The sequence below is a fragment of the Telmatherina bonti genome (assembly GCF_933228915.1).
Source record: "Telmatherina bonti genome assembly, chromosome: 3".
In the NCBI taxonomy this organism is placed as follows: domain Eukaryota; kingdom Metazoa; phylum Chordata; class Actinopteri; order Atheriniformes; family Telmatherinidae; genus Telmatherina; species Telmatherina bonti.
This window is the reverse complement of record NC_136621.1, coordinates 27,647,156-27,719,244: the sequence shown is the minus strand read 5'-3', so window position 1 is coordinate 27,719,244 and position 72,089 is coordinate 27,647,156. Positions and strand designations below refer to the sequence as shown.

The 72,089-nt window shown below is 38.7% G+C and overlaps 4 protein-coding genes across 4 annotated transcripts in view; 2 read left to right on the top strand and 2 right to left on the bottom strand.

Moving 5' to 3' along the window:
* Window positions 1-3,038, bottom strand: part of sh3d19 (SH3 domain containing 19) — a gene marked incomplete at both ends in the record, with an annotated part of 13,080 nt that extends 10,042 nt beyond the window's left edge. The window contains one exon of the mRNA XM_079263604.1: window positions 2,960-3,038. Within this exon, the coding sequence (XP_079119730.1) occupies window positions 2,960-3,038 (79 nt within the window). The remainder of the gene's footprint in view (window positions 1-2,959) is intronic.
* Window positions 3,039-17,357: 14,319 nt separating this feature from the next.
* fhip1aa (FHF complex subunit HOOK interacting protein 1Aa) lies at window positions 17,358-36,201 on the top strand (the record flags this gene model as incomplete). Its single annotated transcript, XM_079265130.1, has 11 exons — window positions 17,358-17,465; window positions 23,125-23,805; window positions 26,651-26,809; window positions 27,311-27,397; window positions 27,657-27,824; window positions 29,258-29,337; window positions 29,522-29,724; window positions 31,544-32,536; window positions 32,623-32,801; window positions 32,962-33,082; window positions 34,013-36,201. The coding sequence occupies 11 exons, from the start codon at window positions 17,358-17,360 to the stop codon at window positions 34,207-34,209; spliced, it is 2,976 nt and encodes a 991-aa protein (XP_079121256.1). The 3' UTR covers window positions 34,210-36,201.
* Window positions 36,202-36,986: 785 nt separating this feature from the next.
* Window positions 36,987-56,470, bottom strand: gatb (glutamyl-tRNA(Gln) amidotransferase, subunit B; the record flags this gene model as incomplete). The annotated part of the gene is made up of 13 exons (XM_079238161.1): window positions 36,987-37,209; window positions 37,301-37,435; window positions 37,555-37,633; window positions 40,778-40,911; window positions 41,097-41,289; window positions 41,655-41,699; window positions 43,674-43,758; window positions 45,898-46,011; window positions 46,126-46,248; window positions 46,840-47,038; window positions 55,139-55,252; window positions 55,335-55,488; window positions 56,325-56,470. 13 exons carry the CDS (start codon window positions 56,468-56,470, stop codon window positions 37,084-37,086), a joined length of 1,647 nt encoding a protein of 548 aa, XP_079094287.1. The 3' UTR covers window positions 36,987-37,083.
* A 168-nt stretch (window positions 56,471-56,638) lies between these two features.
* Window positions 56,639-57,246, top strand: dctpp1 (dCTP pyrophosphatase 1; the record flags this gene model as incomplete). Its single annotated transcript, XM_079264846.1, has 1 exon — window positions 56,639-57,246. The coding sequence occupies exon 1, from the start codon at window positions 56,725-56,727 to the stop codon at window positions 57,244-57,246; it is 522 nt and encodes a 173-aa protein (XP_079120972.1). The 5' UTR covers window positions 56,639-56,724.
* Window positions 57,247-72,089: the final 14,843 nt, after the last annotated feature.

The window sequence follows — 72,089 nt, the reverse complement described above, 5'->3', positions numbered from 1 at the left end:
ATAATTGGTTTTAATACATCTGACAAATGCCACAACCCCCTCAGTTGGTTTTAGTCTTAGCACAATAGTGGAGCAGTTTGATCAGAACAACCACCTGACCTGAATCCTACTAATCCAGCACCTTGCTTGCCCAGGACCCACAGCGAGAGAAAAATGCATCTATTAAAAAAGCATTAAGATAGCTGCAGGTTGAATGTAGGACATTTTACTACAGCTACAGAATCTTTTTTCCCCATTCATTTCCTTTTTGAGTGACTCCTACTCCCCGACTGTATTAACTAGAAATACAAGAAGCACAAACATAACCAGCAGGCTAAACCATTAAATCTTGATAAACCAGTTAGTGACGACTTACTTTATGAATGCATTTAAACACAGGGAGGAATTTAACTTCTGCTGCTTGTCAGTGAACCTATTCTTACATTTCACTCAAACAAGCTGTACCAAAACAGGAAATAGACCTCTAAGAAGTATGACTAGTGGCTACAGCTGAATCATAAGGTATAAAGTGTCTTTGTGGGGACACTGAAGAAGAAAAGCCTCAGGAGAGATTTTAAGTCTATATTGTTGTTAGCGCCTGTAGCCTGAAACACGACGTCACTGCTAACCAAATGCACCTGCTGGCGTTATCTTCTGGAGTTAAGTTTACGCTTTACCAGAATGTTTAGACAACAACTTCTGCTCTTTCACTTAATGAGAAAGAAATTTCCCAGTAACCCTCCAACAGAGTTTAAAAGCATTGTCACTTGCTCGTAGGTGTTCTGCCTGACGTCCATAGGAAAACTAACAGAGCTGTTTACACACCTGGTGTGTCATTAGTGGAAACGAAGTCACCCTGAACACAACGTGTCTCTTGTGATACTTTGCAGTGATGCCCCTACCTGTGATGGATTGAAGGAATGAATACAGAATCTTCAGCAACAACACAATGTCTCCATTCAGATATCTCCCTCCTGGTCCTCTAAAGGTGATGAAGAAATTGAAGCTAGCAGTAACACACACTCACACAACAGTAAAAGAAAGGGGCGGCCCTATTCTGTTTCCCAGCTCCAGCATTAACTTGGCCAATGTGATGAACTGGAATGTGGTTGTTCAGGAAGTGGAGGCTGAGCCACTCATCACTGTGTCTGCCAAGTTAAAAGTCACAGGGACATCTCACTCTGTGCCATTCATGACATAAAGGTTATGAGTTAAGACTAAAAGCTGTGATGATTAAAGATGGTTCATACAAAACAAAAACACACAACGGGCTAAGAGCTAGTTTTTAAGACACATCAGTCAACTTGTAGTTCAACTAGATGACTGATTATCATCCCAGCTACAGCATTCCAATCATGTGACGTAAGATTTAAAGCATGTGCCAACAGAGCTGTACAGTATTTTATTTAAAGGTTTATTTGTACAGAGATGAAAACCCTTGAAAACCTTTTCAGAAGCTCCATGACCTATATGGCAGATCAGTAATGTGACACCTGGGAAGACACCACAAACACACAGAAAAAGCTGCTAAAATCAGCAGGGCAGATTTCTCCACACAGCCGCTCTCACTTGAACACATGCTGGCATTACTCAGCACAGCAGCAGTCACAACAGCTGGTCAAGCTGGCAACAAAAGGAAGAACAACAATCTGCCTCGATGTGTCACAGGACACCAGTCAAAACTCCCTGTAAGTTAAAATTCAGATCCTGTTTAGATTGGGAAATATGGTTTAACTATATGGGGGTACCAGCAGACTGAACTTCACTTATAATGCAGGACATTTTTTAAAATATTTTTAGAACAAAAGTTAAGAGTGAATACTTAACATTAAGGCATCAATTGAGATAAAATTGGGTTTTTATTGCAGACATGCAACTGGTAAAACATTTTTTCCCTTTCTTGAAAACCACAAAAGTTAAGTGCTGACAGATTATGGTGTCGTGTGAATAACACAACATCAGCAGCTGATGCCGACCCTTAGATAGAGAAGCGTATGTTGTCAGTGCAGACCAGTGATATCCAGTGGAAAACAGGGTCTGATATGGCTCCAAATATTCTTGTTTTTTTTAATCATTCATTTTTCAGATATTTAGACAATAGCTCCTTTGTGACCTTACTTGTGATTTCTGAGTTTAAATATTGACTACTATTCTATTCTACAGTCATTTAGAAGAGTTTTTTTTTTTTTTTTTTTTTTTTCCAAAGCAGCATACGTCTGAGAGTGAGAACAACACAAGAAAGAAACAGTCAGGTACATCAAAGTGCTGGTCAGACTGCTGGGAGTCCAGACCAGAGAGCTGGTGGGGTACGGGTGGGGGTCTTAGCTGTTGCACTGATTGTAGCTAACTGGACAGGGTTGAGCAGGATGCATTAAGGAAGAAGAGTTTGTACACAAGGTGCTGCATGTGTGCTAGACTGCAGCCACAAATGTAATGCTTGTGCATAAAACCACAGGAGTTGACATTAAGCCATAACACAGAGTGCAGTCATTACCCATCAAGTCACTGTAGATCACACACTTTGTAAAGCATCGTTTTAAAAGTTTAAATGAAAGTAATGAAGCATTTTGGTAAAGTTAATTATTTTTTTTTTCCTAATGTAGGTTTATGTTCATAATGCACTTTCACCTGCTGCGTTTTTAGAAAATGTCAAGTTGTGTTATTTATGTACTTCAAGGCCAATGGATTTAGGAAGACTTGGTTTATTCTTGTAGACTAAAACAAAACAGATTTATTCTTTTTTTTCTGTGCTTAAGTTGCATAACTAAACAGTGGCTACTTTTCTTTAAATAAAGTCTTAGTTTAGCATAAAATCTCAGTCAACAGTTTCACAAATCAAAAGAAAATAATGTTTTCTAACTAAAGTACAAATAAATGCTTTCTGAATAATTTGGAACCTGAAAACTCTCAAAAATCTAGTTTCAAGCGCAGTTTTAGAAGCAGTTCTGTTCAGGCCTTTCCAGGCCCTGTCAGCGACTACCTGTGGTCTGGCCTCTGTCCCGCAGGGATCTGCGCTGCCCCTCTCCATCCTCCCCCTCTTCACGCAGCGCTTCTGCCATCATCAGGAGTTGAGAACGGCGTGGATATAAAATAAAAACAAAGCCCACAAAGATCCTTTGAAAACAGCCGATTGTGCGGTCATCTGCTCACATGGTGGAAAACACAGTCGCTTTCTGCTCTCCTCTCCCCTAGAAGTTTCACAGCGTTCTGCCCACCCCAGCCCTTTGTCCCGGTGCGTGGAGGTGGTGCCACTCTCTGTCCGGACCCGGACACTTCGTGGAGATGTAAACATTCAAAGGCAGGAATGGACCATCGTTAAAATGAAATCCTTAAACTTACACCAATTTTTATTCACTAAAATCAAATCCTGAAACTGCTGATGGATAAATGTAGGAAACAAGCCAGCAAAGAATAATAATTAAAAGAAAGCTTAATAGATGTCTTCAAAAAGTAGACTAAACTTTCAAGCACAGCTGAAAAAATAATAGTTTGACTGCAGTTAAATATTTTGTATTGGACTTAAAGACATAATAGGCTGGATCAATTCTTTCCAGGTATTGATCATCATTCTAGGCATTAACGTGGTAATAAGAAAGTTTGGTGGACCGCAGGCGGCTTGTACTTTCCATTTTCTGTTCTGCCGATAGATGTCGCTGTTGTCCTGATGATCTTGTCGGGAAATTTAAACCTCACAGAGCTTATAAAAGTCTTCTTATTTAAAATCAGAGGCAGTTAGATGTCTGATAGGACCTCAGCTGCTTCTTCTACATGTCTGATAAGACTTCAGCAACTAGTGTACACACACATATATATATATATATATATATATATATATATATATATATATATATATATATATATATATATATATATATATATATATATATATATATGTGTATGTATGTATGTATGTATACAATGAAGATTATGCCACAAATGAGAATTTTGGATGCACCCAAAAACAAAGCAAAAACAAACAAACAAACAAACACAACAAAAAAAACCCCACTACCTGACATGTTTAGTGAATTAAAATATATCTCTGTGTATCTGACTGTAATATACTGGGCAACTTTAGTTCCCTGTTTCATTTGTATTTTTCTGGATCAGTGACTAACATTTCAGACTTGAGCCTTGACTGTATTGTTATGCTGAGAAACCAGAAGCGCTCCTTTGCTGGTGGAACCGGGTCTGCTGGAGTTCACGATGGGAGGAGCTTCCAAATAAGGCTTAGGGCGTGTTTCACCTATATGTCTCCGTCCACGGTAAGGAGCTTGGTTACATGCAGACTACGTCCGTACACTGTCTCTAAAGTGGGACAGAGCGGACCAGGGATCAGGAAAACCCGGATATTAAATCCCCAGACAACTCTCTGAGCGCGTGTTTGTGGTTTAAAAACCTGCGGCCGGTCGACGCCGCTTACGCAGCTGCGCGCTCCTGTTTATACTGAGATCCCTTCAAGTCTAAAGGTAAGAAAAGAAAGTAGTTGCTCTCTTTTTAGTTAACTTGTATCCTGTGCCAGTTTAGCCTTTGACAGCGACACCTGTGCGTGTTTTCTGACAGTTGGGGGCCCTGTGATTGGCATGTGCGTGTGGAGTTTAAGGGGACTCTCCAACCTGTAGCTCAGGAAAACAAAAGATCTGTGTTGGCTTTACTTGGAGTTACACAGTAATATGACGAGTCTCGGATCCTGCTCAAGTTAGAGAAGTGAAAAACTAAAGTGTTTTGTGTTTTCTCTGAGACAAAAATAGACCCACCCATCTATAATCATAGCTCGGTTTTGCAACCATGCGCAGTCAATAAGCCCATCCCGTCTTCGAAACATCCTCTAGTTTAGTGTCACAACTGTAGCCTAGCGGTGATTTATGGTGTCCTTATGAGAAATATTCCACGTGCAGGTGTTATCAAAGTTACATGACAAGGCTGAGGTGCAGCAACCTGCGCTGATTGACCTGAAGTCGAGCTTTGATCTCAGATATCCACCGTGAAGGAGACAGTGCGCAGGTGTTGAGTTTCCTGCAAACATCATCAATGTTTCAGGACTGGACAGTTTGCGCGTGTCATTCCTGCACACGGTGGTCCTCCAGTCAGTGTTCCCCACAGTTAGCTGGTGTAAACAGAGCTGCTGGGGCTGGTTTCCACTGGAGAAGGGAGAACTTGGTCTTGTTGCCGTTTCTTGTTCCAGCTGAGAAACCAAACACTGACTTGTTTCTTCACCCTGCCCAATTTTAAATAACAACTTAGATATTATATATAATAGTATTGTTTTATGATAAACAGTCATACTGGTGTATTTTTAAAAAAAATCTATTTTGAAATCAAAATGCTTAACATAATACTTTTGGGGTACATCATGGCCTTCCTAGTTGTCTTTACATGTGATGCACATACTGGATCGAATGAGGACATCTGAACTGAAAAAAGTGCTCATCATAATTTCTATTTCAAAATTATCTTGTTTTTTTTTTTTAAATTTATGCATATATCTCTAAACTCAAGAGATTCCAGGTTTAAAATGAAAAATACACACAAGCTTAACATAATTTGTATCTGAGGTGAAGTTCAGCAAAAAATTGGATCTGCAGCGAGACTGGAAGTGAAGTTACATCTAACTGCAGTGTCGGGAGGAATGGAAGAAATGTGTGACAGATCAGTCATCTGTGTGAATACCTGTAATTTCCAAAGGGAATTTAAGTTCATTACAGCATTTCTGGGGGGCATCAGTGCTCAAACATGCAACCAGGAGCTTCACACACAGAACCTCTGTTAGTTTCCACTGCAGCATGTTAGACTGAATTATGGTCATACTTATGTGATTAGATGTAAAGATTCAGGTCACAAGTTGGGATCTGATTTGTTTGGTGGTGGTTGTAGATAACACAGTATTAGTGTTTTTGTGGCAAAGAACTAAAAAAAAAAACTGTCCAAAGCTCTCCAATCTGAATATTTGGCTACTTCTATAGCAGCTGTTGTGTTATAAACTTAGTAAAGATCAATAGTTTCTTAGCAGGCTGGTCAGCCAGGAAGGACATGAGGGCAGTAATAGTGAGAAATGTAAACAGAGAGGAGCTGTAGTTACCATATCAACAGGTATTGCATGTGTGTTTGTGTTTGTGTGACTGCAACCCCTTTTCTACCATAAATGAGCCAGCTCAGCTGTGTCCCGTGTTTGGGATTAACCCCACCTACCTCACTCATGGCCCGACCTGAAAACGCAGACAAACATGTCTTACAGACTACAGTCCAAACTAAATGGTGACCTTTTTTGTTGTCAGCTCAACAACCAGCTGTATGAGTTATATTTCCTTTTTGATTTTCTCATTAGACCTATAGGAGGACATCCATGTTGTTTTCATGCCAGTCGGTGAAGGCGTTGAGTTTATAGCAGTTCAAAGCAGCTGTTTTAACTAACTTTAAAAAGATATACCCATTGAGAGCTCTAAATATTCCTTATTAACACCTCATTAATCTATTGTTAATCCACCCACTGGTGGAAATAAAAGTTTGTGTTTATGGAGGCAATGTATACTCCAAGTATTACTACAACAATGTGCAGAAGCAACATGTCTTTTGTCGGTTTACAAATGAGCAAGCTTTTAAAATGTTGTAATGGACAGATGACATTAAATTTGGTTCAGAAAAACGTTTGGGCAATTATGTATTAATCCCATCATTGTAGGTTATGGTTACCAACCAGTCCAACCAGTTTTGAGGTCTCAATGAGGTTTATGTAGACTATAGAGCTCCTTGAATAATGCCAGACCCACTTGGGCTTTTCTTCTGTTTGCATTAAGCTTTGTAATGGCCAGCAGGCAGATGATGGATGAATCACAACAGTGTTACAAATCCTGTAATGGGAATCAGCTAAATAAAGTTTTGGCATCACTGTCAGTTCATTTATTTGAGCTTTGAGTTTATGTCAACAGCTACTGTTTATGTGGACTCTGTCTTCATTTGTCTTCATATGTTCCAGGACTTTTTTTTTTTTTTTTTTTTTTTTAAAGAAGAATAAAGCTATAAAAGCAATCTTCTGAATTAAATTGGCAGCAGTTCATGATATTTGCTCCACCAGTTCTAAGAAACATGGAAAGGTTCCTGAAATGTAAAAAGTGCCCATACAGACAGAAAGTTAATGTCAGCAGAATTTTATCTCTGTCCATTTCTACAAATGACTGGAAAATTATAATTGTATTTGTTCTATGTAAGTTTAAAAACATTTTTAACAAGTTCCTAGATTATAAATCTGATATAGCTACAAGATAGTAACAAAACACGATTTGGCTTTGACTCCATAAAATCATCTGTTTCTGAAGCGCCTGTGTTAGTTTACCTTATTAAAATAGTAAAAGGAAGAGTATCAGGGACAACTTTGCTCATCATGGACAGTCATGGCATAACCATGAAGCTGCTTTCATTTGTGTATTTCAAATTCTCTAAACTCAAGGTAAAGCTGAAAAATAGTTGCACAGAATCCGAGCCAAGGTGAATAATCCAGTTCAGTATAGTTTCATGGTCTGAAACAGAGCAGCAGAATTTTATTTCATTTCATGAGATCCATTTTTCTCTTTTTTCTCAATTTCTCCTATTTTCCACCGCGTATGACTGTTTTTACCTTTTACTTTAGATATTTTAGCCACACTAATCTCAACTATTTTTTTCCCTGTGTACTAAATGTTGTGAATTGTTTGAAATGACTGAAACTGCTCTCTCATATAGTTGTAAACTTTGCACGGCTACCATACGTGACCCAATTTTTAGCCGAACAGAATGAGGCCAGACATCGGCCAGCTTAAAAAATGTGCTTTATTTAGACTGCTGTATTTCCAAGAATTTTCTTTTTGCATTCTCAATAAGAGGGTGAGCCTTCAGCCTGTTATTTGCACGTATAACTACCTTATGTGAGTATGCTCTGTGCCAACATAAAGATGTGCTTCACTCCTAATAATGCAATAAATTGATTTCTGTGCAAATAAAAGTGGTTGAACTTCTTCTGATTTCCAATAATTAATTAGAAAAGAAGGGAGAAAGCACGTCAGTGACACTTTGTCTTCCTATTTATCTGTTTATGGTGAAATTAAAGAGAATAAAAGTGCAGAAACCACCGTTTATGTGTATAGTTTCCTTTAAAAGTTTGCAGTATCCTACTAATTCAGAATAACTGAGGGTTAGTCTGAATATATGTATTTAATGGAAATTTGGTTTTGAAATAAACAAATTTTTTTGTAAGATCTTGGGTAACGGTGAAAAAATATCATCGATTATCATGATTTTGCTAAAAATGCCACAAATGAGCCTTTTTGTGTTTTTTGTCGTTTACCAAATATGCTGCTGAAACATTTTTTTTTGTTACAGGGAATCTATTTCATATAAAAAAAAATCTAGTTCTCTATTGTTCTTTTATCTTTGTAATATTCAGCTCTTAACTTGCATGAGCCACATCCTCTGCCCTTCCCTCCATTCCACATGCAAACATGGCAAATTTATCAGCAGGTGAGACACGATGCAAACAAGCCAGAGAGGAAACAGCAGGAGCAGAGACAGGCTATACCCACACAAAACAACCTTATCACTGACAGAGGCTTATTGTTGGATTGGACCATGTGAAGGCTCACCATGCCAACCTTTTAAGTGCAGTGGGAATGATGTCACCAGCCCACATTGTACACCTCCCAATGTGATGACTTAACCTGAGATTGTCAAAGGAAAGACATGACCTGCTGTTTAGACAAAAGGAAGGAGGACATGGAAGCCATGTTTCCAGTAATATTTCTGAGAATTTGTGCATTCAGGCTTCATATGACACACATTCGGACTTGGCTGAGCTCATTTTGTCTTTCATCCAGTTTTGTCATGTTAATAATCCTACTTTGTAAGTCATCATTCACATGAGCTATATTTTAGTGTTTTTTAGTGTGTGGCTTGTGACATTTTAGAAAGAAACCTCCATTCTTCCAAATCATTGTGTAGTCATGACTTGGATTTGAATGTTTTATTTTTTAGATGTGGCATTTTAAAAAAATAAAGCGTAGTGCATTGTTTGTTTTTTTGACCAGTAATGTTGATTTTTGAATCACCCAGTTTTCAAACTGTAATTAAAACTGACATTCAGAAGCAATAATAATATAATTTCGTTCATTTCAATTATTTAAAATGTTTGGAAATTGAAATTTGAAGTAAATAGAAAAATACTAATTAAATGACCATGCATATTTTAACTGTGTGGGTTAAATTAGACATTTTTCCACAATATCTGCTCTTCTACTATGAAGATACTTGCAACAAAAAGTTTCAGTTGGCTCTGAGGACTAAATATAAAATGATGCTAATATAATTGCTAATAAATCAGAATAGATGTAACCTCTTCAAATAATTGTGATTTGATATCATATCGCCCAGCTCTACTCTGGACATGTGAAGATCCTGAGTATTTAACCTTTCCATGTAGTCAAAATCAGAGAATGTGCTTTTTCTGAGAAGCTTTAGTTTTAACAGCAACCTTTGGTTGTTATTTTAATTATCCATATTCTGGGCTCAGTAACATGAAAATCATCTTTTAAAGACTTGGAGACAATACCATGAAGCTGCTCTTGCAGAAGCATGTAAAACCACAGGAGATATAAATAATCTTCTGTGGTCCATGGTAGCATATCACACCCTGGATGATGAAAAATCAGTAAGCAAAACTGCATGCAGTGACTTGTGCATGCACTGAAGGATGACATCACACCATACATTGGCAGGAAGCAGATTATAGTCTCATCTGTTCCTCTCTGTGGTGAAAAGCTCTCTGAACTCTCGTCTTTCCTCTCTAGACTGGATGTTAAAAAAAGAATCATCAGTGATCTCTGAATGGGACAGGGGTTGTTTTTATACCGTGGTCAGGCCCTTGTTAGTTATTTTGTCTACTCCCTGTTTAAAACTCAGTTACTGAAATAGGACATTTTCCCATTTAGGCGTTGGGAACTGCTTCTGGTACTGACTTTTCTCTTTCCATGTACTTTTCTTTATTTCAAGCTACACTTAGAGTATGTGGGAGTGTTCTTGAACATGTTAATGAATTGGGAAATATGGAAGAAACAAGCTGTTTGTGAAACCAGTTCAAAAAAAAAAATGACAGCCAACACCCCGTCAGTCTTCATTTGCATGTGAAAATCCACAGCAGCAACACCATCTGCTTACATAACAGTCTTATCTTATAAGCTAGTTACAGTCACTATTCAGCACATGATGGGTTTGTCCTGTTAATGAGGTCATGACATGGCCAGAAGGTTTCTCCATTCAGTGTATTTTTTGCAGATAAAACATTTTTTAAAATTGATTTAATTAGCCTTTTTTTTTTAAAAATATAATTGTGGACTTGCTGTTTCTGACATCCATCACTACTATTTTCCCTTTCTGTTTGGATATCATAGACATTGAATCTAAGTATTTAATCTGATTTATTGAACAAGACAGTTGGAAGAGTCTTAAAAGTACTTCCACCAATCAAATGTCTCCTTTTAAAAAGCTTCACTTTCAGCTTTTTAGATTAAGCCCTAAATGACCAGTATTTTATCTCTGATTTGGGGCAGGCGATGCATCCATTCTCACTTTAAGTTGTTGTTAAAATGTCCCGTTTCTGGTTAAAATATGTGCTTTAAGACTTGAAATATTTGCACTTGTGTTGCTTGTGAAGAGATTTGTCTGGAATTTGTGGAATCACACATGGTATCATAGTCATCATTATGACTGCTGCTTGGGGTTGAGGGACAAGCATGATTCCTAGTATGGCCCTACCCAACATAAATCTTAACAGTAGTTACATATGCCAGGAAAACATGTATGTATCTGGATGTAATACAAAGAATTTTGGGATCAGGTTTCATTGCCTTATGGAATCCTTACCAGTTCTCCTTTATTATTGTTTTGCTGTGTGACAAAGACATACAATAGCATAATGACAACGAAACGGATGAAGTAAGGGATAATCAGATGAAATAGACGGGTTACTTTTATCTTTTCTTGTGTTGTTATTCTGATGAATAAGACAGTGAGGAGTATAAAAGCTCAGGCCAGGTTCTGTCTGGCCTTTCTGTGACTCCACCTGTAGACCTAAATATTTTAACAGCTGCTATCACTTTAATGAGCCTGTCTGTCAAATGGATTACCATGGCTACGGTAAATGTTCCAATGTGTGATCGCAACCCTTAGCCAAAGAAGAATAAATCATTTAACCAATTTCTTTTTCATTTAGCGGTAATATTGTTGTCTCCTGATGAGAGCTTGTTAAGGTGCTTCCACCATGACAAAGCTGTTGTCTATCAGCTACAATTAGAAACAAGGAACAAAAGGGGGAGAAAAAAGGAAATCTTGTGTTTTTGAAGATCAAAAGGTTCAAAACTCTTGTCTAACAAGAAAGTTCATCTTCAGTCAGCGTGAAGGGCGTGCCCTGCCTTTCAGCTGTTTGTCCTGACCACACCTTTGTATATGAAACCCTCGGGGTTTGCGGATAGCTGACGATGCCAGGAAAAAAAAAAGAGGAGAGAAAAGAACACCCTAAAGGTGACCCTTTTGCTCTCATTTCACACGACTTGCGCCCTTTAGCCTGGGATTTTACCTCCTCTTTGACTCTTTCAGAGGTGATCTCAGTTTGCTTGTTTACCTTGGGAGTGTTTCTTTTCATTCAGTACCACCAGGAATACAATTCCCACAGAACAGACGTATATCTGTTTCTCTTTGACAAATTAGAAGACAAAATCCCTATACACTAGGGCAAACTTTTCCATATAGCAGAATGGGAAAGCTTGTTAATGTTAAATATGATGTTCTTTTGTGGCAATATGAAGAGATGAGCTTCCATGATGGCTTATATGCTGCCTTTATTCATAAATAGCACACATGTAATGGAACCAGGTACAGTGCTGAGTAAGGATGTCGTCTTATGCAAGAGCTTAACTTAGGACAAAAAAAGCAAATTGTCTTGATTGCGGCTTTTGATTTGTTGTAAAACTAATTGACTATTGAGCATGTTTGAACATTTGTGTGTTGGCAGTACTTTTTAATCTGTTGATCACCAAAGATTCAAAGGAAGACATTTAGGTGGAAGTAAAATATTGATTCCCAACTCTGTTAATGATATAATTATATAACTAAAGAAAATAAAACAAACCTTCAATCTTTAAATGATTTTTTTCAATTTGTGATTTTTCTTTTTTAATACCCGAATGAAAATAGAAAATTAGAAATGAATCGAGTGTCTCAAAAACTTAGTAAAAGGAAATAATTGCTGAAAAATGCAGAGGATGACATTCATCAGAGTCGCTATTGTATTTGACAGGTTTGGTATTGTTTCTGTTTGTCTTGTCTCAGACTGTGGATATCTGGAAATGCAATCATCAATTTGCCTTTATTGGGTTAGTGGACAGCAAAGTGTCACAAAAAACTTCCTTGGAGAATTGTGAGGAAGCTTTAAACACACACACACACCAACACACACAAACAACACAACTAGTTTGTGAAATTATTTAATATTCTAAATCAATCAGCTCTCAATCGCGGAAACAATGAAGTTGTATTTTGAGTTTATTTGGAGCAAGTGGGGTTGTTCTCTTCTGCGTGGCAGTAGGACAGAAGGTACTGTAAATGAGGCCATAATTTAGGTCATGACTGACAAAATCAAGAATTTATTTTTAATAGAATAATTTTGTCAAAAAAAAAAAAAAACCGAACAATGACTTTTTTTTTGTGTGTGATGGAAACATATTCTGTAGGTGTCAGTGCACTTCATTGAGCTGATAACAGTCCTGACCTATTTGGCCATTAGATGAAGAAAGCGATCTACTGTACCAAATGGAGCACATTCCAGCCGAATTGTTTGCACTGTATTGTTGTCTGGAAGGAGCTTATTGCTACTTAAACTAATCTTACTGTTTGTTCAGTTACTGGCCATAAATATATTTAATCTTTGGATTGCATAATGTCTTTTGAATTTTATTTTCCATGTTTTTTTTCCCAACATATTTTCTCATTCATAAATATTTCAAGGTGTGGAAAAAAAGATAAAATCTAAAGCAATTTATCAGCAGCTACATAACTCTGTCTTAGCCCCACGCATAATAAGGTTGTCGGATGCTCTCAAAGTTTAATTTGCTTGTGGCTTAACTAATATAGTTCAGTTAGGCCTCACATTGCACTCTGCATGCTGTGTTCACATTAAGAGCAAATCATGTGCAATGCAGGTTTAATTACATGTAGAGTAGGAGAGCCTGGAAAATTTGTCAGAGAAAGCTACGTTTTGTAAACGTACTATTCAAAAGTCTAGACCCTTTTCTTCAGACTTTCCCCCTCAAAGCCACAGGAACATTCAGTGCTTGTTCCAGTGGAGCCGAGTTGGGAGGGACAAATGGCAGTTGAGTTTGACGGACATGTCACCATCCAGTAGCTTTGAACTGGCTGGTTAAAATGGTTGGATGGAGTTTTTTCAGTCCTGTCATTTCCACAGGTGACAACTTGTTTTCATGTTAGAGCATTTAGTAATTTGGCTGCAACCACACCTTCAAATTTCTGATGATTAAATAGTTTGAAGTGGAGTTGCAGTTTAAAGAGGCCGCTCCTGTTTCCTGACAGTTCTTGTTTGTAAGCTTAACAACAACGGTGGCAGTTTATATTTTTTTTCTGCAGACACAAAGGGCGGCATTTCTTAAAGACAGAACATTTGTAATTTTCTCTAAGTTCTGCTCTCTGATGACAGTTAATTCGGCATCTATCTTGCATCCTACTGTTACTGTAGCTCCATCCAGCTAGTAAAAGGCAGTCTAATATCGACTGGTCTTGTTTCTTCTTCTTTCCCATTTTTCTTCTTTTGCAGTTTTAGAAGTGGTTTCCAAACAACGGAGGTGCATTATCACCACAACCTGGTATCTTTTCCTCTCTTCCTCCGATAATGTCTTCTTACCTTTCTTTCTGGAGTCAGCCATGGCGCGTGTTCAACACGGCTGGTGTGTTTAAGTCTGTTTGCTAGCATGTGACATGTTAGTAAAACTGAACCCTGCTGCGATGTCAAACAGCTGACAGGTTCCTTGCATGCTTAGCAACCATCTTCAGAAATTTGCTGCCAGGCCAATTAATAAAAATGGTTAAAAAAAACAAAAAAACAAAAAAAAACCAAATATGGGCAAAAGAGGGAAGATATGTGAGCAGTTCAGTAACTAAACTCAATATTAGTGCTTAAATGTCTGAATGTATCTTGCCCAAATGTCAGTCTTTAACAAGAGACACTTATTTGTCCTGGTGTCCATGTCCAGTCTTTGCATACAGATTTCTCTTATATCAATGTAGTACCTGCACATTATGTCCCCACATAGTGGCGCATGTGTGTGTGTATCCTCCTTGGCATATACATAGCTTGCAGAAATGCACTTGCCACCACCTCTTTCCATCTGTCTCCCTCTCACTCCCCCACTTTGTGCAACGTCATACATGTGTCTATCATGTGCGCCTTCCAAAAAGGAAAAAAAAACAGCTTTTTATTGCTACAAAACATCAACATAATGCTAAAATGGAGCTTTGATAAGTTTGTATTATCATTCATTTATTCACTTTCTACACCACATCGTCCAGTTCAGGATCGTGGGGAAGCTGGAGCCTGTCCCAGCAGCCGAGAGGCAGGGTACACTCTGCACAGGTTGCAGTGTATTATACATGCATCATGCTGCATCATAAGGTAGTTTCGAGGATGGATGTTAATATAACTAAAGACTGGTTGTAAAGTTGTGGAGAAGTGCGACTCTGGTCCCTAAAAATGATGCTTTTACTGTACTAATTGAGAGGGACAATGGAGTTATTCTCTAGATGGAGGAGGAGTCATGAGAACATGATAAATATAATTTCCTGCAGAAATATTCAGTGCTTGATTTGGACAGTTTCACTCTCACATTCTATGCAAGTTGAGTTTTTTTTCTTTTCTCACACCTCCTTTTCTCCACACTTTCTTCCAATCTGCTTTTTTTTTTTTTTTTATCTTGGTTTTCTTTTTTTAGTCCCTCCCACACATCCCTTTCTCTCCCTCCCTCCTCCACTCCATCTCCATCCAAGTGACTTCTGGAGAAGCTTACTCATGTCCAGTCACTTCCCACCATGCTTCGCCTCTTGGACGCACACACACACTGCCTTGACATAGTTCCATGTCTCTTTGCTCTAACAGGAGGTGAAGAATGAGGTCCTTGGCTGCTTGGTGAACAGTCCGGTAAAGATGGCTGAAGGAAGGTAAGAATCCCCACCAGCAGGCATAACACACACACTCTATCTGACACACTTCGCAGCGCTTCTACATTCCTTCTCAAGATTTCAAGCAGCAACTGTAACTGAAAGCAGATGGTAAAAGCTTGACTGTGCCTCGTTACAGTAAACCCAAAGTCAGTTCAAAAGAAAAAAAAAAAAACAAGCTGTGATTGGTTATGAGACGCTTTTAGGGGCAGGAGCTAAAAGCTTTATATGGACATCATGGGCTGCAGCTGCTGTGTGGTTTACAGTTGATTCCCTGTGGTGACCGTCCATACCACCATGTGCAGTGCGAGTACTTAACTTTCTCCTGTTGATTTTTGAGAGCCAGTACTACAAACTGACATTGTTTGCTACAGGAAAGTTTGTTTGTCGCCACGACAGTGGAGTGGCTGCACTCAAAGGTTAACTCTGTTGTGTGTAAATTTGGACAAGTTGTGTTGGAAATTTCTGATTCTGCTCCATATTATTGACAAATAAATTGGATACTTATGATTAAACACCTGCTGCTGTGCTTCATATGACAGATAAATGAATTCTTATTTCATACACATATAAAACAAGGACTAAAATGGCTTCCATTCTCACCCTTGTCACCTCCCCGTGTCTCATAACTTGTACCTGAGTGCTTAGATTTGAACTTAAGTATTACGTTTGAGTGCAGTTTAACTGGAAGTTCAGCAATATATGTTTTAATGTAAATAGTGTAGCTTGTACAGTAATTTAGTTTGAGACAGCAGCTACAACAGCACTCATTATATCATTACTTTCATCATCAATACACTGAGAAATGACTGAATCCCAACATTATCCTTGACAACAAATGCTTAGACATTCCCAAATGAGAAGCTGGACACAGGTACACATCGCAGAGAAGCATAGTATTTGTAATCTGCAGGCTTTCAAATCCTCATGTTCTCTGTGTAGTTCCAAGTCTTAGGACACAGACTCTTTGACCGCTGAAATGTAAAAAATTGTTAGAATTGGCACTGGGTCTGGACCAGTCTTATGACTACCTCAGTCAAGTTTAAGTATTTGTCATATTAACTACTGTTTAATTGTTTAGAGAGCTTATTTGTGGGATCCTTTGAACAAATTTGATTTTAATCTTCAGCCAACATGATGTCTTGTTGTCATGATAGTCATCACAAACATTTGCTGTGTGCAAACACAGGAAATAAACAGGAGAGAGATGACATCCTGAAGGGCCTGTCTGATTCACAAAACACCAGTTTTGTTTCAGAAGAATCAAGTCAAAGTGATGTCTTCTCTAAGGAAAACAATAGATTTACTTGTTTCTGGGAAGAAAAGTGGGAATTTTGAAATCTTCCATGATGCCAGTGTGAATGCTGGATGTTTTCTACAAAACTGCCTTCAGGCTATTTTCAACTAAACTAACATACAGCACATTCATCCAGACAAGCCATATTAGAAGCGCAGACTTTGCTTTCCTCTTCTTCTTCTTCTTCTTCTTCAAAAAAGTTATAAATAAAGCGTCTCAACCAGAAATGAAAAGAGCACACACACCAAAGCCAATCTGATGTACCGAACTAGCAGTCTTTTTTTCCCACCCTTTTTGCTCCCTACATGCAGCTAAAGTTGCTCACACCCAGTAATTGTTTGCCTTCAGAGGTCAAGAAATGTTTCTGTAATGAGAGTGATGTCAGGGGGCCTGCAGGAATCCACAGTGGGCGTCTGAGGTATTCCAAAAACAATTTGACAGCTCAGTGTGAAGTTCTGTGTGCGCCAGGCAAATCCAAAGTGAAGTACTCTTTCTTTTCTACATCAAGTCTTCTCACTATGTCTGCTGTTGTTCTTGTTACTGCATGCCTATCATAACTGCTGTCCAGTCATGCAGAGAGGGAGGGCACGCTTACTATGTAGCAATTGTATTCATAACTATATCATTGCATCAAGGCTGCTGTTTCATCACAAAATTTTTGTATGATGAGTGTATGTTGATGATGTCAGTTTGTACTTTTTTTTTTTTTTTTTCCTCTCTCCCCGTTCAGGTTCTTGATTATTCCTCTTCCTGGAGTTACGGTTGCACCCAGTAAGCAATCAGGAATATCCCCCTTCTCCTTTCAATGACATGATTTAACACATGTGAACTGGTCACCATGATGGCCTCTATGGTTGCCAATGGAAACCGAGATGAGCCGTCCCTGGTCTTGAAAGGGGTGGATCCAGAAACCTGCATGATTGTGTTCAAGAACCACTGGGCTCAGGTAAACAAGTGAACATGATCAGAACCTCCTCCCTCCTGTCCAGCTAACCATCCAGCCACTTTCTTTTGTATTTTGCAGCCGCCACAATGTGCTTTGAATCATATTAAACTTGTGTCAACAACTACTGTGACTATAAGCATGTTCTTAAAGACATAAGCAGACATGTAGCCAAACCTCTACCTCCAGCTCTGATGGTAGAAATGGACTCCAGCGTGCTGCGTTGCGGTGAAGGCCAGTGGAATCTTGGCAGGGTGAAGCAGTTTGTCTCAGACTCTTGGCTCTTTGCAGCAGCATTTGTCCCTGCTCACCCCTGTGGGAGCCAGAAGCCTGCTAGCCCTACGCCTCCTACACTGAGCAGAACAAAGTCTCCTCACACTGACACCAAAGTGACAATGAGCAGGCATTAAGGAGATGTGGAAATCTGTTGGTAAAAACGTTTACGCGTGCATTACGCAGGATTGCTCTGTGGCTTTTTTTAAAGCTGACATAAAGCAAGTTGGCAGGGATTAGCTGTGGGATTCGATGGTAGTTTGACTCAATATGTGCATGCATGCTTCACTCTTAACCATTAATTGCCCACCATAAGCTCAAAAATGTACTATACTTGGACATCAGGAGCTACAGTGTACCATAGATGATTCTGGCAGAGTATGTAAAATTTCACTTGAGGACGGGTCAATCTGCTTTTATTATAAAACTTGCGTAAGACTTATGCAGAAACGGCTAATGATAAACTGGGGAAGAAGGAGAAACAGTTTCTTTTGACTTTCAAAAACTGTTACCATCTTTTTTCCATTTATATAACAGGTTTCAGCTGCAACAGGTCGCTGGTTTTTCAAGTATTCACTCTTGGACAGTAAGCAACTGGGTGGTGAACATAACTAAGCAATTAGGATTTTAAGGCCAGAAGTCTCCCTCTGTATCTGGTTGACATAAATCCAGATCTAGAATATGATGAATATCGGACTTTCATTCTGCAGGTTTATATTATAGATTCTGGAAATGTTAGTTTAACAAATACTTCTTTGTCCAAAATCCTCTTTATGGAACTGAAGAATATAATGTAAGCATATAATATGAGCCAACCATCAGATTTCTCACCACAATCTCAAATGATAAAAAGTCTGTGTGGGGTTGAGATTTAACTGGGAGATGTTCAAGCAGTTAGTGGAGTTAACACAACAATCATGGGTTTTGGTCTCATTCCTCTCCCTTTGGGTAGATTCCTACTGAACAATATGCTTTATTTAGTGGAGGAGAACTTGCACCACAATGCATGGCAAGAACACACATCTCTAATATGCACACGTGGCCAGGTCAGTTGCTGCAACACAAAATCCAGACTCTGGGTTGACAACACAGTCAAAAGAAACCACAACTCTCGTCTTCTGCGTCTTTACACATTGGATCTTTTTCTTCTGGGCTTTGGCAATAATTTTCTTCTGAACTATCCTGATGAAGCTTTTTTTTTTTTTTTTTTTTCTTTCTTTTTTTTTTTTTTTAACCTAGTATTGAAATAGCAAACAATTTTTTTTCAATTAAAAAGTCTGTTTTTAAATTTTTCTCGGTGGCTTTTTTTCAGACACATGAAATAAGTTTTTTTTTTTTTTTTTTAAATTTTTTATTTATTTTTCTTAAGAATGAGATAAATCCAACATCCCAACATGCAGCTAAATGCAAAGAAAATGACCAAAATTATAAAGATCTGTGTCGCAAGTTGTGAAGTTGTGTGTTTTCTTTTTCCTCTCACATTGGGTTAATTTTCTTTATAAAACAGACGCTGGCTAGCCCTACCTACTTCTCCAGATTCATGCTTGCTTTGCTGCAGCAAACTGGCAGCACAAGTCCACTCCTGCAGAGTCATTATGTCCATTCCTAGTTAATCTGTAGCGTCATATGAATGTTCTCCACTTTGGTTACAGCCCAGAAAACCCTTACATCAGAGTAATGTGTTTCATACAACACCAGCCCTGTCCCTCAGATAGAAGCTCTGCTTGTTTTAGCATTGCATGATTAGGTGTATAGTCTTATCTGCAGCTAGCCTGCTCTCACACAGTTCACTGTGTTTATTTTGCTAGGCTAAATGGCTGCCAGTAATCTTTAACAGCAGCCTGTCCAGTGTGGACAGTTTGTCACCATTTATATTCTGAGTAATTGATTAGACTAATCCATCCCATTTACGATCAATACCACACAACCCCTAATAAATATGTCAATTTCACGTGTGTACTTCTGTCCAGCAGTGTGACTTGTTTTCAGCTTTGTTTTATGACGAGAGCACTGTTTCATTGTGAGGCTGTATTCTGCTGGTTATATAAAAAATGCTCTTTGTGATATTTTGGTTTATATACACTATTTACATAAAGTTAGGGATATTCAGCTTTTGGGTGAAATTTCACAATAAGCCTAAAATGCATTCAAACCTGTACAGGTGAACTTAATGTGATCTTCTCTAAGCTTTTAAATGCACATGTCCAACTGTTAAATGTTTCAATAAATTTTGCACAAGTTGCTGTTCTCTAACAAGGAGCTTAACGGCAAAAATCACGGCAGGTGTGTGATCCTTGAATTGACCAATAAATGTCCTGGTTCAATTAGAGCTGGTGTTTAAACAGTTGTCCTCATCATGCTGTTCACATTTTGACATCATGAGACCAAGACGACACCTAACAATGGAACAACAGTCCCTTGCCATTGTGATGCTTCAAACAGGACGTTCTCAGACAGAAGTGGCCACTGAGCTTGGAGTGTCACAGAGTGTCATCAGCAGGTTGCAACAGAGATATCGAGAGACTGGAAGAGTTACAGAAAGGCCGAGAAGTGGACGTCCTTTGGCCACATCCCGTGCTGATGACCGCTACATTGTGAACACTGCCCTGAGAAACCGGATGATGAATGCCACTCAACTCCAGGCACGTTTAAGAGAGGTGAGAGGCACCCAAGTGTCACGTTAGACCATTCGAAACCGTTTCCATCAGCGTGGTCTGCGTGCTAGACGACCTGCACGGGTACCTGACCACACCACCAGGCACAGGCATCATCGTCTTGCATGGGCCAGGGAGCATTTACGCTGGACGAGGAACCAGTGGGCCTCAGTGCTGTTCTCTGATGAAAGTCGATTCACACTGAGCAGAAATGATGGCCGGCAACGATGTTGGAGACGTCAGGGAGAGCGCTATGCATCAGCCACTGTTGTCACCAGGCGAGCTTTTGGTGGTGGCGGTGTTACAGTGTGGGCAGGGGTGTCCACTTGGTACAGAACTGCCCTACACTTTGTGAATGGTATAGTGACAAGCCCATACTACCTGAACAACATCATTAATCCAGTGATTGTGCCCCTACATGAACAGCACAGGCCTAATTTCATCTTCATGGACGACAATGCTCCTGCTCATCAAGGCCGCATCATCAGGGAACGGCTGTTGGAGACTGGTGTACCTCAAATGGAATGGCCTGCACTCTCTCCAGACCTGAATCCCATTGAAAACCTGTGGGATCAGCTGAGCCGTCGTGTAGAGGCTCGAGACCCTGCACCCCAGAACCTCAATGACCTGAGGGCTGCCCTTCAAGAAGAGTGGGATGCCATGCCACAGCAGGCAATAAGTTGCCTTGTGAACAGCATGAGATGTCGTTGTCAAGCTGTAATTGATGCTCAAGGGCACATGACGAGATATTGAGACGTTCAAATTTTTTGTTGTGGTGTAACTACCATTGTTGTTACCTTTTGTGTTGAATGAATTTTTTGAGATGAGGAAATCAGTAGTGCATCCTTATACTTAAATGTCTTACTTTTATGATATTATATCACTGTAGCATGAACATATTGCATTTTCCATAAATTTCACCTGAAAGCCAAATATCCCTAACTTTTTGTGAGTAGTGTATGTTCAAACATTTTGTGTACGGAAAATAAAACGCATTTGGGCATTTTTTCTTCTTTTTTTTTTTTTTTTTTTATCTCAGTAATGCTTTTGTTTTTTTCCCTCCTGTTCTAATCGAACTGCAGGAGTCTTGCAGGATATATGTCATCCTGCATTATTAATGCTTTCACACTCTCATCGAGTCTCTGCACCTTGCAAGCATAAACTTGTCAGAACTCCAGAGTTGGTCTCTTGGACTTCAGATTTCTGCTGGGTTTACTTTTAAAATCAAATTCATAGTCACCATTTTTAAACAGTTTTATGCTGCAGATTTAACCTGTAGGTGATTATTATACTGTATTTTCATATTTTTCTGGAATAATGTATTGAAAGAATAGTAAATGTTAAACATACAGTTGATGATGGGGAAAACGGCACATTGTTGGTGCTGTCTCAGCTGCTCCACTGTAGCTGCAAGCATTTAGGAAATCACACATGATGCATGAGGGGTCTTTACTTGCCCTTAGCTTGCAGGTTGTCTTTGCAAGACTTTCTTTCTTATTGCATTTTTATTATTTATTTATTCATCGTTTATTTCATTACATTGCATTACTTTAGACCAACAATTAGACGCCACCTCAGTGTGATCAACTTTATCTGTCAGTATTGTAAACCTTCTTTATTAATTTATTGAGGAGAATTTGTTAGGTCCTTTTAAATGAAACATCTTTGATAATGATAAAGCCAACATTTTATATTAAAGCCATGCCCAACGGAGTTTTTGTAAGTTTTGAGGAGCAGCACAGATGTAGCCAAACGATCAACTCATCAGAATATCTTGCATATTCAATAATGTTTATTTTCTCTGTTGCAATCAACACTGCAAATGAAATTTGCCACCAGATTTAAATAAAACTTAACCTTTTTTTCATCTGGCCTTGCTGGTGCCAACTAGCAGCCCACGACGAAAATCCTGTTCATTCAGTTCAACACTACTGCTTCTGCCAAGACCAAAAAAAATTTGTAAGTGGAGTTTTGCACTACCACTAGTAAAAATTTCAAATCTGTCCACTACTTTTAGAGTAATCCAGCTAATAAGCAGACGGACAGATGGAACCTGCAACATAACTTCCATGATGGGGGTAAAAATTTCTCCAAAGTCCATAATGGCCGGAGAGCCAGAGCGGAGCTGGTCCTATAGTTTCAGACGACAGCGCCAAGCCCTATCAGGCTAAGGCTGGGATTACAAACCCTGCTCTCTTGTTTCCATGAACCATGGCCAGTTCTCTCATACACAGCTCGTTATTGTCATGGCTGCAGCGTCAGGCTGGGGACACTGGCTCTATTATTGTGACACTGATTTCTACACAGTGGGCACACATGGGAGGGACTGGAAACACAAAGGACTGCTTCATTCCGTGCTACCCAACTAAGTTTATTTGTGCTGAGCTGCTGGTCTACTTACACCCAATTTCTGTTGACAGCTGACCTAACAGGAAGAGAGGAAGAATTGTACCTGTTTAACCCCTACATGTATGCTGATGTTTTATATAAGCTGTTTGTGTAAAATGAACTGTGTAAAAAGGAAACTGACCTCCACAAATGAAGTATTAATGTCTGATCTGAGCAAATGGACCGTATTCATACAAATAAAGGCAGGGAGTTGTACTAACAGCCAGTTTCAGCCACATCCTCCTGGCCTGAAACTGGCTGTAGTGCCTGAATGTTTGTAAATGTAAGATTTAAAAAAAAAAAATTATGTTCATTCCATGTCGTTTTCTCTGCGGTCCTTTCTCTAGGTGGTGAAGATCCTTGAAAAACATGATCCCCTGCGCAGCAGCTCTGCTTTGCCCTCCCTGGGTGTCATCAACCTCAGCTCCAGCTCAAGTGGCAGCCCTCGCTTTGGCGCCATCCCCGGAGACGAAGCGAGCGCTGTGCAGAACTATGTGGAGCACATGCTCTTCCTGCTGATGGAGGAGGAGAGCGGCCAGGCTGGAGCCATGGGCCCCATCTTAGAGTTTGTGGTGATGGAGAACGTGATGGAGCGTCTGTTTGTGTGGAGCCTCCGCAGGGAGTTCACGGACGACATGAAGCTGGAGCAGCTGAAGATGTATGAGATGCTGGTAGGCCAGGCGCACCAGCCTCTGCTGCATCACAAGCCCATCCTGCGGCCGCTGATGATGCTTCTGTCCTCCTGTTCGGGCACAACGGCGCCTGCGGTTGAAGCGGAGCTCGTGCTGCTGCTCAACCAGCTGTGTTGTGTTTTGGCAAAGGACCCTTCGATTCTTGAGCTGTTTTTCCACACCAGCGAGGATCAGGGAGCCACCAACTTCCTCATCTTCTCGTTGCTCATCCCCTTCATCCACAGGGAGGGCATAGTGGGGCAACAAGCCAGAGATGCCCTGCTCCTCATAATGTCGTTGTCTGCTGAGAACGAACGAGTAGCCAAACACATCGCAGAGAGCACCTACTTCTGCCCGGTCAGTCCTAAATAAAAAAAAAAAAAAAAACTTTCACTCATCCTTCTTCTTTCACTTTGCTGATGGTTTTGTAGCCACAAATACCCCCCTGATCCCATCTTCCCTTTTTCATTTTCCAACACTACAGCCTGTTTGTAAAATCACATGCTCATTTCCTCTCTGTCAGCAGCATCATCATCACTCCGTGACATTTATGAGACCCTGAGTGTCATAATTAGTCGAAAATATGCAGATGAATTCATGGACCCTCTCAAAACAAGGTTAAAAAAAAATTGCCATTAAATGTTACAAATGTCTGGCAATTGCAAGATTACTGCAAGCTAATCCCATAGAAATAATACCATTTACCCGCAGCAGCTGCAGACAGCACGGTGAAAAATGAGTTTTGATGTGATGCCAGTTGAACAACAAGAGTTTGTATTTAATTGGTTCCAAAGGCATCCACCAGGAAAACGCAGCGGGATAATCCTACTGAGGATGTATACATTACAACACTAATGACACACTCCTCTCACACTTCAATTAAACAGTACTACAACAGGCTCTGTTGTTCATGGTTGAAACCGTATCTGGGATTACCTTCCTAAGAAGTATTTAACAAAGAAAAGACTAAATATTGTGTTAAGCCTTTTGTAACTTTATTTCCCTGTTTTATATCGATATTGCACAACGCAGTCCTGAAGGCCTCACAGGGTAGACGTCGGAGTCATAAATCTGTGGATACGGAATTAGAACTGTGTTTGTTGCGTCTACATCGTGAAATTAAATATCTGAGAAAATGATTGATGTCATAATGCATATGCACGTGCACCTACACCTGTTAGTATTAGTGTTGTTTCGCGAAGCCCTTAAAACACTGGGGTCCAGTTGTTAATGGATTTAACCCCTTCAAGCTAATCTGTACTAATATAGACACCCCTAATAGACAATGGGAGATTTTTATCTTTTACGTTTCCTCGCGGTACTTTTGCGTTCCCTTGCAAAGCAGGAATTATCAGGCAGACACTGATCACACGGCAAAGAGTGTTAAAGCCGTTTTGTGCTGTTTCTTTAGGTGTTTCTGGTCTACATTTGTCCCTTTCAGCGTCACGTAAACATAACAGTCATGTACCCTTGATATTTTGTTAGTTTAGTTTAGTTGCTTTAATCAGAAACAATATCATGGTGTTGCTTTGCTGTTTTAGCTGCTTGTGTTTTGCTCAGTCTTTATAAATCTAAAATGCTACTGATGTGATTTATTAACTAACCATTTCCATGAATTTTCATGACTGAATTCTTTAACTGCTCGGTACTGTTGACTATTTTGAGTAAAGACGTTGTTCATTGTGTCAATGAAAACACAGCAATAATAACGTTTTCTACTGGCCAAAACATGATCACTGCCACTAGCTATTTAAAACAAGACTCTTCTGGCCCAAAAAGGAACATTTTATCCTTATTTTTAAATAAAAACTATTCTACCTGCAGTCTTCCTCAGAAGCGTCATCTCACCGTTTTGACGTGTTGTTTATCAGATGTTACTCCTAAGCACGGCCAACTTGATGGACCTGATGGATCTGTCAGGTTGGCCCCGCCCCCTGATGGTCTCTGGAGGAGAGTGCCGTGTGTGTGAGAGAAGAAGTGTCCTCATCTCTGTTGATGATGTCCTTGACCCGGTTTTCTGATTTCTGTTGCCTCATTGATCCATCTTTTAGATTTGTCTCGTCTCTTCTCCAGTGATGTTCGTGTTGTCCCAGTTGGTCTCACCTGGCGGGTCTGTTAGGTCATTCAAGTTGGTCAAACCTATGAATAACAGCTGATAAACAATGCGTCACAGCAATTAAAGAAGAGTGCAGGCAAAAGAAAAAAGATGAAATGAACCCTTCTGAGCCAGAAGAGTAACAAGAGAAGTCGGCATTATTTATGTATTTTTGACACAATAACATAGATGAGCAGTTAAATCCTTCAGTCGTGAAAATGATTAGAAATTAGAATTTGTTTAATAAACCACCAATAAATCATATCGATTATATTTTACTGTCTAAATACAAGCAGCAAAAACATTAAAGCAGCAACATGTTTGATACTGTTACTGATTACAGCAAACTTCTTTCTCTGCAATGATAATTAATCTGCTAAAGCACTGTATTGCAAACACATCCTCAGTTAATATGGACATAACTTCAGACGTGTGTATTGTGAGATTAATGGTGTTGGTTCATTGGATTCATTATTTCTTTCATTTTAATGTGAGATATTGAGACCATCATCGATAATCTTAAATTCCAGATTAAAAATATTCAACCATGGTTTCGAGCACTAAAAGCCAATGTGGACATGCTACTGAGATTAAAACCTTAGTTTTCACCTCCGGGGTCATCTGAGTGATACGAAAAGACTATAAAACTAAAAGTATTCGTCTCTTGTTGGTTGGATTTTTTTTTGTCAAACCAACCAACTCTATTGCAACGTATGGAGTTATGTATAAGCATGCGGAGAGAAGATTTTAAATCAACAACAGAAATTAGGCAACAGCAACACAAGCAGTTTCTAGTGAGGTTGTATTTATAGCACAGTAGTCCTTTAAAGCGAAATGCTATCACCGGCTTGATAACAAGCTTACGGTTATACTGTTAGCAGGCTGATGCTAATGTTCAACATCTTTTTCATGGTTTCAGTTTTACTGTGCTAAAGTTTGCTAATAAGTACCACATGACACATTTTGTGCTGCTGGTGGAACTAAAAAGAAAAGTAAATGTCAGAGTTGTTAAAATTCTTAAAACCACATAAATATCCCAGATTAGTTGATGATGTAACTGAGGATCTAGTAAGCTTTCTTAAAAACTGACTCTCCTCTGTTTGTCAGGTGTTGGCTACAGGTTTAAGCGGCCTGTACTCATCTCTGCCCACCAAGCTGGACATTCCCAATGAAGAGTGGCACTGCCTTAACAAAGAGGACTGGACGAAGATGCCTTCGCTTGTTCAGTTTCTCAACTCTTTGGAATTCTGCAACGCTGTTATTCAGGTGAGCATGCGTGCAGGTATGAAAGCTGCAGGAAAATGACAGTGGTAGCTCCCATTGTAGCCCCAGTTCTGAAGTCTTGGCTGTGGCCCATTTGAAATCTGATGTTACCAGTGAAGAATGAATCTGACTGAGAGCTGTGGAAACAATGCCTGCCCTTTGGGTGGAGACTTGTTAATCATGTATCAGCTTCCCCTAATTATACCCTGCTCAATTGTCGGTTTTACTGTGAATGGGACTATAATGTGCAAAATATTCATGCTTTATTAAACCGGTACACCACACACTGGGCCATAAATGTCAAAACAAAATGTCCACTGAGGTAATACATTAACTTCTACTTTAGATTCATTTTTTAAACCAAGAGGCTGTCCATCATTTATTAAGTTTGAGGTACCATAACGATATGCACTTGGCTCTGCTTCGTGTAATTTGTATCGACACATCGCTGCAAATCTGCCTGACAACAGTTTTGACTGACATTTCTCTTTATACTCTTCCCAGGTGGCCCACGCAGCCATCAGAGACCAGTTGGTAGCTTACATCTATAATGGTTTCCTCGTGCCTGTCCTTGCACCAGCACTGCACAAGGTTGGATTTTCCTTCCTTTTCCACATTTAGTTTCCTGCAGTAAGCAGTACATACTGTATGCCATGGGAAATTTGTTTACTAGGTACACACACTTGAATTGCTTTAATCTGTGCAGAGCTAAAGTTGTGGAGTATAGAAACAAATACAAGAACAGATAGTTTAGTCCGCAGGTCTTCTCTGGCTTTACATTTTTAAAAAAATCTTTTTTTGTAACTTGATCCTTTGTCACTAACACCAACTTTGACTGCTGACTCTGAAGCTCACCCTGGAGGAGGTGATGACCACTACAGCGTACCTCGACCTCTTCCTGAGAAGTGTATCCGAGCCGGCCCTGCTGCAAACGTTTCTGTCCTTCATCCTCCTCCACCGACATGAGAGCGTCCATATTTTAGATATGCTGGTCAGCCGGATCAACACCCCCTTCCAGGTGCAGGACAAGCTCCGTGACACACCTCTGAGATTACAGGCTTTGTCTCAGGAACAACCGTTTCACGTTCACACTCTTCTTTGAGAACCCCAAACAAGTGTCTTAGATTTTAAAGCCCTGCTGGAAACTTTGGGAATCTTGAACCAGCATTAACACAGCCGGATGGTTGCTATGGCAACTTTCAGACAGAGTTAATTATCCAGTTAGTCAAAAAAACTGTTATTGTTACAAAACAGGTCTCAAATGGTATTTTACACAATATATAGAAAATATATCCACGCTACCTAAACATTTTCCATAATCTGCTCTCAATATTAAGCTCTGGAAATGGTTCAAGTCGCTCCTTTACTGTTTCATAGCAGCTTTTATTTACCTGTAACTATGAAAACTGTGAGAGGAACTTGCATACTTTTCGACCTTTGACTGACTTTTTCAGGTATTATAGCATTATAATTCAGTTACCCGTGCACAGACAGAGAGCTAAGTGAACAGCTGTCTTCCTTTCAGTTTCCAAACAACTGGTAAATAAAAGAAATGAAACCTTATTTACTGGCTGCTCCACAGTCGTTATGTTCCTAACAAGCACAAACAAGAATATCCACAGAACAGCATAGGAGCCAGCTTCATTGTTACCGGATAAAACTATCAACCGTACCTAGATTTAAAGGCCTGGACTCTGACGTCCATCTGGTGAATGCTCACTCTGATTGTGGAGACAGAACATGTGGCACAGATGTGTAACCAGGAAGACTGATCAGAACCAGTCTCCACCAGCTTGCCATCATTGGCTGTAATATGCACACAGTGCCCAAAGGAGGCTGTGTATAAAAAAACCTGCAGAACACTGCAAAAATGATTCACACAGAGCATTGCAGAGAAATGTACAAACCAGCTTAGTGGCTCACGAGACATGACGGAGTGACTAACCTAACATATACTTGTGCTCCCTGTTGTGCATGCTGTACATGTCATCCTGTTCTGATACGCCTGATTTAAATGAAGTGGTTACTGTCTGGCCTGAGAACGAGCTGACAAGCTGTTTCACTTATTTAAATCAGGCATGTATAATCAGGGAAACATGTAAAACATGCAGGCCTAGGGGACAGAGAGCAAAGAAATGCTGTCTTATTTTAATATATTTTTGTATAAAATGAAGCATACTTTACAAAATGATCATATTTCATTTGGAATTGAATAGTAATTAAGAACAAGGTCAATAAAAAAATACAGAGGTAAGAGATTGTGCAGGTGAAGGGATCATTTGCATCAAGTGTTTACTTTTTACAAGCTTAAATCAGAGTGTTGTCAATTTATTTCTGACAAAGAAAACAATAAATATTGAAAATTGCCTTTTCATTTGATAGTTTTTAGCAAGTTTATGTAAATTGCCTCACCAGATTTAATGTGTTTTGTTTCTCTTTGGAATCCTCCAGCTGGGCACTGTGTCACTGGCACTGTTCCGCACTCTCATTGGCTTATACTGTGAAGATGTGATGCTGCAGCTTGTGTTGAGGTGAGTGGCACCCATGCTGACTAACCTATTTATGACGCATGGCAAAACTAATTGGTTTACAACATGATGAGCTTTTACTGTCTACCTCCCACTGTTACCATCTGTCTCTGCACAAACTTTCCACAGTTCTTCTCCGACAAGCGCCGGCTGATTTTCCTAACGGGCTCTCCCATCTCCTTTCCAGGTATCTGATCCCCTGCAATCACATGATGTTGAGTCAGAGACGTGTGGTGAGAGAGAGGGACTTTTACTCGGCGTCAGCAGCAAAAATCTTGGCTTTGACACCATCTTGCTGCTCTCCTGATTGCTGCCCCCCGCCCCTCCGACAACTGGACTCCATCCTTTTTTCCAAGGGTGCAGAGAATACCAACAACTCCAGTAGCCCAGGTAACAAAGAGGGAAACCTGCTAAGTTATGCAGACTATGTAACTGTGGTGCGATAAAGTCAAACAGGATGCTAGTAAGGGGAGACAAGTTTATATGTTAAGCACTTTTCATACACAAAGGCAATTTAAAATGCTTCACATCAGGCTTACTACGGTGTCTGAAAGGACAAACAACTTTTCTGTGTGAAGTGAGAACCCTCTGGGTTCTAAAACTGCAGCACCAGCTTTGTTTGATAGCGGCTAAAGCACCAGTTGGGATAAGAAACACCTTAAAAACACACAGAAAAAGACAGCGCACATGTACACAGTTTTGAAGTCATTACCTGTTGTAACTAGTCAATGCAGCGTCGAGGGCACTGCATCGACTTGCAGAAGAAAGGATAGTTGTATCTGGAAGAATTTTGCCAGCTGACGGCCATGTCTATTAACAGTTGCGCTTAGCGTTTGTAGTCATTTCTGTGTTTATTTATATCACTATATGTCAGTCATTTTTATACTCTATACCCTTGAGCTACAAATGATTGCAATTATGTTACTTTTATGTAGTTAATCCTTTAAGTCCCACTGCATCACTTGTGATGCAGAATGCATTGATATTCATAACCATTGTACTTAAAGGTTTATAAGAAGATACAGAATATAACAGATCAAAGCGATTGTAGCAAGTAAACTGATAGATCAGTGTATCATCTGTACAGCCACGACAGACAACACCATGATCTCTGAAGATATTAAGAAGGTAAACGATTAATAGTTTCAAAAGATGGGGCCCAATAACTGATCCTTGTGGGACTCCACACATTACTGTAGGCCTTTTACATTCACCCATAATTATCCCCTTTACTCGTGGTATGATTTGACAAACATAATCACCCCACCTGAAAGCTTCACCCAATTTTCAGTGCATCTCAAGGTAATTCTAGATGCATAAGCTGTTAATAATGCAGATAATGAGGTCTTATTTAAACTGCAAGAATTGACTTGTCAACGCAAGATGATGTTTTTAAGTATTTAAATTAACAAATATGTTTTCTATTTGCCTTTTTGCTGACAGAAACTTTAGGTGACTACAAGCATGGTAATGGAAAGAGTTGTGGGGGTGTACACAGTTGTCAACAAAAGTAAATTAAGTAAGAGTGGTTTTTACTACTGTTTGACTCAGTAGTAAAAACTCTGCTACTGAACCAGGGCATATCTATGTAGCAAGGAAGAAAACTTCTGTCTATTCCTTTTTAACCATCTTTATTGGCAAATATTCTCTCTTCTGAGGAGTCCTTGCGCATTACTTTTAACATGAAATCTGCATATATTCTACAGTCCAAATTAATAATTGCTTTTTGGACACATTTGTCAACATTTTTTGTGAGTTTTTTTTCCTGCTTCCAGATCAGCTACAAGGGGTACTTATTTAGAAGACGTAACTAGTAATCAACTGATCGCTGTGAGACAATGAGATGTCCCCAGGAATACGAGTGTGCAGTCAAACAAAACTCAAAATGATATGGATAATAATTTACTGTCACTTAAAAGAACTGAAACTGAAATAATTGATTAAAAGTGTCATTTATTAATGTTACAATACAAAAATCTGTTCAGACATATGGTGCGCAGTGAGGTGTTGATCTATATTTAATTAGAATATGGGCATATCACAGAGATGATTGGGAGTATTTTATCATATACTGAGACCCCTGCTGTTATTGCCGTATTACATCATTTCATCCCCTGTAGTTAAATGTCAAACTCATTATTTTTGCTCTGTGTGAGTGCTGCGTTGTGCTGCTCCATGCCAGCTTTCATAATTTCCCATCTGTCTTTAGCAGATGAACAAAAGAGCTTCTCAGAAGAGGATGATGGTTCAGGTAACTCCTGCACCATTGGCTCAGAAATCTACCTGGATGTCAGTTACCTTCATTACCTCTACGACGCCCGACTTAGCATCAGCAGTTGCATCCGGGCCTGTCAGATTTGGTCGGCCCTGTATGATGGTGAGGATCCACCTCCTGAGAAATACCAGCCAGGCGTCCTCGAGGAACCAGCTCTTAAGTGTAGACAAACCCAGACTGCTCTGAAAAGAGTTCCACAGTTGCTTGTTCCGCGTCCTCGGCCCAGCCTGCTACCAAGCACAGAACCACCCTCGGTCAACCAGCTGGAGCTGGAGTGGGATGATAGCTATGACGCTTGCCCGGTGCAAACAGCGGAGGTTCCTGTAGAATGCAAACCCTCGCAGCCACCTTCCACTGACCCCCCAAAACACATCCAGGAAATGAGGAGGACTGCCATCATGCTGGTGAAAGGTTCATACATTGAGGAAAATGAGTTTCAGGATGATGTCATGGTGTATGATCTTGTTGCGAAGAAGGACGTTACAGACGGTGAGCACACAAGGCACAAACCCAGCGGTTCACAATCAGAGGAAACCCAACCAGAAGTCCCGGTAAGAAACGGGCTCTGTCTAACACCCCCAGCCTCTGTGAAGACTGACAACAGCAGGAACAGCTTGGAGACAAAAAGCCCGACAGATTGCAATGCCAACCTCCAAGATGTTGTCGGCGTCGCGTCAGGTGATGATCTTCTAGCTCAGTATGAGGAGCTTATTCGTACTCTGGACCCTGAAGCAGTCGGAAAACAGGTCAAAGGTGAGGGGGAGTTGAAGAAGCCCATCACACCCATGAAGGAAGATGACGAGGAAGAGATGGAATTCACATTCCCTGTCGAAACACCAGAGCCAGAAAAAGTTCAGTCACCGTTTGGAACTATTAATCGATTTCGTAGTGGAAGTGCAAATAAAAGCCATGCTGTGCCTTTTACAGGTGTGGGGAAATCTCTGTTTTGTAGCTCATTATTCACCAAAACTTCCATTCAAATGACACAATTCACATTATTCATCTTCCTGCAGGTCCATTTGTGAGTGTGCTGTTATCTCGTCTGGAGAATATGCTTTCAAACTCGCTTCATGTTAACCTGTTGCTGACGGGGATTCTGGCTCAGTTGGCTGCGTACCCTCAGCCGCTGCTTCGCTCTTTCCTGCTCAACACCAACTTGGTGTTTCAGCCGACGGTTCGCTCCCTTTATCAGGTAACATGCACTGACCTGTGTAAATGGGAAAAAAAATGGTAGTATTTCACTGGCAAGATTGAAATTTTAATATTTAATTTAGATAAAACATTAACTGTGCTTTAATTACTCGTGTTTAAATCCTGAAGTTGTAAATACGATATTTGGGTTCTTTTTCCAGGTGCTAGCCACTGTGAAGAACCAGATAGAAGAGCAGGCTGCCAGCAGAAAGGACTTTCCAGAGCTGATTACTGCTGCCCAACACTGGCTGTTAGCAAGGGAGGCTACATTCATGACAACAGGTGACAACATACCCACAGCTCGGACTTTTATTCTGTCATGTCCACTAGGATTAGAATCCCTATTAGTAAAACATTAAAACATCCTAACTGAGTAAGTTAAATGAGAAGTCCTAATGGTCATATATGAAATTACAAACATCAGCTAGGATGGGCTGGCCTAGTTCAGTATAAACTGGGAATGGAGAAGAAAGTAGACATCATGAGCATGGACTGGGCACCAAATAGTCCAGATCTGAACCCCACTGAAATCTTTGGGATGTGCTAAAGGCGGCTTAGCACAGTGATCAAACTTTTGCATCATCAACACAAAATCTTACAGAAGAATGAATGCAACACTGAATAAAATAAGTCTTGTTACATTGCAGAAAGTGAAAATATGTCTTTGTTTGAAAACAATCGCCTCTGGAATTTAAAGATTTGATTGAACCGTCACAAAGATGGAAAAAAACAAACAAAAATAACCAAAATACAGCCAAAACACAGTTACAGCAGTAAGCAGGAACTGTCGTACGTTGTGCAGCATCGTCCTCCTGAAAGAGCTCCACACATGCTCTTTCAGAAGCGAGAATGAATTCTTCATGATTTCATCAAGTCAAGTCATGTATTTTTTGCAGTCAGGATCCATTCTAAACTCCGCAGCTTCAGGTATAGTTTGAATCAAGTCCTCTTGGTCTCAGAGCTGCCAGGTTGTAAAGGCTCAAAAAAAAAAGGAATGTTTACATAAAGATGAAAGATTGGAAATTTTAAATATTTGATATTTATTTTTGATCAAACATGTTTACAATCCCATTTTTCAAATTATTCATAAAATGAAAAATAAGCAGTAAGAAGTAGTTTTTTTTTTTTTTTTTAAATCTATGAAATTCATGCTTATATTGTCAAACATACATCTTTTGCTTTATGTAATTTACTCATTTTGTTTTCTCACAGACAAAAGCAGCAACAGTGGTCCCAACCAGCATGATGGGGGAAGGATACTGAAGAGTTCACCGCCACCAAAACCTAAAGCCATCTCTCTGGATCAGACGGAGGTTTTTGCTACTGTCCTCTTCACAGAGTTCCTCAAAGAACTGGCTGCAATCGCACAGGAACACACCATCTTATCCTACATTCCTATGGAAGAATAATTTTTCTCAGCTGGCCTCAGTCATAAGGTGACTCTGTGACTTTTATACAGTGGTTTTAAGAAATATTTATTTTTTGCAAGCAAGATAATTACAATTTTCCATTTCATCCTTTTTCTGTAAAATGTTTGACAGACAAGAAGGAGGTCAAAACTTTTATATAGACAATTTTGACCTATTTGCTGTAGCTTGGACCAGCCAATTCTTCAAACAGGTGAGCTCCAGGTCCACTGACTGTGGGGCTTTTTCCTTTAAAGGAAGAAAAAACAAACATCCGTCCTTATCTGAATGCTTTCTAAAACCAGCTCCAGTCTCAACCTGCTGCTCGTTGCGGTTCTGCAAGATAATCAGGTGGCCTTTTAATGTTGCCTTCATACGATGGAATGACGATGAATTTTAACCGATTATTTCCCCCCTAGTCAAATGGCACAAGTACGGCGACATCACATTAAAAAACAAAACAGTCACACTCTTGTTATTACACAACTCTTACACAACTTGATAAGTTGTCGCAGTTTCCCTTTTAACTTCAAGGTGGATTTTGATCAAATTATTTGTGTGTTCAATGAAGCCATTTGATGTTTTTCTGCTGATATGTGGTACCTCAGGAGTTTTTAAATGCACATTTTGCTCTTTCTAAAAAAAAGCTATAAACGAAAAATGTTTCATACAATGCACTAGTCTCACACGTCTGGGCTCCAAATCTTTTCTCTACCTGTACAGGCCGATGAACCGAAGCACCAAGTTAATCAATGCTGTATTTAATTCGCCTTACTTTTAGTGATGCTTTATAATGTACATATCATGAGAAAAATTATGTGGTGACTTAGAACACTATGCAAATCAAGCACGTTTGGGGTGTAAGTAAGTTTGGTATATTTTGATAATGGGAAGGGGTATTTAAGTGTTTTATTTTTAGGTTTTATGTTTCTGTCATTAGTTTTCCTTCTGTCATCTCTTTGTTAGAAACTGTAAAGAGTGTCTGAAATTTCATCAGAGTTGTCATAATTCAGTCATTACCGTCTGAATTCTGCATCTGTTGGGAATAAATTCAGTGTAACAGTCACACAGGTTGTGATGGGCAGCCTGTTGCAAATTGCCTTTAGTTTAAGCCCAAATATTATGCATAGTTGATAGTATAAATGTTAAAATGATATTACTCAAAAGATGGACATGTATTTTTGCTACAAAGTGTGCTACTTCTAAATGACTACTCCGGGACTTGAAAAACTTGCAATATGGTGCCTGTATTCTGATTTTGGTTCACCTTTTTGCCGTTTTTTTTTTTTTTTTTTTTTTTAAATTTGGTTTTTAGATGTTATGGGTGGATATAAGCAGGTGGAACAGTTTAGGCAAAAACTGTTCTGGAAAATCCATTAACTTATTTACAAAAGTAAACTTAAGAAAAAAAAAATCTGTTGTGGTTCATTCAGAAAAAAGAAGTAATTCAAAGGACATATACTTAGAATCAAACATTTAAATTGAATCTTAAGTAAGTCTGTACTTAATTTTAAAGACACATTAATACCCTGGATGTAAATGTTTCAAACTGAGACTCTGGACTAATTTAAAGTTGATCCAAACCATGGACTCATGGAAAAAAATCCGAATTGGAGCTGTGATGAAGCCATCTTGTAGATTTTAAAGAAACATTAGATTATTGGATTAGTGATGGGTTAAATTCTTGATTTGAATCTTGTTTCTGTTTTTCTAATTGATGCAACGCAGGGAATAAATTATGTATCAGGATCTTTGTAACCTGTTTCTAACTTAGTTTGGAGATGGATATTTTAAATCCTTTTCGTAACTGTTGGAAAAGTGATTCGTTTCTGGATAAATGTTGCAGAGCACATGATCTGCCTTTTCATACCGCAGTGCCACTAGGACTGTTTTCACACAACCATCACAGTGCAGAGGTCACTGTTTTAACAGCACTGTGGCATGAACACAGTTAGCAAAACCAAGATTACGGACCAGTTTCTTACTGTAGACTCAAATCCCAAAGATGAATTCAGTCTGTTCTCTGTTTGACCAGGCTGCTCTTTGTTTTCACTGTCGTAAGATATAAAGGCATGTCTCTTTATAATAAAGAAAACTTCTGGTAAATGAAACTGGAAATGCTTAATTTGTTGGTTTCTCACACTGCTGCTTACAAATTCTTTTTTTAAAAATTTATTTTCATCAGAAAACATTTGTTTCGCCTGAACTGACCTTGCTCATTTTATACAAGTATTTTGTTGCAATGATGACACTAAACTAGATCTCTCTGCATCGTTAGTGCTCAAATAACACAAAACAATCACATTTTAACAACTAAACAGAACGTCCCAGAACTTTAGCCTGGGAGGATGCAGAAAATTTGGATTTATTCAAAGAGATGCAAATAACTTGCTTCAGCCAGAAGAGGGTGCTCACTGATCACTTTGCCACCTTGACGCACTTGGAAGGGTTTAGTTTATTCTACTGCCTCAAAAATGACTAACCTACAAATAGCTACTGATATGTTATGTAAATGATTAAAGGGATATTAAATTAAATGTGATTCCTTAAAGAGGAAACAAACCTTGAACTGCATCCCATGTTTTTATAGAATAATTTTAAAGAACTTGAGAACATCAAACATTTTTTCATGCATCTTGAAGGCAATAAGTGCTTCTGTTCCCTAGAAAAAACATATTCCTACAGGCAAAGCAACATGCAGTTAAAAACTTTATTACTTTCTTAAATACAGGAAAACATTATTCAATATTTATAAATATTAAGTATACTTAATTTCCAGCTCAGTCATGAATAGATCATGTCACCATAGTCATATTTTCCAATCAAAATAAAAGGAAACACTAGGTATGAACAGAGTCTTTCAGGACTGTCCATTCTTCATGAAGTCTTCTGTTGCAAGATCTCCCTCACAAGAACTGGGTCAGCTCTCCCTTTGGTTTCCCTCTGAACCAGCCCCATCAGCTTGTTCAGAACCTTCCTGTTCCCGTTTCTGATAGCATCAACCTACCAGGGAGAAAAAAAGCCCAAAACGTCTCAGATGATGCACACAACTCTCTATCTGCAGTCTTGTGAGATTTAGCATTAGAAATCTAACCTCATCAGGATGTGAGTCCACCACCCTCTGGCAGATGCTGTGCAGCTGTGCAGCGTCGCTAACAAGCCCCAAATCCTGCTCCCTGATGATCTGTGGGGCCATCTTACCTGATGACCTCCACATCTCCTGGAACACCTTAGAGGATGGAGAAACCCGCAAGGTGGGAGGTGGAACTCAGAATACAAACGAGAACTAGTTGGGAAGTGTGTGCTCACTGATGGGGGATAATTGCATGTTTGGTGTAGTGGACTGACCTGCTTGGCAACTGAAGAGGAGATGTGTCCCGTTTCCTGCAGCTCCAGCAGCTCAGCCAAGGCAGCAGGAGAGACTGGGCTGAAATCAAATTAAGGGCTAATTTAATTACACTTTAATAGGTGGACTTGAATTAGTGATATAAATGGGAGGGGAGATGAAGAGAGACAACGTAGGAGTGTCAGACTGTAAGAAGAAAATAACAGGTAATCAGCATTTGTAATTTGACTGTAATGCTTTAGTCTTTCTTGGTCTGTTTGTTTTTATCCATTCAGCTTTCAGGTAAACAGAATCTAAATGCCTGACACTAACATTCAGTGTACGCAGAGGCCGGTTTGCTAAGTCTCTCAACCAGCCAGCTTAAGCTCTGTGGGAAACCTGTCATGTCCATCTTTATAAACACAATGTACGCTAAGCGATCCCCAACCGCAGTGCCTGTAAATGTGGGGATTCCTGCAGCTTCTTTAATAAAAAGTTGAATGAATTAGCGGCCTAAATTGGTTTAAGAATTAATTGACATTAACATATTTAGTGTGTGGATCTTTATTTATTAACTACATTTTCTGGGGAGTCCTGTTTTACAAACAAAAATACATTTACAATACAATAATAATACAATATTATTTTTTCTATAAGTTGTTTTAAATAAAGATATGCTCATTCTTCTGGGTGATTATATCTGTGTAGGGATAGCTGCTCCTGGTCCAGAGTCTGCACAATGTTCCTGGTTTTCTGTCACCAAACTGGACTCTTTCTGGTAATTACTTGTTCCTAAAAGTTTTTCTTTGGTCTGACAGACCTCAGCTTCACCTCTGATGTTCCTGTGATGTGTTATTTACTAAAGACAGACAGAATTAAGAAAACCTAAACATTTCTATCTCCTTTATAGACTCCTCATGCTTTGTGGGTGTTAATTAGTTTCCATGCTCAGCTTACGAAGCAGCTGGTTAGTGAAATCTGTGGATGCTGGACAGAGCTACAGGGGAACACCAGATCAAACGGATGAGATTTAGAAGACAAGCCTCATTATAATGGTTTCCAAAACTTTCTCATTTTAACATTAACATACTGTGAATCTAACAAGATATTTCTCAATTGTGAATCATCATTCTGTCACAATTCTGTCACATATGGGTCACTTAGTTCCCCTTTGCAGACAGCTGCAGGCCACCTTTTTGAGGGGTGAAACCTGGGATGTCTGAGCTGGACAAGTTCTTAATGACATGTCTCAAGTGTTATATCTGTAACTCCTCATTAAATTAATGTAATGTCACAGCTTGGAGCAGCAAAAGAATATCTGGACTGATCAGACGGCACAAAAGACGGAAATGTTTTAATGTTGCAAATTATTATAGAAACCAAAAAAGAAGATCCTGGCTGTTTAAGCTCTCTTAGCTTCACGCCCTCCAGAAATATGTCTGATAACTCTGTTTTGTTCCTTTCTGCAGTTTTCACAGTCCTGTCAGCCGCCCTTTGTTTTTCTTTAACTTTCTTCCTTTCAACCAAAGCAAATACAGCAATGTGCATAAATAAACACCATAAACTCTGTGGTACACACACACACACACACACACACACACACACACACACACACACACACACACACACACACACACACACACACACACACACACACACACACACACACACACACACACACACACACACACACACAAATGCTTCATAGCAGTCTGGGAATGGTAGATAAAAACATGCTCAGAGCATCTACGCTGACGTTGGTGCATTATTTAAATTTCATGTGCTGTTTAATCACTGAATGCTTTTACTTCTATAAAAAATCATTACGCTTTATTTATTTATTTATTTATTTCTCTAAAGGCTTTTTGACAGACAGAAGGTAAAATAGTCTCTCTCCTTGTCAGATGGGGAGAGTCTGGGATATCAAGTGATCCCATTTATTTCTATGCAAAATGAAAAGAAATTTGCCTTCCTCAATCACAATTTTTGACATGTAAAATCAAATGAAATGATATGAGGAGTATGGGCAGTCTGAGAAAGGGATGAAACTGACCTCTTACTCTGGAGATATTGTTCAATCATAACCGCAGAGTGAAGTAACAGCAGATAAGAAGAATGATGGCTGGTGGTGCAGGATAATGACAGGACAATGTTTGATAGAAAGCTGTTTGTTTGTGGATGCTCTGCACTGCATTTCAAAGCTGATCTCCTGTGGTTATTTACAACCCAACCCACATACTAATAGATTCTGTCAAGCAGATTTTGGCCAGACTGCAGCTTGGCTTTACTGAGATGAAAATGTCTGCAATATTCACTGCCAGGCCAAAATGTCTCTGCTCCTCCCCTCCCTTTATAAACTTTTATCAACCACTGTTTCACTGAGACCTAATGTTCATGCACTTATTTATTTTTATGGGACTGCATGGTCTGATTGCTGGCAAAAGCTCATATTCTGTGAAGTGATGAGTCGGAAACTATCGTCTGAACCTGCCTAAGAACAGGCTGCTGTAAGGACTGGTGGTCTCTCTTCTCCATTATCTTGTATGTAGCAACCTGATGAGCTTTTATTTGTACGTTCAGGTTGCCATACCATACTGACATCTCTCAATTCACGCCTCTAATACTGTCTGACAAGAAAGAGAAACATGATTTTTTTTATTGTGAAAAACAGCTTGACTGCTCTGCCTATGTGGATACTGAGGTACTTGTATGAGCTGACCTGGACCTGACTGGTGTTTGTGTGCTGTATGACCACAAGACTGTGATCTCCCACTAATCTGGGATCAGACCAGAAATAAACAGTACCAAAAGCAGTACTTGTACAACAGTTACCATGGTACAGTGCTTTTACACACGATCAAACAATAAACCGATAAAAAAAAGCTAATAAAAACACTAAAACGCTTAAAATTAAACCTCAAATCACAGTGTTTTAACCCCAGATCAGCAGCAGGGGCAGGGCCACTGTAGGTTCAGTCTTTTGTCATGGGAAGAAAATCAAGTCTCACTTATTTATAGAGTACTTATAAAAAAAAAAAAACAAGAAAGAAAGAAAATACATAAGCTTGGAGTGAAGTTCTGAAAAAAGACAATGAGGAGGCCATGTGTGTCCTTATCTCTCTTTTTTTCCCCTATAGCCTGATCTTAACAGGTGAATGAACAATTCTCTGTGAACCAGGCAGTCACAACCCGTGTGACCTATGACTATTATCAATGCATCATGAAATGAGTTCATGCACTTCTTACCTCTGGCTCACACTCATGTCTTGTTGCTTGAGGTGACCCAACAAGTCATTTGTCACCCAACCAATCACTTTCCGGGGCTCCCTTTTGGTCGCCTTCATCACTGACTCAAAATATTCCATCAGTCCATCTTCATTCTGCAGGTGGAAATGCTTAATTATTACATATAATATGTATAACATAGTTATTACATAGTTATAACATATCTGTGCCCAAACTGGGTTTACATCAGCTGCAGCAGTTTTCATTAAAACTTTACTCAGACTTGAAAATTTAATACTGCAACCACCTTCTCTGGTTGTGTTCAGCCTCAGAAACTCACCACCAGAGTGAAACTGTGCTCTGGCAGGATGCTGTACGCCTGCACCAGCCTGTCTCTTTTGACACTGGGTAACTCTGGCAGCCCCTCCTTTATCTTTTGTACAACCACGACCTGGCATGCGTCAATGCCAGTGGGCAGTGATGCGTTATCCTCATACACAATCAGAGGGGGCAGGTTGGGTTCTGGCATAAACCTGGAAAACGAAGGAGGGGGGGAAATGCTTAATCAGCATTCCAAATAAGCTCAGAGAAAAGGAAGCTGGCTTTTGTGGAAATACTAATAGTGCTCTAGACACCACACTTGACACATTTCAGTTGCTTTCCTAAGCATTTGACCCAATCACCCATAAAGCTGCCTGTCCATCATTCCCCCACCTAAACTGAAACACACATACACACACATAAACACACACATATTTAGCACACCATGAGTGTTTATTTCTGTCCATGTTGCAGCTCAGCTACTCCCCATTCCCCAAATTAGACAGGGTCAAATTCTGATGTCATAGATGCACATCCAGATAAACAAAGCATCTAGGAAATAAAACTGCACTCTCACCTGTAGTCCTGAAGACCCTCTTTGTCCCTCATAGGAACAGTCTCCCTAGAAGACAAGTTGGAAATGAAATAAATCAACATCATACCATATGTGTGACTTGTCAAGCTAATATTATTTAAAAACTTAAGTTTTACATGGATTGCACTTCAAGTAAATGCTTCTTTAAGTCATTCTGAGGTTAAGCAGGCACTTGCTCCAACTGTTTCAAGGCACCCCCCCCTCTAATATCCTACCCACTTCTGATTGGCAGGCTTTTCAGCAGACCTTTGCTTATGAGCACTCCTAAATTTTCTTGGTGTGGAAGTTCTGAGAGAAAACAAGACCAAAGAGCTGACAAGAAATCACAGAGACTGTCTGATGATGATATTGGTAGAAAATAACGGTTGGGCTATGTGTGGCCACACGTTCTCTGATCTAAAAGATCAAACAACATAAAGAAGTACTTTTTTAATGTCTGCATTTTATTTTTTGGTTTTAAACCAACATGTTTTGATGGAATTATCTTTAAATAGCACACCATCGCTTCTCGCATTTTAAGCTTTTTGAATTTCTTTTCAAGTCATTGAAATGACACACCAAATGGTTTGTCATACCGTGTAAGTACAAGGATCCCTTTTTACATGAAATCCAAAACAACAGAGGATGCTTTGTGATAACGTGCCACAATTTCATGTAACCATGTTGTTAAAACTGATCTTAACTGCAGGATATCTTAATAATTCATTCCAAGATTAAAAATAAAACAAATAAAACAAGTGCATCATGGAAAAGAACAGCCTGATCATACAGAGATTTGTTAGTATGCAGAAAACTGACTGCATCGCTCTGACTTGTATTATTAAGAGGCAGCCATGTTTTTGGCATAACCTCCCCGTGCAGTTCTAGCCGATGGCCATAGTCTTTTTCTAACAGCTGTATCATGCTCATTATCTGCTCATTATGTGTCATGTTGACTTGATTTTTGCAGCAAGAGGATAAAACAGAAACTTCAAGGACCATACACCTTTGTAATCCTTCTGCCTTCAGGAGACAGATATCAGAGCCTGGAGTGCAGAACATCAAGTTTTCCTTGCAGGTCATAAACCTTTCTGTATGTGTGCTTATTTGTATATATGTGTGTTAATATGTGTGTGTATTCCTGTATGTATGTTTGTGTGTATGCATGCCTTTTTATTTATTCATCCAATACATAGTAAATTATACCTTTTATCTTATTCTTAATGATATTTTATCGTGAAATTTTTTAACGAAGTTCATGTTTTTATGTAGTTTATTTTATGTTAACGATGTGCCAGGAATTTTGTTCTGTATAGTAGATAGTTACTAAGTAATATTGTACAGGTAGTATACTGATTAGCACATATATATGACATATATATGACTATAATGACAAAAAAGGGCTATGATTGGTCAAAATAAAAATCAATTAACCTTACCGTATTTATAGTTCAAATAAAACAGAAAATCTTTCCAAGGTGAGGAATTAAATAAAACATTTTGAAGTACCTATTAATTCTGATAATCTTATGAATAGGCAAATAATGAGTATATCTATAATCTAATTAGAGCATCATGTAGAAAAGGATGTGAACATATGTGTGTGTGGAGGGGGGATCCCTCTCAGTCAGTGTGCTTGTTTTCAAACCAGTGTTGTCAGATCTGTGGCCACTTCCACAGAACTGAGAAGAAAGAGCCAATCATACACACTGTTTAGTCTGCTTTGCCATGAACCTCGGACATTGGGAGGCCTCATGGGAAGGAGCCAGAGCCCCAAAAGATGATCAAGGCCTCAGCTGTGAGCGAGCAGGCTCATTCTGTGATCCCATAAGCCTCGAGATGCACATAGCTCAGACATAACACAGGCCGACGGGAGCATCCAAATGGCTCTATTCATCACCATTACCATGATGGTTCGTCCTCAGCAAAGCTCAGAACTAATGAACCAGGCACAGATCCCAGTCAGAGGGTGTCGTAGTGGCTAAATCTTGGCATCACAGAGCTGCTTTTTCATCCACTTACCCTGATTTGGAGTCATAGGCTCTGGTCTCGTTTTGCACCGTTCCCCCTCTCTGCACAATATCAATCTGTCTCTGGATCTCAAAGTCTGGTGAACACAAGAGAGACCGTGAACACAAATTCGGACCACATTTGCAATTTGCGGGCAAATGCCAAACACCTGCTGTTGCATGCTTGTAAGCCTCTCATCTCAGACCGCTGCCACATTATATGCCTGTTAAACAGGGTTTTTCTTCATTACTTTCAAATACCACTCCAGTCGCTGAATTAATGTGATACAACTTTATTGATAAATAATTCAAGCTGAGCAACACTTTATGTCAAACCACACTTAAAAAACCTGCCTGTGAGATTCTGTGATGTTCTTGCTGTTGCTTTTTTAGTTTTCGGTAAAGTTCAGTCAACAGTCACTGTAGTTATAGCTGACACCTAATCTATGTTTTTTATTTATTTATCTAGCTATTTATTTACTGAGCTGCAGAGAGAAATGGCTGTCAAGTCTGTAACTTATGCGTCACAGGTTACAGTCATCGGCTGAGCGCCCCCCTCTTAAAATCTCCTTATAGGTCTTATTTTTCACTACTCTCATGAATTTTTTTTGCTGCTCTTTAGATGTTACATGCATGAAATAGATGAAAAGAAAAACAAAAACAAATAAATTCCTTTTAAATTATGGTGGAGCAGACATATACAGAAAAAAATCATTGTTAAATTCAAATAAAAACATTTTGTAGTCTTGGCTTGACTTATTTATTTAAACCAATGACAAGAAAAACATGACAATTCCCAACTTTCAGAGGTCCTGGATTAAAATATTTTATATTGTTTACATCTAATCATTAATATTTTTCCAGCATTTAAATTAAGGTTACCGGCTGAGACTTTACGTATGTTGTATTGACATGTACGGTGGTTGCAGACTTTTCATAGAACTCTTCATTAAAAAGAAAATAAGGCAAGTTTGTAAAAAAAAAAAAAAAAAAAAAAAAAAAAAAAAATCCTCAATGTAAGCAGGATTTTGATAGGACTTGCAACTTTGGAAAAAGTCAGGAATGGAATGAAAACCACTTAAATCATCTGTAAAGCAAAAATGATACAACCCCAACTAATCAAATGGTGAAATTGAGAAATTTGATTATTTTACTAAAAATATGTGTTCACTTTGAAATTGTCGCAAACAACACACTTCAACATAGTCTTGTATTTTACTTTTCGTAATCCTGGTTTTCTGTCGTCTTTCTGAAATATGAAATTTAATTATTCTGTAGCAGTGGTCCCTTCAGAGATGTGCAAGCTCATCATACCATATGTGCTAATGTACATCACCCCATAGTACCATGGATGCTGGCTTTTGAACTGTGCTGTTAAAAAGCCACATAGGTCCTCATTTTCAATGCAGGATGTTATTATTATATGAAACCACAATATGTTTCTATTCCCTCTACATCTATTTTACATGCCTTTATTTATAGTTACTTCTTTGTTGTATTTTTTTCCTTTCTTTAACTTGTGTTTATGGATGAAGTAGTGAATAGTGATAGTGTTTCAGAGGTTTATAGAACTGTTCCTAAACCTTTGCATTGATTTGTGTCATTAAAGCTTTATACCCAGAATTCCCAAAATAATTATTTCATACTAGTTTTTAACCTTTCCCAAACTATATGGAGATTTTCCTTACATACATTACCAGTCAAAGGTTTGGACTCATTTTCATACTGGATTCAGCAGGAAAGTATCCCCAAACCTTTGACTGCTACTGCATTTATTTGAAATATTTTCAGAAAATTATGTATTAAAGACAACAAAATTCTTCTTTCTTGGGGAACGTTTATATTTAGAAGCATCATTTTTGTGTTGTTGAATAATTTTGGTGAAACACCTGAATGACTTGCCGCTCTGGGTTGCTCTTTTTAAACCCAGTTTTGTTAATGACCTGTAAAAACTATTGGTTTTCTGTTCCCATCGCATTTTTTCCAGTTTAACAGCCTTAGTAATTTGCAAGTCACCACTCCAGGTTTTATTTTTTCATGCAATGTTTGTACTTAAGTACTTAAGTTTAAATTTATTGACTAGTTTAACACACAAAGTAATTAAAAAAAGTGTGCGGCTCCATTTTAATGTCATCTCAATAGAAAGTAAAGGTTGTAATGTTTTAGCAATAATAATGCAAATAGTTATGTCTCTTTGTAATACAATAATAAATGTAACTTTTTTCTTTTGTTCTTACCGATAGCCCGGGCTAAATATCTGATGCTGTTGATGTTCTTCACTTCAGTCCTGATGCCCAGCGGCTCACCTGATCTGTGTACAGACACGTTGGCATCCACTCTTAATTGGCCCTCTAAGAATGTGCATGCAAGGGACAAAAAGAAAACAGCTTATGTGTAGGAGTGAAATGGGTTGGGGAAAAATTGAGAAAATGGGACATAGCAAAAGAGACTGGAGGTTTTTATACCAGACATGTTGCCTTGACAGGTACCCAGAGCTTGCAGGATGAGCTGAAGCTCTCTGACAGCTGCAGCCGCCTCTTCTCCACAGTTCATGTCTGGTTCCATCACCAGCTCCATTAGACCTACACCTGACGCACAGACACGTATATCTACAGGTTGTCTATGCCTCACTTTGAAAAACTTAAAGAGCACTTCCTTTGTTTTTTTGTTTTTTTTTATATTCAGTGTATTTAGTTTAGTTAAGCGAGGAAAGTTGATGTCAGTGTGAAAAGTTCAATAAAAAATGTTTGTCTTTTAAAACATTCCTAGTTTTCCTAATGCGAGGTAATCAGCTCCCAGCTCATTCACTAAAACTAACTAATTTATTTCTGACTACAAAGGACTGGCATGAAAATTTACTGAATTTACTGGTTTGTAAACAACAACCAGTCAGGCAGCGATACATCTCGTGTTTAAATCTAACTAGAAATGTTTTTTGTCATAAAGGTTGGCTTCCGCCCTCCAATTTGTCATAGTAACCCAACAGGTCACTCAGGCCATTGTGTGACCCAGAGATGTCTTGTTCTAACAATTTCTGGAAAACAATAAAAACATGTTTCTGTACAACATGGCAGCAAAACGCAGTAGAAGCATCAACTTAATATTGGTTTTTATGGCTTGTGCTGAAAAAACAAACGAACAAACAGAAATGAATCCCTGGGAAAACATGGCCATCTTACCTGCTCGGTTGAGGTCTATGAGCGTCTGGCTGCGGACATCATCGTGCAGACTCTTGCCACTGTCTTGTTCCAGCTGTATCTGTTTGATGGACACGTTTTTTCTGATCACCTGGCTCCTCTTCCCTCCTCTGACTAGGCTGTAAGTCAGCACGCCATCTACTGCGATTGGCCGACGTTGCTGAGTGATCTGGTATCCAGCCTGAAAGGAGAGAATGCAATGGGATAAAACTGTAGATAGCAAAGATGTCACAGAACTTCAATGCGTTTTGTTGGTGCTCTTCTTAACAGCCTCTCTGCCTGAAACCGAACCTTTATCAGCTAACTGGGGCGGCTGTAGCTCAGGAGGAAGTGTAGTTGTCTTTAAAGTTGGCAGATTGATTCCAGGCTCCTGACAATGTGCTGACATTTAACCCCAAGTTGCCTCCAGATGTGCCTATTGGGGTATGAGTGCATATGAGTGTGTGTGAATGTCCATTCAACAGTCCAAATGCTAGTTCAACCACCATTTTATCTGTCTGGAGGACAGAAAGACTTTCCTGTGCTTAATGTACCAAAAAATTCCATAAAAACTGAGATGCGGTGTAAATGTAAATACAACAGAATGCATTAACATTTCATCAACTCAGATTTGATCCACAGTAAAATATAAACAATATATCAGATGTTTAAACTGTGACATTTTATCATTTAGTACAAAATATTTCCCAATTTTCAGCTAAGTTCAATTCATCTGAATTCAATTACCCTTATTTATCCCAGACAGGCTGTTTACTTTTCCAGTCAGTCTATTAAAAGAAGATTAAAATAATAATAACATAATCATAAACAGGATTCAGACATTTAGAGTGAGTCATTGCAACAAGTCAGGCCACACAAGGACCATGTCAGTGACGCACAGGAAGTAATAAACAAACAAACAAACATATAAATGAACAAATTACAGTAGGAACTAGAATTTAACAGCCATCAAATCTTCTCCACATAATTTAAAATCCTGATGACCGAAAGAAGAGTCTGAGTATGTTTTTGTTCTCCTTGGTGGGGCAAGATAGCGCCACCCAGAGGGCACTGAGCAGAAATGCTCAGACTGAAAGTTTAAACTTGATCTAAATAAAGAGTCTAGTGCTGTTATCAGGGCTGCACGGTGACATAGTGGTTAGCAATGTGGCCTCACAGCAAGAAGGTTGCTGGTTCAATCCTTGGCTGGGGCAAGGTTTGGTCAGTGGCCTTTCTGTGTGGAGTTTGCATGTTCTCTCTGGGTACTCTGGCTTCCTCCCACCGTCCAAAGACATGCATGTTAGATTACTTGGTTACTCTAAATTGCCCATAGGAGTGAGCGTGGTTGTTTGTTTCTGTGTGGCCCTGCGATGGACTGGCGAGCTGTCCAGGTTGCCCAAAGCCACAACCCTGAAGTGGATTAAGCGGTTAGGAAAATGAATGAATGGTGATGTTATCATTGAGTAAAATCCCCTCTTACTTAAACTGTTTGTAAACATCTGGGAAGTGAGGACACCAGCTGGATTTTTAGGGAAGAACTATTGTCCCATTCTTGACTGATGCAGGACTGGTGTTGCTCAGCAGTCCTGGGCCTTTGTTGATACAGTTTTCATGTCATGATGCTCCAAATGTTTTCTGTTGTTGAAAGGTCTTGACTGCATGCAGGCCAGTTTAACACCTTGACTCTTCTCCTGTGAAGCCATGCTTTTCTCACAGATGCAGCAGTACGTGGTTTAGCGGTGCATTCCAGAAATTTACAAGGTCTTTCCTGAAAGCGACGTCTAGATTGGAGCAGATGCTGCACTAAAACCTCCAGATAGGCTTCAGCAATGATGTACCTCCACAGTTGTAAAAGCTATGGGCACAGGTGCAACCACATACCATCTGAGATGCAGGCTTTTTAACTGTATGCTGGTTTCCCAAATTTTTTTAAACATTTTCAGACCATTTTCAATGAGCTTCGGTCCAGACGAGACAGCAACATTTCTGAATTGTGTTCACATATGGCTGCTTCTTTGGATGATAGAGCTTCAACCTGCATTAGAGGATTTCACGGTGAACTGTTTTCAGTTTCACAGACAGGGGCTTCTGGAAATGTTCCTCAGCCCATGTAGTGATCCCCAGTAGAGACTGCCTTAAGACCCTGAGCATTCAGTTTTAAACTTTAGCCTTGTCACACGTGCACACAGATTCACCCTGATTCTTTGGACAGAATTTAACACAGATGGTGAGATATTCAGCCTTTTCACAGATAATTTTTTCCCACAATTTATGGATTTACAGTATCACATACTAACAACCCAACTTTACATCTGATCTGTTGCTAGTTAACCTAATCAGATGTCAACTGCTCTTACAGCTGTCTTTGGTTCATACCAGTTAACTTAACAGCCTTTTGTTGCCCTCAATCCAATTTTTTAATATGTTGATGCCATGAAAATCACAATAAAAAATTCCTATAAAATGACAAAACATCTCAGTTTCAGCATCTGCTATGTTGTTGATAGTCTCACAGGAATAAATGTGGGTTCATGAGATTTGCAAATTCATCGCATTCTGTTTTTAAGTTACATTTTTGCACAGCGTCTGAGATGTTTTGGAACTCGGGTTTCATTTCAGCATCTTTGGATGAACTTTTGCTTCAAGTCTCTTTCTACCATTACTTAAAGTAAAAGTATTTACTTACAATTTTAAACACTTAATTCAAAAGTGTGAGAAATTTCAGACAATATATCCTTTTTCAAGCAAAGATACATCAACTTATACAGTTGAGAAGTTACTCTGAAGTCTTGAGGAAAACCTCTCAGCTGCAGTGGTATAAAAGGTGAGACAAATGGCATCGACTGCTCTCCGCTGGGCTGGACTGGTGTTTAAATGTGGAGGAGGGGCTGCTATTTTACTCAATGCTACTCAAAAAAGCACAAAAATGAATATTTAATGTGCTCCTTTATTTCCAAAAGATCACACGGCCTTAAGTAATAATTTCCTATGTTGCTATGGCAACTGCATCACGAGAACTAAACATTAATCATACTTATGTGAAACAGAGCGAGGACGTGGGAGAAAAAAAATGGGAGGCTGCTGTTAGTCACCGGCTTTCTGTACAATGAGTCTGATGGACACAATCAATCACCCCCACACCTCCCCCTTTTAAAACAAAGGGTGGGGTGTCTTGATCTTTGAGTCTTTCTCTCCCTCCGTCTTCTTACGCATTTTGCTCCTGCTGTTGAGATGTTTGTTTATTGCAGCATGTTTGTTGTTAGTAATATTGTAGGGACCACATTAAGCTTTGCCACATATGCCCTGCCTTCAGACTGAGCCTTATTAAGAAGCTCCTCTGGCTTCTTTCTATCCAAATTTACAGATGCATGCCTGCTAAGAATCTGTAAACACAGTAGAGCTGGATGCAAACAGAAGGCAAAGCAATTTCTGCTTTTTGAGCCATCGAGTCATTTTCTGGCTCATTCTACAGTCACTAAACAAACAAAACTCTGTGGGTCGTCTGATGGCTTTCTCAGCTACCCCACAGAGGTCATAAAGACATTTAATTTCTCTCATTAAACACATGTCAAAGGCTTAAAAGCCCAGTGTTGCCTGTTTATTTTCAAACTTAATATCTCAAGGAAATTGTAATTATTCAGATTACTATGGAGCTGCTGAGGCATGTTATTAAAGGGCTGTTAAAATTTTATATATGTGGCTTGCAAACGATTTCCATTTAGAGAGGGAGCGCTTATTGGACAGCAGAATTAATCATTCAATGAGAAACTGGGGTGTTTTACAAAATGCAATCAGGGATCTTCGGATGAACATATCAATAATGTACAATGCACTGAACAAATGTCATTTTCAAAGACAGGCTGGTTTTATCTCTCAGTGCAGCTCCTGCTTTGGTTATTTGTACAAATGACTCTCAAACTTGAGGTCAAAAGAAAAATATCATATCATAATTAAATCCACTCTGAGTTTATCAAGCTGTTGTACGCAGCACAGACACAAAACTCTTTGAGCAGCTGATGAGACCAATAAAAGCTTAATCATTTTTAACCTAGCAACAGCAGGTGTTGTGTTCAGTGCTAACAGAAATGATTTAACAGAAACACACATCTCAGTGTGCATTAGCATGGGTGCTGGATCAAAAAGGTTTTAAGCAAAGCAGAGCAGCTTCAGGACCCTGTGCAGTGTGAACATGAATTTTAAACCTAAATTAAAGGTATGAGCCACCAGCAGGAGTTGTCCTGGAAATCCTATAAAAAACTATAATTTATTATCAACATCCCTGCTGTGTGTGCATGAACATCTGAGTAAATCCAAAGGAAATGTGGCAGACTTCTGTGAATACACAAGAATTATAGATGAACTCAACATTTCCTGGGCTTCTAGAAGAAATTTTACAGGAATTAAAAAAAAATCATGGACTTTCTGGGGAGCGTGATATAATTCTGAAAAATGTACTGCCAGTTTGTGAAAACCTATTTTTAAAAAAAACTGATCACAGAAAATCATCTGCAGCAGTTGTTCTCACACTAGAGGTCAGGACTCCCACAGTAAGATCAGTTCAATTGGTTGCCAGGTAATTTTAAGAAAATATATAGGCTACAATCATTAAGTAAATTTGTGATTTTTCCCAAGGCTGTCAAAATCTGTGAATTAATGCAAAGATAAAAGTTTTAACACATTAACACACAAATTATGTAAACATGCCACATAAATCTAAATCTGACATTATCGCAGCAGGAAAAGCTAAAGATAGGCATGTGAGTGCTTTGTCACAGCTAAGAACCACAAAAAAAAAACATTTTATCCTCCTTATTTGTAAAGATTCTAACAGTTTTCCACACTTACACTTACTAGTTGTGATCACATACAAAGTTAAACAGTCTGGGGACTGCTACTGAATAATTAAGCTAGATTTGCAAGTTTTTAATGCTGTCTTACTAGCTTGACTGTGTTAGATTAAGCAGGCCTTGGGCAAGACACTGAACCCCCGATGTGCCTATCTGGGTATATATGTACGTTGCTTTGGATAAAGGCATTTGCTAAATGACTGTAGAATAGAACAGGCACTTACCTGCCTACATATTTAAAATATCATTTGTATGTCCACCTGCCTACCCACCCATAAAGCTCACTGCATGCCCATTTCATATGCTACAATTAATCACTCGGTCGTTACGGAGGCGGGGTCACAAACACCATTGTGTGTTATCTCAGGAGTTGTGGGTCAAAAACTGATTTATTGTACCAAGAGCTGCAAAAGTGTCTTAGCTTGGCCACATTTGTTACAAAGAAATAAACTTAGATCAGAAACTAATGTAGGAAATATTTAGAAAGATCAAAAAGTTTATTCATTTGAATGCAAAGCAGTAATAAAAATGGAGAAAAAAAGGACAAACTTAAGCTCTTTTTTCCAAATGAGTTTTCTCATTTTGATCTGCGTCTTTGGGCAGTTTCACAAAACTATGTACAAAGATATTTGGTTCATAATTACTCTTCTCATTATCTTGCTAGGAGCTGCTCATAAAATTTTAGCAGGGCAAGACAGACCCCAAAAATTCAAAATGCTAAACGGTTCAACAACTTTCGTCAAAGAACTTTTCTATATTTTGGGTGTCTATGGAGGGCAAGTCACTGAAGAGCACCCATGACATTTAGGCTTCTTCTCAAAATGTCACTCATAACGGCACTAAAATTACCCAGGGGCTCTGTGGGTTGGGAAACCTTGCCATGCAAGCAATCCATTACAGAGAGTAAAGTGCACCTCACTTAGGCAAAACCGTTGAACAGAAACATCAGGAATACAAAGTATGCTTTCTTTTGGAGGAGTATCTCTGACAGGATAATAACAATTCCACTTAAAGAGCCTATTTTAGATATTTACATTCCGGCGTCATGCCAAAGTGTATCATCATGACACATTAGCATTTAAAGTAACGCAACAGTCTCCCAAGCAAAAAGGATGACAATTTACACGTGGTTTTATCTTAAGCCAAGGGGGCAAAGTTTTTTGCCCGTGTCTAACTTAATTCTTATGAAAACAGTATTGAAAACATGATCAAGTTAAAGCAAAGCTGAAAAGAAATGTTGCAGATTTGGAGTTTGAAGAAAAACTATTGAAACGTAGATGAGAGCAGGTGGGTCTTTAACCTGGATTTAAATAAACTGAGTGTTTCAGCTGATCTGAGGCTTTCTGGGAGTTTGTTCCAGACAAATGTTGAAGCATCATAACTGAATGCAGCTTCTCCATGTCTGGTTCTGACTCTGGGAGCTGATGGAGAACAGAATCCAGACGGCCTGAAGGATCTGGTAGGTTCATTCTTGGTTATCAGACTACTGATGTACTTTGGTTCTAAACCTTTTAGAGCTTTATAGACCAGTAACAGAACTTTAAAGTCTATCCTCTGACAGACAGACAGGCAGTATAAAAACCTCAGAGCTGGGCTGATGGGGTCCACGTTCTTGGTCTTAGTGAACTCATGCAGATTCCCTTAATGAAGCCCTGCAGGGACAATTAGTGTTGTTTTAGTTTAACAGAAGAAATGTCAGTCTAAAACCTAACTAGAAGACATGACAGCAGTTATTTTTTGTTAAAATGGATTTTTAAATGAACTTCCTTAAAATGAGAAGATTGTCTGGTTTGCTCATTTTAGCAGAGTCCTGGTTACATCTGTTTTCAGCAGTTCTTGGAAAACACCCCAAATTAAAGACTAATTCAAACATTGTAACAGATCTGGCTGTACCATAATATGATAGACAAGTGGTATTTTGCATCCCTGGTGACTTTAAGAATTAAAGTCACCGCCTTTTTTTTTTTTTTTTTTTTTTTTTAAATCTTTACTCTCATCTATAAAAAGGTGTTTGTGTATAAATACACAGAATCTCTAGTCAAGGAAAAAGATTTTAACACCAAAAGTTTCCTTGTTTTCAGATTTTAGTCTATATGTTGTTCATGTTTTATTGCCTTCACATTAGATTGGCTTTGGTTGCAAGCAAGTAGTTAGATTGTGTACAGAACAAACAGGTGACGCACACGGTACAGCAGATTAACTGGACAACAGTTAATTACCTTTCTCATTAGTGTGCATTTATATGTAGTTTTGGCTGACTACACTGGATTCCACTGCCACCAATGGATAAGTCATCAGGCATCGCTGACAGGTTCAGATTAGCTGAATTAATCTTTTTTCTTATGTTCAGGGATTTACTTTCCAATTCTAACCACTCCCCGAGGCATTTGTGAACTGTTTTGCACGCTCACCCTTTCCTGTCTTGCGGTCTAAAAATCCTGTTTTGCGTCAGTCATCATCCTTTCCAGCCTCAACTGATATACCGGTATGTATGAAGGTTCAAATCTCTGAAAATCCAAATAATGTAAATAATAAATCAACTTAAAAAACTTTTTTTGTTGTTTTGAAGCAGGCTAATCTAATTAATTAAAACTAAATTCTGCTTTACTAACTTGGTCTGCTTTGGAAAACTGGGAATTATGGGCACCGGCCAAAATGTGCATCTAATCTTGTCATTATAATTCAAAATGTCAATTTGACATCCATACTGACACAAAAGACAATAGGGTATAAACAGGCTGTGGTGTAACTGGTGATTAACTCACTGACTGCCAAAGACATCTCCTGTGCTTTGGTGGTTTCTGTATACGGAAAGCCGATTTGGCCAGGCGCGCATCGAAAAATGCGCTCCAAAATGTGCCACATGAGCGTACACTCAACATGTTGTGAATGCGCTCTGAGTGTCAGACACACACACACACACACACACACACACACACACACACACACACACACACACACACACACACACACACACACACACACACAAAACTAAACCATGAAAAATAGACAAATCACAGATCTCTTTACATTTTTTCTAATTTTCTTTAACAAAGACGCACAATTATAAGTACTGACACAGAGAATAAAATGACTTGATGACCATATAAAAATAGATTGATTGAAATAAGCTGGTAAGTGAAAAGTACTGATGGCTCCACATGTTTTTTTTGTTCTGGGCAAATATAACTTCTGCTGCTTCAGCAAAGCTTGTGCTCTACTTAAACTGATGCTCATGACCAGGAAAGTTCCCTGAAAGTGTAGTGAAGCTCAGGAATGATGAGAACAGCTCCCAGGCAGTAAAAAGCAGGGATACTTTAAAAAGTGACTACAGAAAGTTCCTTACAACAACAAAACCTTGTACTATGACTCCCCTATACTGTATACTGAACATAACAAAATCAAAAGAAATTGCTCTTAAAATAATGGTGGCGAACAGAAAGAGAGACACTTACAGGTAGATCAGCGTAGAAGTAGTGTTTTCTGTCAAAAAGAGACTTCTCATTAATGGTACAATTGAGAGCCAGACCTGTCATAACAGCTGCCTCAACGCATCGTTTGTTCAGGACCTGAGGACACATAACAAGATTACATGATCATCTAACAAGAGGAAAATTCAAGTGGAAAAGAAGAATAAAAAAATACACTTACAGGTAATGTACCAGGTAAAGATGCATCAAAGAATGAAACCAAGGAGTTGGGAGGAGCTGAGAAGCGAACCAAAGAGCCAGAGAACAGCTTGCTATTGGAGTTAATCTGGGCATGAATTTCCAAGCCAACCACCCCCACCAATTGCTGCGGAGCACTGAGGTACGAGACAGACAGACAGACAGACAGAAATATCAATTTAATAATATCAATAACCACATGAGAGGAAAAAAACCCAAAACAAAATCATTTGAAAAACTAACTGGTTAACATGACAAACAAACATAATGTGTTTCTACCTGGATGATGAACATCCATTGTGACAAGATATTTTTTAATTCCCTAAAACATTTCACTACCTAGGACAATTTTTAAAAAATGAAATAAAATAAATAAAAATAAAATATATTGATAATAAAAACAACATAATAACAACAACAATAATAATAATAGAATAAAATTAAATTTAAAAAAAAATTGTAGTTCTAAGTAAAATAGACGAAAAATGTTTTGTGACTTCATAATGGAAAGCAAAAAAGATTTAGTGGTACTTTTTGCTGTAAAAATGGGATTTAAAATATCAAATTAAGCTTATGTTTAAAAGAAAAAAGAGGGTAAAAAAGAAATACGTATGCTTTCATTACATAATTATGTAATAACGTGGAATAAAGTAACTGTTCTTAGACAAGCTGGGGACTCAGGGGGAACCTCAACATTTGTAAAACAGCACAGCATAGCAGTAAAATGCCTCAGAATAACAGAACAATGCAAGGATAAACATGGTTTGTTCACATTTTAGATTTGTGAGTTCTTAAATAGAAATGTTGATGTGAAGTCATCTTCTCTCTTATCAAGCTGCAATGCATTAAGGGAAAACACAACAATGTTACGTGTTTATTTACACAGCAAAGTTATTTCTTAAGATAGCAACAGTAAGGTTAACAAGTCAGGTTAAACTAAATTCAAATATCTTACTCTGTGGAAATTTCTTACCTCTTTAACTTTTGCTTTTGTTGATTGTAACATTTTGAGCTGGAAGTACTGAGTCGTCGGAGTAAACACAAGGTCCTAACATATAATATTGGTATTTGTTTTATATTTTTAAGCAGCTCACTTGCTGCCACACAGGTGACAGCCATGTTTGTCGGATGACTGTCGTGAATATGGGACCTGTAGTTTTTAAAAGTCAGATTTAATACGTCTCCACAATACAATCCGCCATTTCTAAAACTACAATTCCCATTTTCAGGAAGACCTCACATTTTCTATTAAACTCTACGTCATATCCGCTCGCAAGTGGCGGGACCTCTTCACATGGTGGAGAAAGATCGACTTGTTTACGGAGCTTGAAGACAGTTTATTAACACGACAAAGTTAACAATATCAATCAATTATGATGGCAACAAACGGGAAAGGCGCACTGTCTGTTGCTTCAAATTGTAGCTGTGAAAAGTCTCACATAGCTGCGGTGAACGGAGCAGCTTCGGGGACACCGGGTCACTCAAAGCTGCAGAACGGAGGAGCAGCACCGCCGCAGAGGTTTACCTTCAGCCCCGAACCCACCATGGAGGATATACGAAGAATGCAGGCCGAGTTCACGGACGAGCGGGACTGGAACAAGTTTCACCAGCCCCGCAACCTGCTTCTGGCCATGGTTGGGGAGGTGGGTGAGGTGGCTGAGCTCTTCCAGTGGCGGGGAGAGGTGGCGGAGGGTCTCCCGGACTGGAGCGAGTCGGAGCGGGAGCAGCTGGCACACGAACTGAGCGACGTCCTCATCTACCTGGTGGAGCTCGCAGAAAAGTGTCGCGTTGACCTTCCCCAGGCCGTACTCCGAAAAATGGCTCTGAACCGGCTGAAATATCCCGCAAGTAAAGTGCACGGGTCGGCCAAAAAGTACACGGAGTACAAAGACTGAGTGTGAAGAGTTGCTCATCAGTGGACGCTTGGTTGGGATTTGTGGAGCTTTTCACCTCCATCCGTTTATCTAAGGCTTAATACTGAATAATTTAGTTGACATGGATTTTCTGTTAACTTGCTACATAACCAAAAATGCAATGTTGTATTTTAAGTAAAAGTGTCAAAGTCCTGCAGATTGGAGGCAAGTTTTATGTCCAATATGTTTATCCAATATGTTGTTTTTGGTTGAGGTTGACTTTCAAAACCTGGTTCTTACTGTCTGATTGTATCACTGATCAATCTGATGTATAGTTAACTGGAAATGTTAGTGTTTGGTCGTCTTTGGAAACTGTCAAGAAGAGGAAAGTTCTCTCTGAGTCTTGAGGATTTTAAGTTATTAAGCATGGTTGTGGCGTAGAAGTTGCAGTGTGTATTGAAACTTTTAGGGGGGACCTGATCCAAATTGACATTGTAATTTCCTTAATCATATCTCCTGTGCTTTTTTTGTTTTTATTTCCTCTATTTTAAATTGTTTTTTCATATAAAAAAAATTATGCATGTTGCTTCTAGTAAAAGATTCTTTGAAGTGTCCACTTTGTATTTTTAAAACTGATTGTGATGGCATTTTTAAGCTCTTGCCTACTTACATGCAATTAGTCCAAACAGAGGAATTATTTTTAAGATTACTTTGAAACAAATTATTCTATGGCTTGATGCAGTTACAACTTAACTGTATTTAATAGTTTGCATTATTTTACCAGTTGAAGTTATCAGATTAAATTAAAACCATTTTGGCCATTACTTACTTTAAGCAGGAGACATTACACCCTGCTTTAAGGTTTTACAAAGGTTTGAAATGATAAATCTGGTCCTTAACAGATGTCAAAATTAGTTTAAAGCAGGGGTGTCAAACTCCAGTCCTCGAGGGCCGGTATCCGGAAGGTTTTTGTTGTTTCCCTCCACCAACACAGCTGATTCCAATCAAATGCATCCAGCAGCTTCTTGTCAACTTGTTTAAGTTTTGGTCAGATGTGTTGGAGCATGGAGACAACAAAAACCTTCAGGATACCGGCCCTCGAGGACTGGAGTTTGACACCTGTGGTTTAAAAGGAATAGTGATCTATCACATGGTGTACTGCAGGGGTGGCCAACTCGGCAGTCCTGCACATTTCCCTGCTCTAACACACCTGACAGACATCATCTTTTTATGTTGTTTTATTGGCAGTTGACAAACAGTAAAGAGATGCATTACCACCACCAACTGGTAAGGAGTGTGGGTCAGGACAGCAACTTTTCTTCCATATTCTCTTATTCCTATATCCCATTAATAACCCTAGATTTGATTAGAAAACTAATTTTGTGTGTCTGTCGCATCAAATTAAATTAACAGACTTATGCAGAGGTTGACAACAAACTGTACAAGGCCGCTAATTAACTATTGATTTGAGGTGTATTGCAACAGGGAAAACTCCCAACATTTGCGGGACTGCAGCTTAGGTGCAGGTTTGCAATTAAAAAAAAAAAAAAACCCTGAAAAGAGAACCTCTGGAATAATGTTGTCGATGGGTTTAAAGTGAAAATGCTCGGTCATAAATGTACAGCGCAATGTTTGGTGGAGTCCATGCAGCATTTGAGTACAAACCCCTTGTAACTGCTTTACATCCAAAATGATCTGAGTTTTCCTTCACTGATGTAACTGCAAACTACTGTATATAGAAGTATTTGTTAAATGTGAAGGCATTTACCTGACATAAAAAAACAGGACATTGTGAGCATATAAGCAAAAGAATTTCTGAGTAACCTTACCCCATACAAGGTGTAATATTGTGACGATTAAAAAGAGTGTAGCCTATAGAGCAGAGCTGAATGTGTGCATGAACTGTCCTAGGGCATGACTTCAATTACTGGTTCTCTGAAAATGGGGAAGTGTTATTTAGTACCATATACAGATGCATGTGTTGTTTTTCACCCAGGCGGAACATCCACCCCAGAAGGTTTTGGGATTCGGCATCTAGACCAAGGTGACTTAGCCGTATTGGAAAAACACTTATAAGTCGATAATGTGATTTTTTTTAGTTGAAGCCCTTCACCCCTTATTGGGCTAAGGACAACAGTTGTACACTTCATTCAATACAAAACTGCAAGTGAGTCTAGGAAATCATCAACCAAGAGGCTACATCCCAGCACTGAGATTGGTCTTCAGCATAAAAAAAAGATAGCACTGACCACTTATTACAATATAACCTGTAATTTTAGAAAAAAAAAAAAAGGTTTGTAAGTTTTACAGGCTTGTATGTCCTTCAAATACAATTACACTCTATTCTGTGGTGGACAATTGAAATTTCTATACAAGTCAATGTCTAATAAAGGGTTAACCACCTAATTGAAAGCAGCCATACATGAATCAATAGGTAAAAAGTGAAAAAATAAGTTCAATAGAATTTCCCTGCCAGCAAACATCTTGAATTTTAGAAAGACATGAAACAAAAAATCTGTAAGTGTGTGAGGGAGTTGGTGGGGCACTGAAGAGAAAACGTTTGATTTATCAATTTAATGTATTTCAAGACACAAACAATGCCCTCAGCTGGATATCCTGGTATTCACTCAGAAGCGTGAGTCATCCCCAACCTGTCAAGAACAGTCATGCATCACTGGGATGCTGCAGCATGCGAGCCAAGCCTTGCCTCAGACTTAACAGGTTTTTATGATGTGGTAGTGCAGTAGATGGGAAACAGTTTTCTGCTTTGAGAATGAACAAATTTCTGTCTTCTCTGCATGTGCCAAAAATCTTGGCTATGCAAACTCTTCTGCTTCCCACATATCTAGCAAGGGATTGTTCTGCTAGTAAAAGTGCGATGCTTAATGTGACAATTATTCATGCATGTTTTAGACTGCAGTGTAATGGGGTCCTTTCCAAATGAAGTTTCATATGACTCGGCTGAGTCACAGTGTGATTTAAGAGTTGTTTTTTTAAATTGCCAAAATGTTTACCTGCAGTGTTTTTTAATTCAATTTCTTTATTGTCATTGCACGACCACAATAATTTTTTTAGGGCTACGAAGGAGAGTTCCACCGACTAAGTACTACTAAGTCCACTAAGTACCACTATCTTACAGTAGACAAGCCTGAAGAACAGCATGCAGTGATGGCACTGTGTTATGTCTGGGAGGACCAGTCTAACAGCAACTTATAAAATCCAGATTTTCTGAGAAAGAGTTCATTATTTTTTACTGTAACATTTAACTAATATGAAGTGAGCAAAAGAACTGGTGACAGCTGAAATTATTCAAATGCAATTTTGTTTGTCTGAGCTTTTGGTCTGTTTTGGGATCCTCCATGGGAGATTATGTGCTCAGGAAACATGTTTCTTTAACCCTTAAATGTTTACACTGAGAAAATGCTTCTCTCCATTTTTCTTTTTGTTTCGCTAAAAATATTCATAATAAATGTTTTGTAGCAAATGGTTGAGATTAAGTTTATAATAACATAATGCCAGTGAATGGTAAAAAATTTAAAACAGTAAAACTAAAGGGTTAAAACAAACCCTTAGTTTGAGTTTTGCATTCTCAAAGAAATTGATAGATATTGGCTCAGGCAGGTTTATTTTCACAATTATTTAACAAAAATGGTAATGGTCATTGCAAATTTACCTTTGCACATCCTGCATGATCAGTAGCGCCTGAAGGAAAGAGCTTCTCAGTTCATGTTCGGATCATCTAAAGTGCAGGAAGTGTTAGCTGAGATTCTTCTTGAGCATTGCACTCTTTAGCTTCATGCTTTTGCTTTGGCAAGAAAAAAAACAACTTCAGATTGGATCTTTTATAGCCATCCACAGTGAGTTGTGGACCATTTTATTCCACAGTTCTGCTGAAGACCCCATCCTGTTTTCATCTGCAGTGCTTTACAGATGGCATGTTGTTTTGAAAACTTCCTAGCATCTAAGAGAATTCCTCCTTTTACATTTGACCACAACTCCACCACTTCACAGTTGATCAGTACGTGCTCCTGTGTGCCATTCCTTTGTTAGTGCACACCTGACATCTGATGAAAACTATCTCTTGAAGCTAGGGTAAAGAAATAGCTTTGAAACTCCACAAACACATCACAGTGTTTTAGTGTAATGACCTCAAGAATCACAGCAAACTGTATGTTTGAAGGCAGGGTTTATGGCACTGGACGTCTGCAAACCAAACTACGAAACAGATAGATTAATTGCACTTCTAAATATGTTGCATTTTGTTCACTTAAAAGTAAGTATTGTGAATTGGATTGAATATTTTTTTTATTGTTCTTTTTTTCCCCAAGTTTCTTTATGAAGAACCAGCTTTACGCAGCTTCAGATCCAAACAACTTGTCATAGTACCATAATACAATAGACCATGTTTACTCATTCTTTTGTCATACACTTGGTTATGAAAAGTGAAAATGTACATATTTTCAATACAAACAATTAAAAAAGGGAGGAAGATTCAGCTACACATAAAAATCTTTAGAAGTAAATTAATAAAAATACAATGAGTTAAAAAATGTCAAATATTGTCTCGCTAAGTGAGATAAATGAGAAAACCTCTAGCTGATTAACAGAAAGCTGCTTGTGTTGTTGTAAACAATCTAATGCAGTCATACAGGGTGGTGGTTGTATGTACTATATGTAGTATTTTTGACACTATATCACAGTAACCGCCAAAAACTGTAAACTGGTATTTAAATGATCAAAATATAATTTATGCTTTTAAACTTTGGGATGTGAGTTGAGGAGATAACTTTGGTGCCCTTGTGTCTTCATATTTTAAGAAGGAACAGATTTTCTTTATTCCGTGTTAAAAGATGGCACTGAGGGCATAATTATATTTAAGCTTCTTGACGAGTTCAACTCTTAAGATCTTCCTTTGCTTTGTAATGTTCAGGGAAACAGATAGGATCGGGCCTGTAGCTGCTTGTTGGAAGAAGGATGCTTCGTATTGTGTTTGTCAGGCTCTAACAGATAAGCTTTCAGAGAGACATTTATTTGAGTGAACGTATTTTTTGAAAAGCTTTCAGTTCTGTCTCTCTTTTCTTTATAGTTGGCCACTTCCTCCTCCTTGTGACAATCTACATCTCACACACACATGCACACACAGATACTCTTTTATCCTGTCATAGAGACAGCAGTGGGAGCTGTTAGATGTCACACAGAGGGGTTATCCAGTAGCAGGGGCTCACATCACATCCCACACACGCCTCCACACACAAAGACATCCAAATTAGACAGTTTTTTTTTTTTTTTTTTTTTTTTTTTTTTAAGTACTGCAAATTAATATAATTTCTTTCTTTCTGTGTGGTTCTGCTAGAGACAATCACATTCTAAATATTACAAATGGATCAGAGCTGAACATCAGCATCTTGGCAAAGTTCTTCCTTCTCATCCAGACCATACCACCTTGCCAATCTAGTGACATTACAAGTGTAATTTGCTGCTCGCAATTAAAGATAATGTTAGCCGCTTTGTGGTTTATAGTTTGTTCAGACTTTATTATCTGCTGGGAATTATTTGGTTATGAGCTTTTGCTTATCTCCTAACTATATTACTGAAATACTGTCACAGCGCTATCTCCCCATTTTATGCTTTTTAAAGTCAACATTCTGTGAAAGCTGTCATTTAGAAAATGGCTGATGGGGTTGGCTAATACATAAATTATCTTGTGATGTTTGAGAGATGATGCCATTTAGCATTTTTTTTCTTCATACAAATATTTAATCTGGAGACACTTGACATTTTAAATCAAACTTCTTGGCTTGCTCCTGGAATTTATATCTTAATTAGTCCAACAGAGCAGTTCCTATCGGCATGGCTGCGATGCTACACCCCTGCAGTTATCAAATGTTTTCACATATTTTAGTTACTGAATGGTAATTGTAACTCCACATGAAATATTATCAGTGATACAAATAAAAAAAACTCAGAACTGTTTTTGAGCTGTAACCATACGGTCTATGGCTGTAACAGATGTTGGTATAGTTACAGCTGTAACTGACATCTCTAAGTTTTTGGTTTTTTTTGCTGTACATGATTCAGATAAATCGCCTGTTATTTTATTCCCCTGATGATCAGAGGTGCCCTGACAGAGAGTGTCCATGCAGCAGCTGGCGCTCAGCCAGCTATGCATTCTGCCCATGTGGCTTGTCTAACCTTTCATAAGCCCTTCCTCTTCCTCTGAATCCACCTACAGGCTCCGACTCCCTTGTGGTAGAGTTTATCATTGTTACTCTGTCGTCTCTTGTGTGCTGAGCTTGATGTTTGCTTGCAGGGAGTGATTGAGTTCAGGTGCAGACACTTGATAAACTCAGCACTACCTTGTACCCTCTTAATAACACATCAGTGCGAGGTGAGGTGGATGGCTAAATTACCTTTCTCTTCCTTATCTGCAGTCGACTAGTGCATGATATTGATGTAATACATGGGTTTAATTGCTTTTTGGTTTTTCATTTCAATAATAACTTCTAGGGCTCTGTTGCTCTTAGGGTCCACGAGGGACTGCTTTACAGCCTTTTAATTTTTTATGGCCTATCTGGCCTATTTGAGTGGTTTATTGTTCTGTGGCTTATGTGTGCTTTAGCAAGTACACAAGTACAAGTAGCAAGTCAACTGTTAGGGAAAATAAAACAAAGAATAAAGGGAGGAGTCAGTATCCAGCTGTGCCATTTTGCAAATTTTAAGTCACTGTTTAGATGCATGTCTTTTATTGTGTAAAGCTTTCCATCCTTTTATGTTTTTAACCTGTCAAACAGTTCATTCTCCTGGGGACTGGACCTTACTGTTTGCCAGAAAGGAGTTTTTTCCAACAAAAAAAAGAGCAGCTAAAGTGTAATTTATCTGAATCAAACAATATTGGGACAGTTTGTAAACATGAAACGGATGGGCAAAATCTAATTTCAGTGAACGTCTGTAGACTGGGCAAAGAAAAACGATGTCCCCAATGTCCTTTTTAGTTCCAACAGATTTTATTGCAATTGTCAGCAGGGAAAAGTGCAGGATATTATCTGATGGCACTAAATAATTTTTCTGTTTCACAATTCTATGCATATAAATAAAGTTCCTTTCTATTTAAGTTAATTAAAAACTACACTCACTTTAAAATGATTTACGTAGGCTCACAAAGGGGAATATTGCTTAATCCTGCAGATTCACTGTAATTGTATCTGGTGCCAACAGTAAGCAATAGTTAATTCACACTGTGCAATTCTGTTTTGGGGAAGAAACGTAAAACAGAATGATACTTTCATGGAGTTATTTGAAATTTATGCACGATAGGGAAATGTGTTGTCAGATGGGTAGTTTTTCCCTTTAGAAATTATTTTAATGCACATTTTAAGGGAAAAATAAGACGATATTACAGTGGAGTATTTGTCATTGTGGGTTGTAATGACTGACAGGTTGTGAAGATAGATTGATTCCTTAGTTTTAAAATATAAACTGACTGTAAATTGCAGCACACTTTGACAGGTTTAGTGTTGATAATCATTTTCAAATAAATTTAAAATGACTTTAAAATGATTTAAAAATCCATTTTAACATGATTTTCTTGACTAAAGTAAGTATGCAATCTGGGATGGGTGCCTTTTGTGCATCAGAAAGATAGATTCCTTTGCATGGTGACATGAAAACTGCCAACTGTCAACAATTTAAACTATATATCAGAGCTGGTAATACCAGGCTCGTTTACAAAATATACGCGTATTATAGACTAATATTAGGATTAAGGAGCAGACATACGTTTCTCTGTGATTGTTCTCAAATGTTGTGATATTTGTTGGTTCATACATTTCAGCTTGAATGAGGTGACCAGATAGTCTACAATTGGAAATTTCTATTCTTGTTCTTGAGTTAGTTATAGAATTCCCAACGATCTCAGCAACGTAATGCTGTCCATCTACAGCGACCAAGATTCAGATATTTGTTTCTACTGGCAACCTTCCATGTTGTTCATGCCAAAAAGAAAGCTCAGCAGAATCTACTGTATGTATATTATATGATTACTAACAAAAGATTTAAAAATCAAACAAAAAACAAAGCAAAAACAACACAAACAAACAAAACCAGGAGTAAATAATACATGCTTAAACTAATGACATCCCTCTGAAACAGTTACAGCCCTACAGTTTCAAACATATTACTCTATCATGTCCAACCCTTGTAGTACCTGACAGTATAATCTGAAATATGTACTTAATTACATAAAACATACAGATGACAGATGTATGAAAAGTGTGGCTCATAGCAGGGGAAATCAAACATTGACAGAACAGGCACACACTCCACTTACATAATAATCACAAAGATCTGAGTGTAACAAAGCTGATATGTGACATGTAAGGGTGTGTCTTTTAGCTAAACTAGCTAAAGGGACAAAAAAAAGACTCGGGGAAAATACATACCCTTGTTGACTGAAATCAGAATGAAATCTTAAAAACTGTCCTATATGTGTTTTGCTTCAGCTGTCCTCTACAGTCATACAGCTCCAGTTGCTCCGGTGACATTTTTCACATAATTATGATAACAAAATGTAGAATCCATTGCTCATTGTTTCCATCATGTAACATGGCTCTAACTGAGAGACATATTGTGGAGAGCAAGCACATCTATTTTACTATTTCTAGTGAGAACAGGTTGAAACATTTGCAAATGATTTGCAAATCAACAACACTTTTGTGTGGAAAACATAAATTGTTGATTTATTTGTCGAGACATCGAGTCATCTTCTCCTTTTTGTGTATTTTAGTCTTTGAAAACATGTTTGTAAAAGCACATCTATTGTGTCCATTTTATTTTTCCAAAAATTTGCAACATTTCTTTGTCTCAGCATTTGATATATATATATATATTTTTATTTTCAGTTAAATAGAAGTTATAAATTATTTCATGAATCATTACGCCTTGTTTTATATTTAAAGAGAAATTCCAACGTTTTAGATTTTTTTTCAAGTTTTCTGATGCAAGAACTAATGGAAGAATTTAGTTTTTTTCGTCTGAAACTTTTTTTTTGTCAGAATTATTGCAGTGAAAAAGGTGTAAACTAGGAGGTACAACACAAGTATCAGTTTTTAGCAAAATTTTTACCATATTGTGATGCAGCTTAGAAATTGTGTATCCAACATGATACACACCACATAATAGGGTTAAAAAAAAAAAAAAGTGCAAAAGTGGTTCAAAAGTATTGTTCAGTGGTTGATCAACACAGTTAACAATGTAGGTGGGACCAAATGTTTAACTGAATCTTCATTTACTAATATATATATATATATATATATATATATATATATATATATATATGTACTGTATATGCTTGTCGAGAGATGACCACACTGCACCTATTAGTTGAATTCATCCAAAAGTCCCTTCTCCCAAATAATTAACTGTATTCCTCTAAAGTGATGTGATCCACTGGGATGATGGTCTTTTGTCCAAAACACTCACAGCTTCTGCCCATTTTTCTTTAATGTGTGGGGTAAAAATGCCTTGTGTATTTGAAGATTGGAAATATGATTGCATGCACTTTCAGAATAATTCATTTTTGTTGGATTGTCACTCAAGTCTCCAAAAGTTTACTCAAATGACTCATGTCGTAATATCTCTAAATATTTAGTTATATTGTAAATATTTAGATTCAAGATTCAAAGTGTTTTTTGTCCTCTGCACAGTAGGAAACAGAATTTCCTGTACAATGAAATTTCTTATTTTGCAGTCCACATTGAATGCCATAAATATTTTACATATAAAGAATAAACTAATTTCAGATGAAGAGCATACAAAAAGAGTCAACATAAAATATAAGCTATAAATACAGTAATCTATGGGCATAAATGTGCAGAGTGCTACATAACAATGCAATGCCAGAGGAGTGTTTGTGGAGTTAAGTTGAAGCAAACGGCGTTTATATTCATTGTAATGAAAGAATATGTCTTCCAGTGCAGCACAGGGGTTTGTTGATGTGTTAATAGCTTTTGGAAAACAGAGTAAGGAATACATTACAATATATGAGGCTAAGGCAATAAAGATTGGACTTGTTATTTGGATCAGTTTCCACTTTGTTTTGGTCTTTTTTTTTTTTTAAAGCTTTGCTGACAAGAAAAGAAGGCACTGAGAATTAGATGACTTTTATCAGGAAAACACAGTTAAATATCATTGTTTGAATCATCTCCTGTTTCCATAAACTGTCAGGTCAGATTTGGCTCGATATGCTTCTTTGATCTGCGGCTGGCCTTCCTCCATCTTCTATCACCCTATTCCGGATTTCCTTGCATTTCCCAATGCCAACATGCTCAGTTCAAGCTCTCCAGGAGGGACAGCGTGGGAGTGATCGACAGCTAGTTGTGACATCCCTAACCAGCTGCAGAGACAGATCAAAGTACGGCATTGTTGGAGTGAAATTGGACTTCAGCTGGCTGCGACAAGCTCACTGTGAGGAAAGTTTCGGTCCTGTCTGGTCTCATTTCAAGCTCAGCTTCTTGAATGATTCATCATCGTGCGAATGGAAATGATGTGGGAAAAGTTCAAATAAAGAGTGACAAATTCCTGGTTGAGATATTTCTTCCAGAGGGAGGAAAGAGGTGTTGTTATTCAAATGCAGAGCTTAAGCTTTTGAATGCTCAGTGCTGGCTGTTTCTGCTCTGAGTAGATTTCCCACTTTTTGCTCTTCAGGTTTCATTTCTCTGCGTGGTATGAATAAGAAATTAGCTCCAGACTTTTTTTCTTTTTTTTTTAAATTTCACTGCTTGTACTCGGTGGAAATCTCACAGCTCCACACTGTAACATGCTATCACTTTTATAAACCAGAAACAAATGTAACTCCTAACTTTATGCAAGATGACGGTGAATTGGACGATCTACTATTAAAATGTCTTGTGTTTCTGGGGACATACAACACAATATATTCCCAGAGTGCCATCCAGAACTATCTATACTGTTGCTATGTTAGTCTGTTGCTATGGAGAAGTCTTACCCTCTCCTTGAGATGGACAGCTGGAGCCTCACCACAGGGAGGAGCCCTTTCTCTCTTTCTTCTTCCTGTGTGATGTTTCCTAAGGAGTTCAGTCTGAGGGAGTCGGTGGAGTTCCTTCTTCATGGTGATAAAAATAAAACAGTGACTCACTTTCATACATACAGAAACCGACCAACTTCAAGTTAACAAAAGTATATGGCCGAGTAGTATTGCAAGAGATAGTCACGGTGGCTCTCAACAGGCTCTCAATACATCATTTTCATGCCATAAAAATGATTCAACTTGACAAAACATATGGGAAGTGTCCCTTTCTGGAGAGAGTTAATTCCCCATTTATTCATTGTAACAGAAATATATCTATCCTGACTGAAAACGAAATGTTTGCCCCTCATTGCAGGAGGTTACGGTCCATCCGGACCAGACCCCCCGTCATCGAGACAGCTTCTCCCATACCAGACTTACGAACGATGTATCACACTCATCGTCACCAATTACCTCCTGTTAATTGCACTGACCACTTTCACCATGTGGTTCATTCCATACCCAGCTGCTGCTAAAAACAACACCAATATTTCCATGCCACACTATGGGTTGCTGTTATATATTTTGTATATTTTGTTTTCTATAGTGAGAGGGCTTTCTGTTTTAGTTAAGTTTTATTGCATGTCTTATAGATCTATTTTTATTGTTTTATTGTTTATTTTATTTCTACAAACTTCGATGTTTGATGTTGCGCCAATAAACCAGGAAGAATTCCCGGTTTGTGAACCTCTCGCAGACAATGGCAATAAAACTGATTTTATTTCTGATTCTAAAATGCCAGCAGCAGTGTCACAGATGTGAGTCAGACTCTAAAACAACATTTGCACAGTTAACAAGTCTTAGAAAATGATCTGTTTTAAAGTACAGAATTAAAATACAGAATTTAAAGACATGTTTCTGAAAAGAAATCGGTAAGCAGTAGGGAAGCTGGGAATTCATGTTATCACCTCCACCAAGAGGTTATGTTTTTGTCTGTTAGTCTTCAAGATAACTCTAAAAGTTAAGGACAGACTTTCATGAAATTTTTGGAGTTGTTGAAAATGTGAAAAAGAAGAACTAATTTAACTGGTGATCCGGATCATCGTTTGGATAAGGAATTTTCTAAAGATATCGCGCTGAGCTGCTGGGAACTTCAGTTCAGGGTGGAACAGGTACTACTTGTTGCGCCTGGAACACTGGCTCTGATGGATCTGCAGGTATAAATAAATGACAGGTTGTGTAGTGGACAAGAATTGTGACTGATGATCCTGATCATCGTTTGAAGCCAGGAATTTTTTTATTTATTTATTTTTTTTAAATAAAAGGTGTCGCGCTGAGGTGCTGGGAACAGCAGTTATAAACGCTGGCAGGCCCTCCCTTACTGAACAACCGATGGATAAGTCCATTTCTTCTCTGAGTCCAGTTTAATGAGGACCCTCCTGCCCGGCTGCAGGACAGGTAAATCGTGAGCCCCATGTCTCCGGTCAAAATAAAAGGCTTCCTTCTCCGCAGCATCTCTCCTTTTAATGAGTGACAGGTCAGGCCATCTAGGCCTTAAGTTAGAGTTCAAGGTTGGCAGTGTAGTGCAGATTTTCTTGCCCATCAAAAGTTCTGCTGGACTCACGCCGGTTGAAGTGGTGGGTGTGGCTCATAAGAGCCAACAAAGGATCATCTTGATGCAGGATTCTTTTCGCTGTCTGAACAGATCTTTCAGCAGGTCCATTCCCAGACGGATGGTGTGGGCTTGTTATGTGGTTAAAGTCATACTCTTGACTAAATCTCTTGAAGGTTTCACATACAAATTGTGGCCAATTATCTGAGAAGACAGAACCAGGGATTCCGTATCTGGCAAAGGTGGCCTTCAGTTTAGCAACTACTTGTTCTGCAGTTGTGGCTGGTGGTTCCAGTATCTCCAGGTAGTGGGATTAATAATCCATAACTACCAGGTAGTTTTTCCCCTTTATGTTCACACTGGTCTGTTCCAACTTTCTGGCATGGCCTGTCAGGAAAAGGGGTTGGATTAAGTGGTTCTCTTCTCTGTGCTCTCTTGTTTTCACAGCAGAACTCACACTGCTCCAGCCTTTGCTTCAAATCTGCTTAACAGTGCAACAGGTACCCATGAGATTATCGAAGAGGCAGCTGGTATTGACATCTGTTATGTTTATGTGCGAACTTTTAATGTGCGTTTTGATGCGAGTTATTAGAACACAGTGTAGCATTGCCAATATTGGGGCTTGTTTATTACCTTCGCCAAGAAAATTATGTTTTACCCTGTTTATGTTCAAGATAACTTATGTGGCGTGGAGCCAAGCGAGAACTTTGTCCAACAAAGCCAGGCTGGGGGGGAAATTGTACTCTCGCCCCAGTCACCAGAAAGGAACCACAGGTCCGATTATATACGCCATGGTAGGCAGATTTGTTACAAAAACCACAATATTTTATTTAACAATTCAATAAAAATTAAAAATCCCCCACCCTTTTTGCACACAGGCACAATTTGCTTGGGTTTTGCCCTGAAAACAGAAAAGAAACATGCAAAGAAAAATAAAACAGCACACCTCAGTATGGTTATTATAAATGCAAGCACAAAAAACAAACAAAAATTCCTGTTAAAACCTGGGCTCTAACCACAGTCAGTGTTAGAGTACCCGCAGCGCTTCAAGATGGGGGTGTACACAGTTCAAAACCTGGTTATTGACCAGCCGCAGTCTGGATGAATGGTCAGGGATCATAGGGGAGACAAAAACAGCAGCAGTTCCTCAGGCTTGTTGAAGCACAGACTTATTACCTGGGTTAATCGTTGGTTGATTTAGAAAAACATGCCCTTACCCAATGTTGCCTCCCCCACAAGGAAGAGAACAGGAATACAGCTGTCCCGGCACCAGCTCCAATTTAGCCGTCCACAAACCCTCAGAAGTGAGGCTGCCCAACTCCACTGATACCCTATTAAGTTGCCAGTGGCATGCAGAGCAATGGCATTGGCATTCATGCTAGTCTAGCCACAGCTACCAGTCTGCTACCCCAGGCAAGGAAGATCTGCTGAAGGAGACCACCTGGCTGAATATAAAGGCATCCAGCTCCACCCAGTCATGATTGCCAATCTGCTGCAGCTTGGAGGTGCAATGTGGGAGGGAGGAATCTCATTCCACCACACTTATAAAAGTTTTTCATTAAAACTTTTAGGAATTGTTGGAAATGTGAAAAGGAGGAACTTGTTTAATTTTGGTGGTGTTTTTGTATTACTTTTTTTTTTTCTTGAGTACTTCGATACTGGAAGATGACTATTTCAACTCATACTGATCTTTGGCTGGGATTGATTGATTGGGATTGGATGCCATCATCATAAAAACAAAAGATTTCTGACCATCTTATTGGTCAAGAGACCAACAGGAAGTCATCACTGTTCACAATCAACCTCAATATGGAGGTCTGCTAACATTATTTACATGTTTTAATCACACATTTGCTACGTTTATATGGGAGTTTTAATTCTTGTTTAATTCTGAATAAAAGTTAAATCCACTTTTAACTGATGAAAAACAACCATGTAAACACTTAATTCCTAATGCACATTTCTTTTCGGAATTAAACTTAATTCCGATGTAAGAGGCTGCTTTATTCACATTTTAATTCCAAACTATTTAATTCCTCTGTCATGTAAACATTAATTCCGCTCTAAATTGATTCTGGTCATCCTGCGCATACTCGTTACTTTTTCCTGTTCTGATGACGGGGGTTGTTTTGCCTCCCATGTCCGGTGGTCTATCTTTCTTCTTCTCAGTTGCTGCATAAAGTCAAGTAGTATGCTCATGTTGAGCTGGTACTTCAAATATATAATAATAAAAATAGCAGCAAAACTGGT